Source organism: Brachycentrus maculatus, unplaced genomic scaffold, assembly GCF_059751285.1.
Source record: "Brachycentrus maculatus isolate JH-2025_06_01 unplaced genomic scaffold, ASM5975128v1 h1tg000255l, whole genome shotgun sequence".
Taxonomy (NCBI): Eukaryota; Metazoa; Arthropoda; class Insecta; order Trichoptera; family Brachycentridae; genus Brachycentrus; species Brachycentrus maculatus.
Genome location: NW_028281006.1, coordinates 1 through 56,158, shown reverse-complemented (window position 1 = coordinate 56,158; position 56,158 = coordinate 1). Strand labels below are relative to the sequence as shown.

The following is a 56,158-nucleotide window of genomic DNA, read 5'->3' as shown; positions in this document are numbered from 1 at the left end:
ACATTCTCTGATGAATTCCTTGGATCTTCTAGATTCAAGAAACAACGAACACCAAGTACATATATTAAAGATTTTACAACATAAAAGGAGAAAAATAAAAACTCTGAATTTTATTTAAAATCTGTATTGCACAATATGTTATAAAATAGATTGGTATATAAAAATATATGATAAATCTATGAATGTGATATTAAAAATGAGTAAATACAAATTTAATAAATATCTCATCCATCAATAAATAATATTATTAAAAAAAGAAAAGTATATATCTTAAAATTTTGAGTTTTCCATTCTATGCACAATACTTCCAGCTGAATTTTGCTGTGAGATTTAATGTCCAACTGATGAGTGTACAATGCAGTCTACCTGACGAATCTCTTATGTAGAGACTAAAATAGATGGAATTAACATAACATGTGTATCAGTTTATATTGGAGACTTTTTTATTTATTTATATTCTTTTTACCTTTCAGAATTGACACAATATCGGACATACACCTGAGAAGTTGGTTAACAAATTATTATTTCTTAATGAAAGAGGTACATATTACATTTTAAATAATACAGTAAGATCCTGCTTGATGCGGGGTATATTTCGCCCATATAAGTTCTAGCGTTAAATGAAATATAATTAAAGAACATATCTTAACACAAAAATACTTATGTCTTAAAACGCACTGAAATTACATCAAATGTGTCGCAAGACGTCCCATTGCGGATATCAAAGCAAGGATATTGTGTGCAATTTTGGGGAATACCAATACAATAGCAGCATTAAGCGAAGTTTTACTATATTTACATTTGCTTAGAAAAATTAAATTTATTTGGCTTCAGTAAAGTAGGAATACAGTGGAACCTCTAATAACGGGCATAATTTGTTTTGGAATTGTACTCGTTAAGCGAAACACTCATGTGATTTTTTTTTGTACTTTTGACTGGCCTGGAAATCACGGCTCACAAGTTAATGTCGTGAAAAAGGAACTTGCCCTTTCTCCGTAACTCGTTATGCAAAATGTCACTCGTTAAGGGAGCAATGTTTTTACAATTTTTTTGCTCGTTACGAGAGGTTCCACTGTATAAGTATTCAATTTATCGTGGACACATGGCGTGGCGCCCACCATCTACCGGTAGTGTTACTCCGGTTATATTGCTGGAAGCATTGCTTGCCAGAAATGCTATAGCTTCAGCAACTTCGGCTGGCTCTCCAGGTCTTTGTAAAGCGTGCGTTTCCTTCGATCTCTCCAAAAACTTCCGATACGTTTCTTCATCCATACCTCCAGCCTTTTGAAGATTTGTAATAATAACTCCCGGATTTACCGAGTTTACTCGGACTTGTTTAGGTGCAAGCTCGAGAGCAACACAACGAGTGAATTGATCCACAGCCGCTTTCGAAACGCAATAAGCTAAGACATTTGAAAAAGATCTTATTCCGTTTACGCTGGATACATTTACAATGTTTCCTCGAGTTTTAATCAGATGGGGAACAGCTAACATCGTTAACTGGTATATAGAACGAACATTTGTATTCATTACATTATCATATTGAGCCAAACTTGTGTTTTCTATACTCCCGATTTCTATTATTCCAGCATTGTTAACCAAGACATCAAGTTTTCCAAAGTGTTTGACTGTGGAGTGCAGTATATTTTGCACGTCAGATTCACTGGTCAATTCTCCCGTAACAACAAAAGGCTTATTGTTTTGTGATTTCTCACACTCGTCCGCTATTTTGTTTAGGTTGATTAAGTTTCGACCTGTCAGTGAAAGTTGGGCTCCCAATTTTGACAGATGGAGTGCTGTCGCGGCGCCGATTCCCGAACTGGCGCCGGTAATCAGGACGACTTTTCCAGCGAAGTTCATGATAACAATGTTTTCTTTCAAAATTTAAGGGTCTAATGACGATTCTAAATACACTTCTAATTAGTTTCGCAAACTGAGATTCCCGACTCGTGTTGTGAGTATTGAATAAGTTATCAAAACAAAACCAAAAAATATGTATTTATAGAAATAAAACACTGATAAGCGATAACCAAATTCTTATCAATTTACAGACCGCCAACTTGTTGACATCTCACTAACACCACTACCACAAGAATACATTTATATAATACATACATCCTTATCGAGAATAGTGATGGGATTAGTAGAATGGAATTAATCGAAATATTCCTTTTATTCGAATAATCATTGAGATAAAATATAGAGGATGATATTATGGTTATCGCTGTTAAATGATTTTGATTGAATTTTAAAAATAAAGTACATATATATTGAATTCTATGTACGCAATAAATGTATATACAAATTTATTTTGTGGTATCATATAAGCTGATATGGTCCACCTCCGTGTTGCAATGGTTACCGTGTATAGCTACCGCGCTGGATGTTCCGGGTTCGATTCCCAAGGGGGAGGGTGAAAATAAATATTAGTGATTTCACATTCTAATATTTATTTAACATTACCCTTGACTGCTCTCTGAAGCGCAGAAGTTATCACCTTGCCTTCATGTAACGATTAAGATAACACTGCATCAATACTATACAGAGCCCTATGCACCATTGGGTACGGATAAGGGTAAGAAGAGGCTATTAAGAAGATATAAGCTATTTTTAATTTGTCAGTCATTTCTCTTCTTAAAATAAAACCTAACGTATAAATGACACCTCTTTAAAAAAATATTATTCAGGCATTGTAAGTTTTGTTATCCAAGAACATGTGAGTGGATTTACTTTTCATAGTACTTTAATTTTGTGTAATTCACTAATTAAAATTCAAGGCAAAAACGCCCACTTCTTCCTTTCTTCACTGGCACTGGCTCAACATGCCGATGCCGGATGAATGAATGCCGTATCTCGATTATGAATTATCCTATTATTTACTAATACATTCGATTGGCCATCACTAAAGTACCGTTATAATCCTCGACTTCTAATTTTAGCCTTAGGTATACGTCGATTTTTCGAACGAATGAAATCCATACAAACTTTCATATTGTATGAATTTCATTCGTTCGAAAAATCGGAAGAAGAAAAAGAAGAGGTTCTAATATTTTGGATTTAGTTCATTCGGATAAGATTTTTATAGGTTTGTGTCCTCCACCAAAACTCGATTCCTATTTTTAAAAACGATAAAAAATTTTAAGTTGCTTGTAAATTGTAAAAACACAAATAATATCTTTGAAATATGTCATTATTTTTTTTAAATTATTTTTTACAATTTATGTAAAAAACTAAGACAAAAAAAAACTTTTCAAAAACAGACAATGATAAACGATTGTGGATTCAGGAAATTACGATTTCGGAAAGCTGACGTATAAGGCAAAGCTATTTCAGGGTGACTAAATTTTATAACGAAATTACAGGACAACTTACTATTTTTTTAAAAACTTTAAATATAATACTTTTTGATACTTTGGTAGGACATGACACTTTCTGAGTGGATTCAACATGTTTGTGAAAGAATTCTTACTGACAAAAATGTATCTGAGGAGCAAATTATCCTTAGTTTTTTTTTTTTACAATTTCATGCTTAACCAAAAACTAATTTATTTTGTTAGCAAAAATGTAAAAAAAAACTGATTCAATGATTGTATCAATAAATTGTGAGGGGGGGATTAGTGTTTCTGTGATGAAATTTTATATTTTCCGAAAAGTAAGCAAAGAAAACTTCTGCCTGAGAATTTGATTGACTTGATCACTGCCAAATTCGGGTAATGATACTAAATATGTGATAAATCATTGGTGATTTTTTCATATCTCTCTAATATTTTGAGCTATCAGCAATCTATCCTGATGTGTCATTACGAGCAGCAATTTTCATCCACATCCATAATATCTAGTGTTATTGACAGATATAGATATAGCGTTACAAAAGGTTGTTTTAGCATGTAAATACTTTAATGATATTAAACACGCCGTGAGACTGTATACGAGTATCAAAACCTTATGATGGGGACTGACCGGAACATTTCGTCATAACGTCGCTAGGGGCTCCGCTATGGTAGCGCTCCGACTATGGATAGAGCGCTCGGTCCGCTGTACTGACTATACAAATGCTCAGATCGTAACATGTTACGTTCAGACGAAATGGCTCCGGTCAGTCCCCACCATAAAAGTAACAAAATTATTTGTGATTTCAAGAAATCCCAATATTATGGCATGATACTGAATCAGTCACAAGCGAGTCTTACTGAAAATCAGTTAATAGGGGGTTGAATTAGTTCTTGCCGTTTATAAAAATTTAATATTTCTGTGATTTAAATAGATTCCTTTTGTTTTTTTTTGTTTTCCTGTCCCCCGCTGCCTCGAACACCCACGTGGCACTTTCAACCGCCTCAAAATTAAGGCTATGGGGCTTGTTCATCGGCAGGGAAACTGGGTCCCGTATGCTCTGAAGGAGAGAGATATGGAAAGGCGACTTTGCATGTGTGATTCACTCATGCAACGGCATCACAGAAAAGGGTTTTTTGCATCGCGTCATCACCAGCGATGAGAAGTGGATCTTCTTCGACAACCCCAAACGCCGCAAAGTCATCTGCCAGCCAGGTCAGCCACCCCCTGCTGAAGCCAGCATTGCAAAACGCAACATTCACGGCTCAAAAACGATGCTTTGTATTTGGTGGGATCAGCAGGGAGTAATTTTTTTCAAGCTTCTTAAAGCAGGCCAAACAGTCACAGCAGAGGTTTACAAGCAGCAAATGATCAAACTGAAAACAGCAATTGAAGAAAAACGTCCAGAATACGCAGCCAGGCACGAGTCGATTCTTATTCTGCACGACAACGCGCGCCCGCATGTTGCCAAAGTGGTAAAAGAACAGATAAACTCCTTCGGCTGGGAGGTTCTGTCACACCCGCCCCACTCCCCTGACGTCGCACCATCCGATTATCATCTGTTTCGGTCCATGCAGCATGGATTATCAGGAGAAATTTTCAAAAGTTATCGAGAAGTCGAGTTATGGGTTGAAAATTGGATTGCCTCAAAAGACAAGGTTTTCTTTTATAGGGGAATACGACTTCTTCCTGAAAGATGGGCCAAAGTAGTCGAGAAAGAAGGGCAATACTTTGAATAAATTCTTACTTTAAAAAAAAAAAATATCTTCAATTCAAAATACTACAAAAAACGGCGACAATTAATTCAACTCCCTAATATATAATTTTTTTATACACTACATAGAGTTTTAATACAAACATATTCATAAAAAATAATACTGGCAGAAAAAATGCACTTTCTTGAATTTTGCACAATTTAATAGGATATGGAATATGTTACAACATGAGTGATGAAAACATATGTGTTTGTATTTATCGTGGACACATGGCATGGCGTCCACCATCAAATGGTAGTGTCACTCCAGTAATATTGCTGGAAGCATTACTTGCGAGGAATGCTATGGCCTCCGCGACTTCTGTAGGCTCCCCAGCTCTTTGCAAAGCATGTGTTTCTTTAGAACGTTCTAGAAACTTCTGATATGCTTCCTCATCCATACCACCGGTCCTTTGAAGGTTTGTGATAATCACTCCAGGATTTACTGAATTTACTCGGACTTGTTTAGGTGCAAGCTCGAGAGCAACACAACGAGTGAATTGATCCAAAGCCGCTTTTGAAACACAGTAGGCTACGATATTTGGAAAAGATCTTAATCCGGTTACACTGGATACATTTACAATGTTTCCTTGAGTTTTAATCAGGTAAGGAATTGCTAACATAGTCAATTGATAAACAGATCTGACATTAGCTCCCATAATAGTATCATATTGAGCCAAACTTGTGTCTTCTATGCTCCCAAATTCCATTACACCTGCATTGTTAATTAGGACATCAAGTTTGCCAAAGTGTTTGATGGTAGAATCTAATATATTTTGGACATCGGATTCATCAGTTAATTCTCCTGTTATGACAAAAGGCTTTTTATTTTGTGATTTCTCACACTCGTTGGCTGTTTTGTTTAGGTTGATTAAGTTTCGACCCGTCAATGAAAGTTGGGCGCCCAATTTCGACAGATGTACTGCCGTCGCGTTGCCAATTCCTGAGCTGGCGCCAGTAATCAAGACGACTTTTCCATTGAAGTTCATGATGGTTACAATTATTTCTTTTTAAAAGTCTTAGATACACTGATGACGATATATCAACGATTGAAAACACTTTCAATTAAATAATAAAACTCAGTGACTATGACGTGAGCTAGAGTCAAACTGTGCTGTATGGATTGAATAATATCAGATCGTAACTGATAGCGATATTTTTATCAACCTTCAAACTGCTAACTTATCTTGTTTTTTTAGATTGGTGATGATAGCTCATTTCTCATCCTGCTGGATTTACAAGTGACAAAAATGTCCATTACAATTAAAAATGTTAAAAAAATATTTGGGAGGCATTCAAATACAATATTAAAAATATAAAAATCATGAATGAAAATGAAAAATACATATTGTTGTTATTATGCCACGGTAGTGTTGAGCTACCATGCTAGAGGTCTCCGATGATAGTTTCTGTAGGGGTCAAAATAAATGTGTGATTTTCACCCTGGACACAGGAAGTGTAATTAACGTTCAAGACTACACATTAAGTCAATATGATGCTATGTTCTATGCACATTTGTGTGTAAATAATGTTAAAAGAATATGGTTATTTGCAATTTAGGGGTTATTTAGTTTAAATATATTAATACATATATCCATATTAATCTTCCCAAAATTATATGTGATTTCGTAGAAATGTACCCACAGCGTTAAGGTTTTGAGTATTTCATACTCTGTGTTGCGAGCTATTGATCTTGCTACCTTTTTACTTAAGATTGCAAATCTTAAATTCAAAACCACTCATAGTGAGGTGTGTGGAAAAGATTAAAGATTTGACTAAAATTGATTTCAAATGATCATCAAATTTAACAAATTATACCTAAAGATTTATAATAATAATAATAATTTTGGATAACTTGCATAGTGCCATTTTTATAAAATACTACCTCAAGAGCGCTATAAAGAAGTGGATGATGAAAGATGATAAACATGATCGATAAAAATAAAACATTGTCAATCTGTCTCGTAGAATCCAGTAGGCGGGGTCTGGGGAGGAAAAAAGAGAAGCAAATATATTATTGTATTGCACCTTTTAATAGGTCTTGTTGGGCAGAAGCATGGCCAAAATATTGAGCGGGATGCCTCCCTGAGCGATAGTCACACCGGAGAGTAGCTCGTTGAGCTCTTCGTCATAGTGGATGGCAAATTGCAGATGGCAGGGGGTGATCCTGGTCTTGTTGTTATCTCTGGCCGTGTTGCCGGCCAACTCCAACACATCGGCATCAAGGTACTGCACGACGGCAGCGTGGTACGCGGGCAGTAGGCTCCAACCCGCTCGGCATAGTTGGTCCTCCTGAATTGGTTGCGGATACGGCTGACGGGGAATTGCACACTGGCATGGTCCAAACAGGACTTTGCTTTTCTGTAAGTATGATTGGAACCAGGTTCAAAGGAGGTTTATAAATAAAACAAATTATCACAGAGTTGATTATCTTTTCTGCTATAAGTGAATATATTAAAAAATACAAATATGGATATTTGTTAGATTAATTAATAACTTAGGGTTAAATATAATTTATTTACATTATTTATGAATATATTATGACATATGACACTGAGATACAAGTTATAACTATAGATTATATAGGAAATCATATAAAACTCTCAAAAGTAGTCATGCTTTGCTCAGTTAATTCAGCGTATAGATACAGTATTATACCTATTGATAACTGGGTTAAAGGTATTAAAAAAATGTTCCTTGAATCAATTACTATGTTTTTCTTGTACTTTTCTATATACAGAATCTAAACAACAGAGGGCCAGAAGATGAGATCAAGAGGCATATTGTAATAATGAGAATGTCCACGCCCATATGAAGCCCATCCTCAATATGAAGGGACTTTTTTCATAAATGTTTTTTTTCCTTGATCTTTTCTTAGATGGTACATAGGGCACTGCATCAGATTGATGCAGTATTAACTTGATCATTAATTATATGAAAGCATGGTCATCAGTCGTGTGCTCCAGATTTTTGGAATGTATTTCATTGTATACAGATAATGAAACTGAAGAAGCTCAGGGTTAGAGACATTACTTTTATATGGGAAAGGAAATGCAGTGGCCAAATAAAAAACTATGGCTAGGGCACTCGGTTTGCATACCCATATGCACACTAGGTTGTGTAACTTAGACACTGCTAATGTATAAAAATGTATGCTTGTGATATTACAAAAGTAAATATTAATTTACATACACATGCAACGGTTATAATTTGTAGTACTGAAATTCAATATTAAACTTAGTTTGTAAATTCTTTTATCGTGGGCACATGGCATGTCTTCCGCCGTCAACAGACAACGTAACTCCGGTGATATTACTGGCTGCGTCGCTAGCTAGGAAAGCTATAGATTCTGCCACTTCTTCTGGCTGTCCGGGACGTTGTAGAGCATGAGTTTCCTTAGAACGTTCCAGGAACTTTTGATACGCCTCATCATCCATACCTCCTCTCTTATGGATATTGGTCACAATCACACCTGGGTTGACGGAGTTTACTCGGACACCTTTTGGCGCCAATTCGAGGGCAGTGCACTTCGTAAACTGGTCCAATGCTGCCTTGGATACACAATAAGCTAGCACATTAGCGAAAGATCTTATCCCGTTAACGCTTGAAACATTAACAATATTGCCTTTAGTTTTGATGAGATGGGGAACCGCTAGCATTGTGAGTTGATATATAGAGCGCACGTTTGTGTTCATAATACGATCATACTGTGGCAAACTTGTGTTTTCAATGCTTCCGATTTCGATGATACCAGCATTGTTAACCAAAACATCCAAACTACCAAAGTGTTTGATCGTGGCTTCTAAGATTTTTTCCACGTCTGCTTCGTTGGACAGATCTCCGGTGATGACAAACGGTTTGACGTTGTGGGATTTTTCGCATTCTTCGCCGACTTTTTTGAGGTTATTTTCATTTCGACCGGTCAGCGAAAGTTTGGCCCCTAATTTCGAAAAATGTACGGCTGTCGCGGCGCCGATTCCCGAGCTCGCTCCTGTTATCAGTACAACTTTTCCGTTGAAATTCATAATAAGCGCTATAGGATATCCTGCAACAATATTGTAAATAATTAATACCTAACCCTAAAGTGTAACTCCGTGAGACCTATTAAATTATTCAGTACTTATTTACTTACCGAGAATAAGGAAACAAACAATTCAATATCCGATAGTGGGTGTAACCTTTGTAGGCTAAAATACACTTGTGAAGGAGAAGATAATTTGTACACGATACACCTGTTTGTAATTTGTGTTACAGCCGGTCAGAGAGTTGCGAATGTTATATGCTGACTGGTGACAGGTGGTTTTATTTTAGCTACTCGAGCTGTTTGTCTGTATCATTAAAATCTGTCTTACTATATGTATTCGGTACTTTGCACCCAATTGCGTTTGCTATCTGCTTAAAGAATCGAGTAAAACCAATCTTGATTTCACCTTATCGCATTACAAAAATGGATAAATATCATTAATAACCTACCAATTACTAGTCTGTCAACTTGAGTCCTTACATCAACCACAGACTAACTAATTTATATCAACTTATATTAGCAGTGTACAGCTTACACAACCTAATACGTGAGTGCTCTAGACGTTCCTGCTTTTCTCCTTTTCCTCTCCTATAGAGCCGCTTAGGTTCACAGAAATAGTATGAAATTGAAATATTCACGTAAATAATACAACACAAATATTTTCTTTTTTAAACAAATATCAACTATTCCTCCTACATTTCCATAACCATAAAGTACTTCACCCTGAGCTCCTGCACCTACGTTATCTGCAACCAAACATATTCCACTTCTATGTATACACACACGAATTTGAAGCGAAGAACTGTTTATTCTACCTTCTTGATAGAGTTAATATCGCGTCAATTAATAGGTGCCCTATGCATTCCTTCGCCTCCGTAGTGTAATGGTCAGTATGCTCGGCTACCGTACTGGAGGTCCTGGGTTCAATTCTCAGGGGAGTCATATAAATATAAGTGATTTTTCACTATAATATTTATTCAATATTACTCTGGACTGGTACCTGAAGCGGAGGGCTGATCACCTTTCAGTGCAGTGCCCTATGCACCATCGGGTGCGGATAACAATTTGAAAAATGCATGTAATTTAGATATGTGTAATTTTTAATATGAAAGGTATTTTTAAACATGGAATTAATGACTAAATATTAGTATCAATGAAAACGTAGCTTAGGTTAGGTATTGTTTTTTGTTGCCAAATGGAATATGTACACGCCCTTGTGTGTACCTGTATACAGATGTTTTTATAGGGTAAGTTTAGGCGTCAAACAATTCTGATATCCTAGTAGCTTATTCGAGATCAAAAAATAAATATGTATGTTCTCTTATACAGCTGTGAAACATGGCACCTTACAAGGGCCCAGAGCAGCCGTGTACTAAGCTTTGAGAATAGGTGTTTGCGGAGAATTTTAGGCGTGCGGTGGTTAGACTTTGTGAGGAATGAAGAGATAAGGCGTAGGACGCAGTAAATCTTGGTCACAACTGTCGTCAAGAAAAGGCGATTCAGTTGGCTTGGCCATGTACTCCGCATGCCTCCTGAGAACCTTAATCAAGCTTGCCTCTTTTACAAGGCATCAGGTTCGCGCCGCCCAGGACGACCACTGCTGACAATTCGTCGGCAGTTCTCGTCAGAACTTCGGGACGCGGATCTGACTTGGGAGGATGCAAGTGAGCTGGCAGCCGATAGAAAAGCCTGGAGACAGTTTGTGGACTCCATATGCTCCAACTAGGGAGTGGATATGGTTTAATATATCATATATCTCCTGGCGATTTATCAATTTGTACCTGGTGATAGGCATTTAAAATTTCGATATGAGGGATATACATGCATACAAATATTTTAAAAGTAAAATAAATAAAAAATGTAGTATTAAGTGAGAAATATTTTATTATTGTATTTTGGTGAATTCAAATAAGAGCCACACATTTTTTTTAGTTTTAATATGATTAAATTTTAGTTTAAATTTCAAAAGTTTTTAGTATCACACTTCATAATAATATCTTAATATAGGTATTCGCTCATTTAAATCAGATATTTGAGCTGATTAAAAATAATTAGCTAGGATTATACAATTTTAATGTTATCAAAATAATCGAAAAAATTACTAATACTAAATCACAATTCATCCTCAAATAAATTACATATTTTTTAGATACGATCGGTAAGTACTATGAGTATCGGTTGCGAATTTTTTCAAAAGTTTCACTGTTTGGTTTGGCGTCTTCTTTTTTTCCAAAATGGCAGATTTTGTTGTACTTGAGGAATCTTTTTCCTTCCGAATTAGATTTTCTCCAGTAAACGGTTTGGACCGCATTTCTTCCGGCAATATAGCGGGTAGCTGTTCCCACGATCATTCTGTCCATCTTGGTTCGGTTTGAAAATCAATATCCACTCTGATTTCTTGCAAAGGTTGCACTTCGACACTTTTCACGTCAAACTTGGGTTTGTATAAAAATCTTTCTCGCTGTCTGAGAATGAATGATACCGATATGGAGTCTGTTCCTTATTTATACGAGTTTATATCGCTTAGGATTTTGTATGACGTCACTCGATCCCTCAATATGCGGCACGTGATATTAAATTTGTTGTTATTAGTTATCAAAGTTCGCGAAATGCCAAAGTAATTAAGTGTGTATTAAGCCTTTTATCGTATTTTAAATATTGCTTTGTTTGGAAAAACAAACAGCACATTACCTCATAGTACTTTGTGTATATACTTATGTCTGGTAAAATTCCTAGGCGGAAATTTCCGCATTTAGGATGCACGCTGTCTAACAGTGGCAGCCAATATTTATATTATTAATATTGATTTTATTACTTATCTATATCCGTTCTTATGTGGAGCATATAGAGTCCACAAACTACCTCCTACTACCACTTTTCTTTTAAAAACCATGTAATTATTTCGAAGAAAAACTTATTTTTTCAATGCAAAAACGGTGTTTTAAGAAAAAAATCAATTCCGTAAAATTTTACCTGGATTTAGAGAAAATTGACTTCACAAATACTTGGCTTTTATATTATTTATATTTTGGCATACATGACTGTACGTTAATTTAAAACATGGCTTTGGAGGGTGCAAAAGAGCTAGCAGCCGACAGAAGAGTCTGGAGCCAGTTTGTGGACTCCATGTACTTCACATAGGGAGCGGATAAGATAACATAAATGAATATATACAACATTCGAAAATGGATGCAAAACAGTAGAATGGTGAACGTTGCACACTGTATGAAGTAATCACTTAGGCCAGCCAGTGCAAGGTCGTGAGTTTTGGGATGCTCAGACTTTCATATTACTTTCGTATGAAAATAGACGCATCGTTTCTCTGTTGAGACACCTTTAATATGGATTCCAATTTCAAATAGGAACATGAAAATGAAGCATGAGTTCGAAAATAAAGAGAAAATTACAAAATACTTTGGTAGAAGATGTTACTTTAATTCCTCTTCAATGAAACCGTTTGCTCGTGGTAACCAAATGTTATTGAGATTACATCAGAAAATGTTTTTATTTCACTTACATAACATAATAATACATTTACTGACGTAGTGATACAGCAAAATATATGATGTTTTCATCATTTACCATCACATGTTTTTAGTGTGTTTTATCTTCTATCTATATAAATAAAAATGTAAACGTTCGTTAGTTCCAAATCTTCCATCTTGTAAAGCAATTCGCCGATTGTTTTGAAATTTTGACACGACGACATTGCATTCGAATACGCGTGTATCCTCTTTTATTTATTTTCCATTTAACCAGACTGAGCCACAGCAGATTTATAATTAAAATATAAATCGACTAAAATATTGTTTTAATATAGGTACTGTATATTTATAAAATAATTTGAAAAAAAAGTACAAGGAATCCGCTCCTCTAAAGAAGGAAAAGACACCGAATATTCTTCCTGGCTCTATCCCAACTTATCATATTTGTAGACTGTTGGGATCAGCTCTCTCGTACTCAAATTGTAGATCCTTCTGTCATAGACAACGTCACCTAGGCCATGCCTTCAAATAATATTTTCTTTCTGCAGCATCCATGAATTCATTGGTCTTCCTATAGATGTCTTTCGAGGAAGATCCATGGCGATTGGCTGGTTCAAAATGTGATCAGGTTCTCTATGTCGTATGTGCCCATACCATCTCATGCCTTTCTTCTACCTTACTATTGTTGTCTGTTACACCCAAGATTCCACGGAAGCGTGATGTTTTTTTAAATATTATTTTGTCTCCAAGAGACAATTCAGCTGACCTGATTCTAGTTGTCTAGAAAAGGTGTTATACATCGTCCAGCTTTCGGAGTCATTTATAAACGACATCAAATGTAAGATTAGATGTTGGATGAAGAAGAATCTAAATGTGTAAGTCAGAACATCATTTTTGCAGGGAAACGGCGTACCTTATGGTAGTAATAGTTGTTAAAATGTGACCTAGTATCGATAAACTTTTTTCGCCTTAGTGCTCAGGTTCCTTTCCTGCTTCCATTGAATATACATGACTACCTGTACATAATTATCCAAGCTTCGAGATAATTATGTATATTCATAGACAATTTAAAGATAAATCGGTGAGTTTGTCCTGATGACTTGATTGCGATCAACGACATGTTTTTTGTTTTCACTTTAGTAATCTCATGACCCAGTTTACTTTCTTCTTTCATCTTATCTGATGTGGCAATTGGTGTTGTATCATCGGCATATCATATTTTGAGTCTTCCATTCCAATTTTTACGTGGTTATTGTATGTTATCCATATAAGGTCAAGTATAAAACTATAAACATTTTGGGAAGACAATGATTTGTTTTGGATTTGAAAACGTGATGTATAAAATCAAGTGGACCTTTTTCAATGAACCCGGTAATTTGAAATATAAATAATGATTTGATATGCCTAGCTTATTTATTTATTATAATTTCTTAATTAAATCACATTGAATGTAAGCATGACTTGTTATCAGTGACGCCATTATGTCTACAATTGTATTGAATGTTTGGTAAAAGATAAGTCATTTATTAATTATGTACCTACATATACGTTTTCTCATGTCAGATTAGTATACGCGGATGTCATTAGTTTATTTATTATTTTTGTTATAATAAAAGGTACTGAAAAATTGTTTTAGGATATGCACTGTAAACATCAAGTTCAAATATTATTTACATACAAGGTACATAGAAGTAGCCCGGTAACTTCAATTATTTAAAAACAAATATTTAGTAATTAGTACGATAAACGATATTAAAGCTTGATTTTTTTCATCGGGTAGAAATCGAATCTATGTAAAGTATTAGTTTTTAATTTATTCATACCTGGGATCGATTCCATGCGTAAGTCAACGTTTTATAAATTATGGATAACATTAATGATATTTCTAATGAATTTGGTATTTCAAAACCAGTTGAGTAGATAAAGTTACCGAAAAGAGGAAGTTAGGTTAATGCGTACTGGGTAGTTAAAACGATAATTTTTGCATGTCGTCAATGCCCTGGATCTGTTGTAAAGACCGCTAGTCTTTTTCAGATGTATTCCTGCAAATAATAAATATAGTATTTGGTCTTGCCACATTTTTAAAAACTGCAAATGCAAAATTTAAATACGTTATCACATATCGTACGAGTATAAAAAGATTGATATCGAAATGAAACTTAAAAAAAACATATTTGATTATTTTATTGTAATGTTCTAAAGTTGTCAGATAATTATGTACAATGATTAAATCAATAAATAATACAAGGTGACAATTCTTTTAGTCCGATAATTTTTATATGCACAGATAAAACTATATCGCTGTCGTTATGCAAAAAAAATATTATTCATATAAATATCATCAATAGAACTTTGTTTTTAAATATTTATCTTGGCAATTAACGTAATTATCGTTTAAATACACAAGAGTTTTGTAAATACAGGTCAGATGTTATTATTTAAGTAATAAAATTGATAGATTGCGACGTCAACTATTTTTTAATTTCTTGCAGAAAGAAAGTGAGCAAGATTTTTTCTTTTGACAATATTTGGTGATCTCTGACCAAAATAAATATACGTAATTCTACAAACAGTTGCATATCTTAATAATTTGTTGTCAACAGATTTTAAAGTATTTGAAAATCATATGTGCAGGAATTACAGTGACAAGGTAAAGCATCAACTACCCAGTGTAGATAAGTTTAACTTTACTTCTATTCTGGGCTTTTTTAAACAAAAAAAGGTCCCGGAACTCACTTCGTGTCAAGCTTTTTACTAAAAAAATATTCAAATATCATTTAAATATTCATTACAATACCATAATTTACATATTATTTTTAACATCTCATCTAAGATGAAGAAGAATATGGAAGTCTGGGCATTTTCGGGGCTGACATCCGTCATAGGCTGGTTTAAGTGATCACTTTACACACGTGTAACATTCACCAATTCTACCCATTATTGACAACCACACTACTCAAATTCTTGGAAGCTCTATATATATGAACCAATTTAAAAACCTTGTTCTTGAATCACTAGAACTTCACTAGAGACATCTATTGGTGAGATGTAAAGAAGCTTTTTATTAAGCAGAAATTCTTATAGTATGTGAGGTCCGAATTCTGGATTATAATCACACACATGAGAAACGCCAGAAAATACCATTTTCATTTTTATTATTAAGCTTATAATTTGACCAGATAATTTATTTACAACATTTTGAGTGTGTCCAAATACTTGTTCACGAAATCTGGATTATCTCCAATTACAGGAGTTAGGAGTTAACTCCTGTAATTGGAGATATTCCAGATTTTGTGAACAAGTATTTGGACACACTCAAAATGTTGTACCATAATTTACCATTTTGATGAATTATGTAAATAAAGATTGTAATTACGTAAGCGCAAACATTGTTTCGTCTAATTGATTTTTAAAAGAAAAAAATATATATCCGTGTAAAAAGGTGCCGGAACGCTGTTCTACCGCATTATATGGAAAAAAAAGTCCTGCTTCTATTTAATATAAACAAATTATTCATTTGTTGTCTTTGTGGTATCATTATTTTACTGATTACCCTGCGGCATCTCTATTGTAAACATCAATCTTACTACCTTTATACGCATTTAATGAGAAATAATATAATAAGCTTTTTGTACGACCACGTTTGTTATGTGATTCAATATTGAATAGGAAATTAAAACATTATAACCGACTGTCTCACCACGAAATACGGTCCAACCTTTTTCAAATATGTATATATAAATAAAAGAAATTAACAGGAAGGAAAAGATTAGTTTTATATATGCATTATAATATCAGTACTTAATTTCACAAAATAAATCAAATAAATAATATTATTTGTATATTGTAAAAATAAATGTATTTTACAAATACGTAACTCACTTAGAAACTTGTTTTTTATTGTGTGCATAAGTGTTTGAGATCACTCAGTGCCAGATTATATAAAGATATGAAGGAGCTAGTAGATAAACAAATGAAAATAGTTTTGATACTCGTATAAAACAAGTACCTGCTCTGGTCATTAAAAACTTTCTTGATTGGTCTAATACATATAAAATTTCATTTATAGAAGAAAGTTCCGATGTCTTCCCCAGAGATAAGTGAGGTTATAAAATTGGGTACATTTCCACTGCATATAACAGGAGTCACTCCACGTGAAAGAGCAAAACTTGCAGCTTTTACTTTAGAATCCATTCCCCCGGTCCCAATCTGCAATAAATTATGGAAAATTACAAAAAAATACACCAAATATATAACCAAAACATGATTATTACTTACAATTACTTTACTGGTAATCAATATTTGTGAAAAATTCCATAAATGCAAGTCAATATACTGCGATAGGATAGGCTGTAATCTAGTCTTTATTTTATCGACAGTTTTATTGATATGAGTATAAAAGAATGAGGAAGATAAAAGGATTGAACTGCAGTAAACCTCCCCATAACGTTGAGATAGGTATCGTTATCGCGTTATCGGAGGAAACGGTATAGGGGGTTAATGTTTGAAATATTTTTTTTACACTTTAACGAGCGGAAATGAGTCCTTATTAAATTAAAATACAATCTAAAAACATTTACTCCTATGACGCTCCCTCCGATAACGCTGTACCTATCTCAACGTTATAGAGGGATTTACTATACCTTTATTTTAATTGCAAAGAAAACAAACAATTGTGACGTCACTGGTTGTTTCCATCCAAAGAGTCAGAATCGCGAGACATGCTGGCGTAGGTACCTTGTTGACGTATGGTGTTTTGTATTGGAAGTAGGAACTGATGTCAGTGGAAACTTTTTTGTAGTGTCTAAAACGTAATTGTTACCTACTTATTTTCAATAACTCTGCATATACGTAATGATGCAATTTGCTCTCAACTTACATACGATACTGTGTTTTGATAAGCAAATTTGAAAAATAAACACGATAATGAAGTAATTCATATTAAAAACCAAAGATAATACATAATGCACCCATAGCTCGCTTAACGGTCTAGATACGTTCCACGAAACTTGGCCGCAAAGCGAAAAGCCGTATAAGGAATCAATTATGGTATTCTAATACAAATTCAGACAAATCCAATAGGATTGGTTACAAATTTGTTAAATATGTAACATGGTTTATCATTCAAAATGCCTTTAATCTTTTTTATTTTATTTAAATAAAAAATACATACATAACCAGTACATAACAGACTTCAAAAACCAATAATAATCTATAAAGAAAAATAAAACAACTTCATGTAGGTAACATAAAATATGTGTATGTATACAATTTTTTTAATTTTTTTAAATGGCTTTAATCTGAAGACGATGAAGAAATGGTCTCCTGCAGATTACTGTCATCATTTTTCGCTGGTAAGGAGGGCCTGGTTTAAAAAATTATCCAACGTTGTTTGTCTTGCCTTCATGTCTATTTTTTGTTCTTCAGTGATTGGCAACATGTAGATATATCGACACCGAAAAAAAGTTTTTTTTGCCGTTTAGGCCGTAAATCGAAAACGTGCCTTAATTGAAGAGGGCCGTTTTAGAAAAATGCCGTATAAAGAGCGGCCGTATAGCGAGGTATGGGTATATTATTAATTTTTATATAGTGACTATTTGAAAAGGTAGACAGTTATTTTTTAAAATCAAAGATTATGGAATAAATTGCATTTATCTAATCATTCTCTGTGTTACTCATAATTTAATTTAATGTTAGAAAATTAAGCACTTAATAAGACGATAATAACATTATACTTATTTAGACAGAGAAATAAAATAAATCGATATATTTAATAGATTTATATTATCCACTGACACTTCGTGATGGAATTGCATTTTTAATTTATTATTAGATTAAAACCAATATTTTTAGCTTTTCCACTTTTTTATTTGACCAGCGACCGGGTTTCGTCGTTACCGACATCATCAGACTGGTCTGATGATGTCGGTAACGACGAAACCCGGTCGCTGGTCAAATAAAAAAGTGGAAAAGCTAAAAATATTGGTTTTAATCTAATAATAAATTCGATATATTTATTTTTAATTTAGTTTTATTATTTACTGTCCAGCCACGTGTTGCTGTGGGTCAGAGGGTTAAATGGAAAAGAAAGCACACATTTCTAATATGTTTGATTTCACATCGCTTGTAGGTATGCAAAATTTTAGCAGCTGTAGAAGAACGCTATCCGCGATGAGCAATAATTAATATTGCGTGGGTTGCTTTTTATTTCAACAGATGGCGCTGCCACTGCAGTAATAAAGCTGTTATTCAAAAAAGTATATTTTTACAACATTAAAATTGATATTACGCCTAAAAAGTGTTCACTTAAACCAGCCTACGATAGGTCGTAAGCCCTGTAAATATCCAGACCTCCTTGTTCTAATTCATCTGCGTTGAGATGTTAACTTTTAAAACTGTTCAAATTTCAACACTGTTGTTAGATTCCTTTCGTACATTGGTTGAAATTTTGATAGATGTTGAATTTCGACGGATGGTGCTGCCATCGGTTGAGCATTTGTAAGTAGCACAATTTGCAGTCAGTTTGAATTTCTAATTAGAAGTATTATATTATACAGGTGTTATAAATTATATAATAAAAATATTATCAAATATATGTTTATATTCATATATAATCCGTAGGGTGAAAATTTCAGTGTAAATACATCAAATAAATAATCAAAACACAAAATTTTCAGTGTGTCCAAATACTTGTTCATAAATCTGGATTATATCCACTTAGGAGTATTTTTAAAATTTTTTTGGCATCTCAACATGGATGTAAAAAATTTGGAAGCTGGGTAAAACTCTGTAATACTCTGTAAATACAGGGCTTATGACCTGTCATACGCTGGTTAAGTTATTACTGTACACACCTGCATCATATTGACAACCACACTTCTCAGAAAAAAAGGAAAAATAGTTCAAATACATTTCACACTCACTTTTGACGTCCCACCAAATTGTATCCCTGAATTGTTTGCTTCTTTATAGTCGGTAATTAGTTGGGCACCCGCTTCATTTGGTGGTTTGTCATATAAACCTTCTACATCGGTGGCAAGGATGACCAAATCAGATTGTATCTCAGCCGCCAGAGCTACCGTCAGTATGTCATTGTCACACAACTGCGGTTCCTGCAACAAATAAATGGACATGTCAATCAAATTCACAGTAAACGCGCCAATGAAGAAACTTAGATAGTCCGAAAATAATTTTAGTATTCATATATTATAAGGATGACCGAGGAAAACTTGGCATGATTTGTCAAATATCAAATATCAAATACAGTAGATCCCAGTAAATCTAAAACGTCGACATATGTAGGTACCACGTTATGGGAGGGAACTTTATATGGGGTATAGTTTTTAAATTGTGTTTTAATTTTAAATGACTCATATTATTTATTGACATCTCATCAAAGATGAAGAAGAATATGGAAGTCTGGGCATTTACGGGGCTGACGACCGTCATAGGCTGGTTTAAACGATCACTTTACACACGTGTAACATTCACCAATTCTACCCATTATTGCCAACCACACTATTCAAATTCTCGGAAGTTCTATTTATATGAACCAATTTAGAAACCTTTCTCTTGAATCACTAAAACTTCACTAGAGACATCTATTGGTGAGATGTAAAGAAGCTTTTTACTAAGCAGAAACTCTTATATCAAAAAATAATATGAAAATAACTCCTGTAATTGGAGATAATCCAGATTTTGTGAACAAGTATTTGGACACACTCAAAATGTTGTATTTAAATGACTCATTTCCGTCTTATATGTATTTAACCCCTTTATTAAAAGTAACAACGGATTTGTATTGTTGTTTAACCCTAGATTACTAAACTATCCTACGAAAGACGACGTTATTAAACATCCGTAAAAAATACGAACATAGAAATAAAACGGGAAAAATAAGATTTAAAGTCAAAAACTTTTATTATTTTATAAATCATGGTAACATTCTCTGGGGTTAAGAGATCACGTAATGAAAAAAAATAAAGGTATAATGGGAAGGTACTGTAATGCAGGGGGTGCACGAACAACGCGCAAACCGCTTTTTCTAGCAACTGTCGTTTTGCCGTCGTAATTTTTACGATAGTTTAGTATTCTATGGTTAAGGTCCAGCATTCGTTATGTCGCATTCATTACACCAGAGACCACCGGAGAGGTCAAATCGCCCACTCCTTTCAAGAACGTCATAAATAAAATAAAAAAGATTTTTCAGGAGTATTAAAAATAAATATTAACCCACTTATTGAACTTTTTATTGTATCTTTTTAGGTAAAACCTGAAGGTTTTTTCTCTATTTGAAAAATATGTAGTATATTTAAAAATATAATTAAACAATACTTTCTGCCCTAAAGCGGGTAAATATTAAGTTAAAAATATGTCTCTTTTGCTGGGATATAGCATATTTTCTGAAAATTGACGAATTATGACGTTCTTGAAAGGAGTGAGCGATATATCTTTTCACGCTCGATTTATGTATTTTAAGTATGTTCATCGGATATTTTTTGTTTTTAAATGTACAATATATATATATATATATATATATATATATATATATATATATATATATATATATATATATATATATATATATATATAAATATATATATATATAAATATATATATATATATAAATATATATATATATATATATATATATATATATATATATATATATATATATGTATATATATATATATATATATATATATATATATATATATATATATATATATATATATATATATATATATATATATATATATATATATTTACAACATTATGAGTGTGTCCAAATACTTGTTCACAAAATCTGGATTATCTCCAATTACAGGAGTTATTTTCATATTATTTTTTGACATCTCATCAAAGATGAAGAAGAATATGGAAGTCTGGGCATTTACGGGGCTTACGACCGTCATAGGCTGGTTTAAGTGATCACTTTACACACGTGTAACATTCACCAATTCTACCCATTATTGACAACCACACTACTCAAATTCTTGGAAGTTCCATATATATGAACCAAAGTTTCTAAATTGGTTCATATATATGGAACTTCCAAGAATTTGAGTAGTGTGGTTGTCAATAATGGGTAGAATTGGTGAATGTTACACGTGTGTAAAGTGATCACTTAAACCAGCCTATGACGGTCGTAAGCCCCGTAAATGCCCAGACTTCCATATTCTTCTTCATCTTTGATGAGATGTCAAAAACTAATATATATATATATATGTATATATATATATATATATATATATATATATATATATATATATATATATATATATATATATATATAAGTATATATGCATACATATGTATATATTTTTAACTCTTTAACCTTCAATAACTCTTTTCTTTTTAAAACTGTATAATTATTTCGAAGAAAAACTTAATGTTCAATGCAAAAATGCGTTTTAAGAAAAAAATCAATTACGTAAAATGTTACCTAGATTTATAGAAAATTAATTTGCGACTTAACGAATGTTGTGACTTTATATTATATAATGTAATAAAAATAAAATAAAAACAAATAATTTATTTGTGTCATGTGATAAAGAAGTACGCGTTCTAGTAAATAAAATAACGACTCACATTTTCATATTTACTGCTTCCAGAATCTGGGACATTCACGGCATCGTTAGTATTAATAATCGGAATAACGTCGAGAGAAAGTAATTCATTTAACGTGCACTTAATAATGTCACGGGCGTCTTGTTGACCCATGCTGCCATTTGATATCAAAACCTAAAGAAAAATTGTAATAAAAATCTATTATTAAAGTAAAAGAAAATAAATATTAAAATCAAACACTGATTTTTAGAGCCTACCAAATTGAATTTTATTATTAATCTGTATGAAAATAAAATTTCATATAGATTCACAATATTTTGAATGTGATAATTTTTTTGTTCAGAAATACTGCATTTGCTCCCTTAGGAGTTATTTACGAGTACGAGTATATCACTTCTAAACCCTTATTCGCACCCAATGGTGCATATGGCATTGCATCATATTAACACGATGCCAAAGCGCCCAGTTATTAAAAAGAGGTATCAACATTAAATAGAGTGGGTTGGAATCTCTCGCGTTCGGAAACTGTGGCCGCAACACTTACCACGGGACCACGGCGTAAATTATATTTTATTTTGTTCTTAAGAAATCGATTTAATACATCGCTCACTCCTTTCAAAAACGTCATATATCAAAAAACTTGATTTTTCAGGAGATCGTTTTTAAATTTTGAAAATACATATAATAAAATGTATTAAAAATAAATATCAAGCCACTTATTGAACTTTTTACTTTGCAACGGATCTTTTTAGGTAAAACCAGAATGTTTTTTCTCCATTTGAAAATATTTAGTATATTAAAAAAAAATAAACAATGTTTTTCTTCAAAATGCAAATAAATATTAAGTTAAAAATAGGCCGCTTTTGCAGGGATACAGTACATTTTTTGGGCATTCCGAAAACATGCAGAACAAAAAATTGACAATTTATGATATATGACGTTCTTGAAAGGAGTGAGTGACATATGAAACTACAAATAATGCAGGGATCAACTGCTGATTCATACCTGTGCAACATTAATGTTGTATTGTTCAAACAATGTCTTGTATAAAGCCATTAGTCCTGGCTGACCCAATGCAGCTGCTGCCCTCTTTTGCGAAATATTCAAAACAGTCTGGAAATACAAATTCACCTCATCTTAAAACTAATTTATTAAATGCATACCTGTCATTGATAGGTACCTACCATCTCTTAATGATTATATATACTTATATATTTAATTTAAGTTTTACTGCGTTAATATTATACACGTAAAAATGTACGTTTTTTATTCTTATTCCCATTTAGCGATTAGGTCATATACTGTAAGGAATGTGAGTATGTTGGTGACACATTCGTACAACTTAGCCCAATCGTGTGCATACCCGCACAGTATGGCAAGCGGATTCTAGATTTGTCTCTCCTATAAACCACTCACTTAGAGCTACCTAGAAATACTTATTTATAATAAACCAAAGACAAAGTACTAGCGAGTTATTATTGACCATCTTTCACCACCTTCGTACATATCGTTCACTCCTTTCAAGAACGTCATAAATCAAAAATCGTCAATTTTCAGTTGTGCATGTTTTCGGAATGCCCAGAAAATGTACTCCATCCCAGCAAAAGTGGCATATTTTAAACTTAATATTTACCCGCTACAGGGCAGGAAATGTTGTTTTTGCATTTTGAAGAAAAGGTATTGTTTAATTATTTTTTTAAAACATACTAAATATTTTTCAAATGGAGAAAAAACCTTCATGTTTTTTACCTAAAAAGATCTGTTGCACAGTAAAAAGTTCAATAAGTGGCATGATATTTATTTTTAAAACATAACTAAAAAAAAAACAAACTAACCATCACGCCGCTTCCCCGCAGGGGTAGGCAGAGAGAATAGAGCGCCACACTACTCTGTCCTTGCAAACATTCTTCGCCTCTTCCACGTTCATGCATCTCCTCATACATACCCGCCGATTGTTACGGCTCTTAACCTGACCTTTCAAGTATTTGACATACCTGAACGTGCCATGTTTTTCTCGGTCTTCCTCTGCTTCTTTTCTCGCTAACATTCGCCTCATAAATTTGTTTTACCGTTCTTTCCTTACTCATTCGTTCTACATGTCCAAACCATCTCAACACACCTTTCTTAATTTTATCGATACTTAAAACATTGTGTTATATTTTTAAACTTTAAAAACGTTCTCCTGAAAAATCTAGTTTTTTTTTATTTATGACGTTCTTAAAAGGAGTGAGCGATATACAAAATAACATTTGGTCAGAAAAAGCAGATAGTAAAATAACAAAATATGTTTTTTTTTAAATACTTACTGTTCTTGCCCCTTTCTTGTTTAATTTCTCTAGCACAATCTTTTTTCCAAATGCTACTGCTCCACTGGAAACAATACAACATTCCATGCCCGAGGAATGATATTGTGCGAGCTTTAAATATAAAAACAAAACAATTGAATAAGATCACTATTTGAGTTTATTAATTTAAACACGACTAGTTTCGAGTTGATAAGGGATGTTCTTATCAACAGGTGAAAATACATTGCTTGTCAGTTTGTATACACATACTATATTTTAATATTTAAATTAAAGTATCCATATGTTCTGAGTCAAATTGTATCACGGAATTATTAAACAGTGAGGTGTTTTAAATTTTTGTTATATTTTAAGTATATGTGCATATTATTCTTGGCACATATCCATACAAATTGAATTCAAACGTGTTAAAAATGAAATTAAACGTAAATACTGTAATCCACTATGTGAATAAAACCCCGCCATATCGTTTACCACCACAGTACAATATATGTACATAGAAAATGTGTCGGTTTTAGTGGATTGACGTAAATATAAACCCACAAAAAATTTTGGTAGATTTTACCGACAAGTTTGTCGATCTGAATTCAAACTGTAAAATGTTAGCTAGATTTAACAAATAATTAATGGCGGTCTATTGATTACAATAAATAATTATTGGCCTTAAATATAACCCTTTTAAATTTGGAAGATAAATTCGTTTGAAATTCCCGCGAAAATAATTTTTAACCGATCGATCAAAGCACTCTTTCTTAGGTATCTACTTGCTACATAATCGTTGTAATAGGAGGAGAGAGAGAGGGATATTATTGAACAAATTTGAATGTTCGACATGACATATCTGTATGCATCATATATAATATGTGGCTTGTATTTAAAAAAGGCATTGAAAAATGTATTGAGAAGTCAAATGTTGGTCAAATTGACATTACTTGTTCGATGATGGATGTTAATCGAGGTAATGCGACTCCTGCATCATCCTCCCGAGTAACTACGGAACTTCCGAGCTTGATAAGAAGCCTTTTAGTGTTTTTCAACTCTTGTCTACTTCCAAATGTTGAAATCTGTAAGTAAATTTCTAAATTATATAAATAAGTCATACAAAAAGTCTCCGCGGTTGTTTGCCACTAGATAGTGTTACTGCCAATATATCGTTCAAGTTCAATGTTTGGGTGCCACATGAATTAACGCAAAGAAATTTGATTGAATGAATTACCATAAGTGAAATGCTGCTGAAACGCAACGAAATGGAACCATTTTTGATGCGATGGATGAAAAATGGGTGAAATATATATATATAGTAATCGGAACGGATATAACAAAATGAAGGTTAGCCATTTGCAGTGCTGTTTTTGGTTGGTTAAATTAGAAATTGAATCAGCTTACCCTTTCGGATTCTGTTTTTGATTGCATTTTTGGATGAGTTTTATTTAAATAGACAATTGTTTTCTTTAATGTTATATGTAATTGATTTTAAATATTCAATGTTGTGACACGATTATAAAATGTAACCCGATGAATATAACCTAAAATTTAACTGAAGATATTACAAAAAGCGCATGAATATATTTATATCAAAAGAAATAAGTTTATTGATTACAAAGACTCTTAGATAATAAAGAATCATATAATTTGTTGATTGATGAACAGATTACCTCAATAAAATAATTTAGCTCCTCCGCACACGCAAGTTTTCTGATGACGTTTAGATGGGGTTTTCGGATTTTTATTTTTTGTGATTCCAAATGCACAAAACTCTAGAAGTATTTAAAAACACTAACCATTTTTAGTTCGGAAAACATGACCCGTGATTGGTGTATAGTTTTTTTTATGAGTTTATGCAATCAAATTCCGAAAGAAGAAAACGCGCGTTTGCGGGAGTTCTTAATTAATTTAATGTAAGCCATCTGTTGACGATATTTTGAAGCGTTATTGTGAGTGGAAAACGTTTTCCCTAGCTTAGGATGCTTTTCAATTTTACCGTTTAATTCACCAAATACTAATATTCATCGTCTACTTTTCAAAGAGATGTATGCATCTTAATTTGTTGGCATTAAAATAATTTGTTTTTGGACCATATTTGTTTTTAGATCGAAGAAATAAATTAATTTGTATCTAAATGTGTATTATATCTTCTTTTTCTTCTAATTCTCATCCTCGCCTAGTAAAAAAGGTTCTTACACATGTTGTTTTTTAAAAGTTGTTTAAATGTGATCATTTTCATTAATTACAACGTTAAAATGAATTCCTTTACTCATTTTTTTGGTATCTCATAATTTACCGTTTAAATAATGGCGATTTTTATTGTAATCAGGATACTTCACATGAATAATGCATACTATTGTTATTTTAAAAAATATTTTATTTTATTTGAATAAATAGTGTAACAGATGTACGAATTGATATAAAAGTAGGTATACATAATTCAAAGCATATATAAAATTATAAAATACATTAAAAAAAAAACAAATAAAAAAAAACAGTAAAATTGAAACAAAAATTATTATGATTATCGAAATTATATTATAGTACTTAATTAATAAAAAAGGTGGATTACTGTGATATATGGCATGTAATTGGTATTAAATACGTAATCTCTCATACCTCTTATCATGACATTAAAAAATGCTTAATGATGGCTCACTCTGATAAAGTAATATTACTTTTATTATCATCTTAAAAAAACTGTGTAGATAATAAATCATTTTGGTACAAAACTATAGAAAAATAGATTTGAATATAAGGATTAAGAACCTCATACTTCATTTTATCTTATAAAACTAATAACGTATATTTCTAAATTTGTAATTTATCAAAATTGACCCTGAGCGGTCTTTCTTTGTAGAAATTAATTGTAAAAATACGGTATTCATTAAAAAATAATAATCATATTTTTCTCAATTTCCTTTAATTTATTCAACGAAAATAAATATAAAATGGCAGTGAAGGCGCTACATTTCTCTTGAGTTAGGATTTAAAAATTTGTTGTAGTTTCTTTGCTAATTTGATAAGTCAACTAATAGGTTGAGACTCGTGCAACCACACTCCTTTTCCATCCTCTCCGAAGTCTGCAGCAGTGTGATTCTTTCCACTCAGGATCCACTTAGTAGTGAGGAGTCCTTCCACACCGACAGGACCTCTGGCATGAATCCTGGCAGTAGATATTCCAACTTCAGCTCCGAGACCGAAGCGGAAGCCATCAGCAAATCTGGAGCTAGCGTTGTGGAAGACGCAAGCACTGTCTACATGCTTTTGGAAGAGATTTGCCTCCTCAGCTATAAAATAATATATAGTTTAGTTTCTCAAAGTTGAGAGGATTTGTAATAAATACAGAAATTCTAGAATATTATGAATGTGTTGTATATTAATATCTAACATCTAACAATATGACATTTTTATAAAGAAGAAAATAATTAATTTTAGCTTAAGTGATCATTTTATACACTTGAGAAGGTGCTAGGCTTTTATACGAAAGAAGATGGAAGTCTGAGCAGCCCTGGGATGCTCAGACTTCCATTTAGTTTAAAAATGATAGATGCTTCATCTTAAGTTGAGAAATAATTGAAATATTGATAAACATTCACTGGATTATTTCGGTCCACTGTCTGGTAGAATAAATAATAAAAAAATACAAAATAATACCATAAAGTGGTGGAAAACATATGACTTACTCATTTTGCAACATTTATGAGAATATTTTTTTGATGACTTAAAATTATTTTCCGTAACGCCCCCACCGATTCTACAGATTATACAGAAAGTATAGTGGGTATTTTAAATAAAGAAACTACAATTTACAATCTAATTGTAGGTAAATTCTTGATTGCTTTCTCCATTACAATTATTTATATAAGTAGGTTTTATCATATTTAACAGATCCGACATTTTACTTAGTTTTATATATCAAAATGAAATAAACAATGATAATGATATTAAACCCGTGACAGTGTTTTATTTATGCAACAAATTGATTCTTACCATCTTCAGTGATAATAACATCAGTATGACTGCTTCCAAACTTATGTATGTGATCCATTGCATCTTCTGTATTTTTGACGACTTCAATACAACATTCTAAAGATCCGTACTCATGTTTCATACTTTTTGCTAAAGGCGGTCCAAATGTGAGTAATTCCGTTAATTTAGGACCAGCGTTTATTTTTACATTCTCGTGTTTCAGCATATTGCAAACATCGGCGAAGAAGGTCCCATGGGTAAATAGATCTTCGTGGATAAGTAATGTCTCCATAGCATTACAGGCGGCAGGATAGTCGCACTTGGCGTCCCTTATGATCTTTAGGGCCTTTTCTACATCGGCCGACTTGTCAACATAGACGTGGCAGATGCCTTCTGCATGCCCTAATACGGGTATGTGCTGCGATTGTTTTTGGATATTGTGCACTAATTCTGAGGAGCCCCTGGGAATGATGAGATCGATATGTTTTTCTAAACACAGCAAGTCACTTATTTCTTCCCGAGTCGAAATGAGGGAAATAGCATTCGAACAACCGACGTACGATAGTGCCTCCTTGACTAGCTCCATGAGCGCTTTGTTTGAGTTGGCTGCTTCCTTTCCTCCTTTAAGTAACAGTCCGTTACCGGATGCCATTGCGAGAGCGGCTACTTGGGGTAGGGAATCGGGTCTAGATTCGAAGATAACAAGAAGTACACCTATTGGTACAGTAATCTGAGTCAGATTCAGTCCCTCTGCTAGTTTTGTCCTTCTGAGCACTCTTCCGACATTATTATGACTACTGTCTGCTATTTGTTTCAATCCTAAAGATAGGCTTTTAAGTTTTGCCGATGAGAGTGACAATCGAGACAAAAGTGGTGCAGCCAAATTATTGGTTTTGGCCGCATCTAGGTCCTGTATGTTAGCTTTAAGGATAAACTCCTCCTTGGAAATTAAGAGATCCGCAAGTTTGTTTACCGCCTGCGCTCTTTCTTCTGGCGAAAGTGCTTGAAGTAAACGGCTACCCTGGCGTGCTATCAATGGCAGACAAAAAACATTTTACTACTTTAAAATCATATAATCAGTACAAAAATATGATACATTATTTTTACATGTTAATTTAGCAACACAGACAATCGATTAAATATGACTCGCATTAAGTTGATTGATTGTGTTTATACGGTAGACTACTTGGCAATAACAGCATTTTATTTATGTTTTAAATTTATTGATAGTGAGACAATTATTTATGTTTATTTATTGTTATCATTCAAATATGAGATAAAACATATCGACAGAAGCTGATAGGATTTTTATAGGCTAATATGTCTGGTATTGTTCAAACATTCTTCTGATTAAAAAAATGCAGCGTTTAAGTGCAAACAAAACACGGCACAATAATTGATAAAACGCTATTGACATCTGAGTTCCTGTGCAAATCAAGGATATATATTAATATTTCAGTAAAAAAGCATACCATTTTCAGCGAGAGTTTCCACAGGGGCCGTACCACCTCCCTCCACATTTGTGAAGAAAGTTCCAACCTTTCTTCCACTGATGATAGTTTTGATAGCCTTTTCTTGCATGCCATTGCAGATCACCACGCTGACTCCCCTATTCAGAGCCCAGGTGGCTGCGTTAACTTTGGAATCCATCCCTCCAGTTCCAACCTTAAAGCAAATAATTATTGAAATACCGCAGAAATAGCTATAAGCCAAACATTATTCCTGCTATTGGCAAATGAAGTCTGTAAATTTTTGAATCTATGAACTTTTAATACATTTTATTAAAGCTAAATATTTAGTCAGTGGACGTGAACCAAGGACCCTCAAAAAAGTTAGTAGAGGGTGATTTCTAAATGGAAGAGTGGATGAGCTCACCAATAGGGAAGAAACTTCAATAGTACAGAAAGTTACAATGATTTATCCTGGCTGAAGACAGGTGTGAGGATCGAAATTACAAGTAAAATAACCAAATGCTTATTACCAATTAATAATATATGTATCTGGTACTGACCCGAGGATGTAATACATGGTGCCTAACTCTAAATGAAGACCAAGAAATAGCGCTTTTTGAGGAGAAAATACTAAAAGAGGTACACTTTAGTAAGTACATTAGAAAGGGGAATTTATGTACATATTTTGAGCTCAAAAACATTAAAGAATGAAACTGTTACAAAGGTTATGGAAGACGGGATACATAGAAAAAATGTTGGATCAAAGAACTTCTATAGTTATGGCCCAATGGCAGACCTCGGAAGAGATGGACTATGTGGAAGAAGATAGAAACAGGATGGGAAGAACCGGGAACAAAAAGAGGATAACAATGGATAGTATCTGATAGAGAGAACGTGTAGAATACAATTAATCCCATAGTCAGTATGCAAGGTCGGAGAGAAGTAAAAAATAAACTTACTTTGGATTTATTCCCAAACTCAACGTTGTTGAGATCGTTAGATGTGTATGTCTGCATCAGTCTAGCACCATCCATCCAAGGAGGCTTGTTGTATATTCCATCAACATCTGACATAAGGATTAGCAGATCTGCTTGAATTTCCGCAGACAGCATGGCAGATAAACTGTCATTATCCTTTATGATGATACCCTATAACATCAAATAAACATTATATTGTTTTTTGTTTGTTTTATATAAAGTAAGTATAAAAACATATATATTGGAAATATTTTTTAGATGAATAAATTAATTATATTACTTTTATTTTTGTATCTAAGTTACAAGAAATATGAAAAAAATCAACAAACGTACTTGAACACAACAATATAAAAATAAGGATGAGGAAATGCTGATGTTTATAAAATGATATTATTATGAAAGGTTAAGTAAATTACAGCATAATATATATAATCTACGAAAAGGTGCAGTTTGTATAGTCTAATCAATTAATAATTGTTAATCTAGTAACAGGAAATAAATACAAATATAGGAACGAACCCTTTTGGTGCTGGAGCCAGCGACTTCAGTTTCATCAGTGATATGCATTGGTGGACTTACTGCGTCATTTGTATTGACAATTGGTACAATGTTTAATGAAATCAATTCCGACAAAGTAGAAAACAAATTCTTCCTGGTGTGTTCATTGTAGAAATCAGGTTTGGTGACTAGAACCTGTAACAATATAAAACATGTTACGAAGATCTTATAATTTTTGAATTATCAAGATTTTTGAACAGGCCTACATTAGAAAGTACTGAAAGCATATAGGGTGGCCCTAAAATTAGTGGAGCCTATAAAAATCCTTCACAACGAATGATGAATTGACGTAATTTTACGGATTGGTTTGGCGCCACTCCTGGAGTCAGGCAAGACTTCTTCCTTGCTCCGTTTTTTTGTTACCCATGTTAAAAAAAATGCATTATGAATAATCAATTGTGTACTAACCTGAGCAATTTTGACTCCATATTGTGCAAACATGGCGTCATAAAGTGACATAAGACCAGATTGACCTACAGCTGCTGCAGCCCTCGGTTCCAGTATACTGAAGGCATCCTGAAATCAATATATATTTTTGTTATGATCATTTACTTAAATAGTATGTTAGGATTATCGAAGACGTATGATTTGAAAATATTAATTATAAGAGATTTTGGTTTAGATATAGTAGGATTTTTTAAATAAAAAAATCGGTTTAGGATTATATTATTATGTAATACAGGCGATATTTTCATTTTTGTACCAGTTGGGTAAGAACGATATATTATATATAAGTATTTATTATTTTTAAAGGATTAACCCGCAAAGTATTGTATCTATTTTAGATGCTTGTCTCCAGGTAGAATAGTAAGGATAGGGAGGGTAAATGTGAAAAATACAGCACAAACACCCATACCAATTGAAAATAAATCTTTCTTGAATTCATTCTGCAATTGGCGGGAATCGAACCCGCGTCGCCAGTTTCGCTGTCGAGCGCCTACCCAACTACGCCACGGCGCCTATGCGTAATAGATGTTGTATGAATTGGTTTAAATTTTGTGATGAAAACATTATATGGCGGATACGTATCTGACTACTAGCAACACTTGTTGAAGATGACAGATCGCCTACAGAGGTCTATAAATAGTTTGTAAACAAGTACTTTGTGTTATTCGGAGCAAACGCAAGGCTGAATAAAAACAAATGCAGGACTTAATGAAAAATATAAATGTTCCTTACAACTATTAAAACTATTGTAATATATTGTTAGTAAAAAGTTGTTGCCTATTTAATGATTTAGGTTAGGTTTGAATATTTCTTACCTCTCTTGAGTGATCCTTTGGCATAAGCGTTTCTCTCATGGACAGCGACATGAGCAGTTCTTGTGATAACTTTTGTTTACCGAACGCTACGGCTCCACTAGTCACCATGATACATTCCCTCCCTTCGTTCTGGCACTCTGCTACCTGTAAAAAAATAGTATTGGAAATGAATAATAAATACTTTTTACAAATTCAGCTAAGAATTGTTGGATTTAAGCCATTGTTCCGCAAGTGTGTGCAAAGCGTGGTGATTAGTTGGTGCGCCGCGGAAAAAAGTCTAGTTTTGGGAAAATAACACAATTGCTCCAAATTTTGATTGCCTGTGCTCAGTTAAGTAGGGTCACATTTCGCATTAAACATAATATGGTAAATATGTTACCGTAATATGGTAAATATATACCTCTGAAATTTCTTAATTTGGTAGGTATACCTTGAATAGAAAAAAACTTTGCGGAATACTGATTTAAGTAATGAAAATGTTGTGTTGCACCATCTATGCGCAAGGGATGTAAGCAAGCAGAGCTGCGCAACAGAGCTGCGCAGAGCGAATAGGAAGATTTACGAGTGTGTATTTTAGTGTTCGGTCGGTTTGGAAAACACGTGTAAATTGTTTATGAATAAACTCAATTGCATAGTTATTCCTTGTTCTCTTTGCATCCTTCCCCATTCCCGACAGCAAGAATAAAAGGATTCCGTCAAAACGCTTAGCATTTTAAAAATAAATAAATAAAATTATTCAAATTATTTTTGACATCTCATCAAAAGAAACCACACTACTCAAATTCTTGGAATCTCTATATATATGAAACAATTTAGAAACCTTGTCCTTGAATCACTAGAACTTCACTAGAGACATCTATTGGTGAGATGTAAAGAAGCTTTTTACTAAGCAGAAATTCTTATATTGTAAAATGTTGTAAAATTACACTCAAAATGTTGTAAAATTATTCAACATTCTTTATAACAATATCACGGAAAAAAATATCTGTTTATTCTAAAATACAAAATTGGGGTCTTCGGATATCCAGTCCGGCCTATCGTGATTGTGAAATTAACCATTCCCCTATCGTAGTAGTAATGAATCACACACCAAATCAACAAGCCAAGCCATCAGATAGTTTGTATCAATTTCTACGATTAGTACCTGCTTCTAGATTATTGTATATTGTCTATGGTCATATCAAAACAATAATTTGAGCTGTCAAACTCAAATTATTGTTTTCATATGACTATCTATCGATCGGGTAGATATATTCAATCCCTTTTCGATGGCTGACTAATGTTAGATGAAAAATGAAACGACATAAAAAATGAGAGAAAGGAATGTTTGGTGGTGCGTTTGCTAGCTTTGTATTTTTTCTTAACACTAGATGAAGAAGAATATGGAAATCTAGATATTCACAGGGCTTACGACCAGGCTGGTTTAAATGATAATTTTACGTAGTGTAACATTCACCATTCTACCCACGGTCGATAACCACAACACTAATTTGTTTTGGAACCTGTATATATGTATATCCTATAATTAACACGTTCTTTCATAGGTGAGTTCTCGGCAACATCTATAGTTGAGTGAAGTAAGAATAATAATAATAAATTTTAATAATTTATGTTTCTAGCGCCATTTTCATAAAATACTACCTCAAGAGCGCTTCACTGTGTTTGAATTGAGGTAAAGGAGATAGTGGAAATTATTATGTATGCCAAAAGTATTAATGACTTTCTGGTATGGTAATATAACACTGTTCTTATCATTCATCGTTTACTTTGTGTAATACCACTTTTATAAAAGTCGTATTACACAAAGTAAACGATGAATGATAAGGAGAGTGTTATAATGGAAATTATTTAGCGAACAAATGTCTTTTTAGTTCTTTCTCATAGATCATTAAATAATCTATGATAAAGAACTAAAAAGGCTTTAACTCTCACTATTTAAGAAGCTTTTTAATTAGCCGAGATCTTTATGAAATATACGTGAGATGCTTCCTGAATTATTTTGAAATATTAAGGGAGACGCCTCAAAACATGATTTTCAATTAAAATTTAAACACACTAAAAAAATGCTACTTTTTCGTTAAAGAATAAAACATTAATAGCTTAACACTTTTTCTAGATTATGCCTATATCGCATATAAAGTTTTAACTAAAATAAAGATCAATAAAATAAATTCAATAAAAAAAGTAAACTTTAATCATCAATGCAAGTTACCTGCTCAACGATGGAAGCCAGTCTTCCAAGAGCCAGGCCATTATAGTCCTCTCTGGTGATGACAGCGCTGCCAAGCTTGATGACCAGTCTCTTGGCATATTTCAGTTGGGACCTTTCCCCGAAGGAAGACTGTCGCTGCAAGTTGCGGTCGTCAAGTCTGTCATTCTGAAAAAGACAATTCAATTTTCTTTGAGGGGTTGTAACATATGACAAGTGTGCCTATGACAAATGTTTACCCATAAATTACCCCCTGCATGTGACAGCTCACATCTTTTTTACAAAGACATCTTTATTTTTTAATATGCTGATTTCTCGGCTGCCCTAGAAATTCTTTTCTGCAAGGACTATAAAAAATAAGTTGAACGGTTACCGAATTTAAACAGCGAAACGAGGTACTTCGATTTGGAAAAAAAGGTTTAATATGAATTTAATAATTTTTTAATATAAATTTAATAAGTTTCCAGAAAGTAAATGGCTTCGTCAGTCCTTATCCTTTAGAATGTCCAAAATAATTTGTACTTATAAAGGTCACCTAAAAAAATATTGGCATATCATCTTTCATCGTTTGACAGGTATCATGTATTTGATTATTTTTTGCATTTGATTTGATAAATCAAGAAGCAGTGGAATTCTTTTCCTTTGCTTTAAATTGATAGACAAAACGAACCATTCAAAAAATTAGACCACTCCCGAGAGAAAAGTCTACATTTCTGATATATTGACGGTAAAAAAAAAAACAAAAAATTATGTACTGAAAATTTTGTGCAAACGCAATTACGACACTAAGTCGTGTATGAATGTATGTATGAATCTAAGTCGTGTATGAATCATGAATAAATATTTAATTTAATAACTTAATTAGTTGTACCTACTTATTTTATTTAAAGCATTGAAATCTGCAAACTCACTTGTACTGGGGATACTATATTCTTTCAGTGATCGCTATCGATTTATCAATCTATTTGTAAATCATAACTATTATGTTTTTATTTTATTATCTATATCCATTAAGATTAATTTCAAGTTAATAATAAATAACTTTAATTGATACGAAGGGTGCTAATTACATATATCGTAGTATGATAAAATAATCTATATAGGTTTTAGACCCTTGACCCATGATCCTGTGTTTGTTTAACAGTCATAACAATCCTAAGACAAACCATATGTGTATATTAATTTGATTTTTATTTACACATATTCACAATAATTTGTCGCCACTGGGTTTCCCATACCAAGGGGAACATTTTAAAATGTTTATTTGTTAATTATATTATTTGTCTATTATGAGTCATGCAGTCATGGATGATATATTACACGATCTGTTTCAAATCTATCCACCTCCGTTTTTTAATTGATGATAGCTCAATGAAAGATATTTTCGTTATTGAATGACTTTATGGATTAGCAGGTTATACACCTTTATTGAGTTCCGATGAGTAAACCTGGTATATGTTTGATTTTGTTTGATATGTTAGGTTCATTTTATATTATGGTACATTAAAATGTTTATTTCTATTATACATAAATAAAGATTGATTTTGTGATAAATACAGGTTGATTTATACATAAATATAATGTGATTCTATTATACATAAATATAAATATAGATTGTAATTAAAATATGGTTTTACATAGTGTATTATTAGTGATTTGCGTATAGTTATGCTACGAGGTGCTTTCTTGTGTTAATATTTCATATTTTTTAAAATAATTTTTGTAGATTGTTTAATATTATCACTAATCCGAAAACTTGTGAGAACAGAACTGTTATTGTATACCTTACTGTGTATTTGTCAAAATTACTAGTAGCTACTTGCTTGACATAAACGTCATGAAAAAATAGGTGTTGAAACGTTCTCCAATTTTATTTTTTGCAAAAAAAAACTTAAAATTAAAATTATTAGAAGTATATTTTATGAATTGATTACTGACGACAATAAAACAACAAAAAATACCAATTGCTTAAAAAAAGGGTTTTTTTTTGTAAAAGAGAAATATTTTATTTTATTATTTACACATATATTTCAATTTCATACTATTTCTGTGAGCACACACACACACACATATACACAATATGTATAAACTGACTAACCAACCATGCGTGTCCGCAGGGGTAGGGGGAGAGAATGGAACGCCACACCAGTCTATTTTTGCAAACAATCTTCACCTTTTCTACATTCATACATCTCAAACATACCCGCCAATTATTGTCCATGTTTTCTTAGTCTTCCTTTGATTCTGTTACCAATCACATTCGCCCTATATTTTTTTTACTGTTCATTCTTCACTCATTCGATTCAAACATATATGTATGTAAATATAAATATAAATGCATGTATATGTTTATATATCTCTAATTTTGTCCCTAGTTCGTTGTTATTTCATTGTATTATTTTTTCATTGCATATTATGTAATGTTTATGCTACATAAACCATAGAGGCCTGCCCACTTTACCTCAAAGTTTTTGTTGTAAAATAATAATACAAAATAATTAAAGTATTAATAATAAAAATAATAATCCAAGCAGGGCGGCTTATAATTATTATTGTTATCTAATAACTTTGTTAAAATGATTATGCGAATCAAAATTAAGTACAGATAGATTTCAGACGAAGTTTACGATAGTAATATTTCATAACTAAATTAGTTGAGTAGACTTCAAACTGTAAGATAAGAAGTAGGAAACAAGAGTTGATAAGTCAGATAATAAATTGTTTGAATTTTGAAGTGCCACGAATGTTATCGATATAGAAATAAACTTAGTTGTTATTAATTTATTACGAGCTGCTAGCGCGTTTATGTATATCACGTCTCAATATTATGCAAACTTAATCTGGAGGTCAAAAAATTAATAAGCTGATAAAAAATATATACAAACATTCCTATCATTGTTTTGGCACGCTTTTTACTTAAGTACGCGTGTAAGTACATAGGAAAATCTAAAGTTCTAAGCAATAAAATTATATTTACTAAGGTTACTACCTTAACTAGTAAGGTATACTGGTAGCCACATGAGAATGCCAAACTAAAACATAAGAAATTATTTGTGTTATATGCAAGCATGTAAATGTGGTAGAAAAATCACGCATTTCGGTTGGCTGCACGTCTGTTTGTATACAGTGACCATATGTGAAATTTCGAAGTTGGGACAAGGAAGAGCTTTGTCTGGACGAACCAAGAAAGTCAATATATGTTTAATATTATATTTATAAAAAAAAACATTCTAAGTAAACGTAAAGCGTTGATTTCAATTTGGCATCTTAACAAAGATGAAGAAGAATATGGAAGTCTGGGTATATACAAGGCTTATGACCTTTAATAGGCTGGTTGATGTTGGCTATCCAGGTTGGCTGCATATGATTGATAAACACACTTCTCAATTTCTCTTATTTCCTAGATTGATAGATACATATGAATTCACAACAGTCATCTTTTATTTAGTAGAGACGCTTTTATTTGTGTGTAATACATTTTGTATTTTATTAATATATTTTGGTTGTATTTTCAATCAAGTTCACACCCCATCCTTATGCTGCGACGCTTTATGCATCATTGGGTGTGAATAGGAGTTTGAATCAATGAAAGAGTGTAAAATATTGAATGTGTTAGAATGCTAGAAGGTCGGAAAGGTCTGACGCCGTGTTTCCTTTAGAGTATTGAAAATAACCCAGATATTCACTTTCCTCTCCACAGAGATTCTAAAATAGAAATTGAATTTATACACCTCGGGTGTGCCTAGATCTCGGGCGCACCTAGGTAGGGCTATTTAAAGCTATTAGATTAACCTGATTCAAGGGTACGGATAAGGGAAGCATTAATCATTTCTCACCGGCGTGAGTCCCGAGGACTTTCTGCTCCCGAGGCTGTAGGACCGAGTGTACAGAGCCCCAGGAATCCTGCAAAACGTTCCATTTCCGGTTGAAAGAAGTTTGCCGGAACTAGACACTTCCCTCCACAGGCGGCAAACTTGTTGACCGAACATTTTACGCCTTGAATACCGAAATATTATTTACCGAGAACACCAAACGAACTTGCTTTTAGCCGAGCCGAAAAGATACGTACGTAACGTTCAAACTATCCCAACATATCAGAATTGATATACCCAAATGTAAAAATTTCAACTTTAATATCTTAACTGCTGCTAAATATTTGGAAATTCAATTTTAAAATCACACATCCGTCTAGTAAGTGCTCGTTCCGAAGACTGACATTATGAACCGAAGATACCAACAAATAACACTAATGATTAAAATCCATAATAGATAATTGTGTCGCATAATTTCAAAATCCGCCAGATCCATGTAAGTCGATTTTACAAAAAATGCAAAATTCTCCGGGTAACATTTATGTTTTAAAGATTTGTCTATCTTTAGATAAAATATTATGAAATAGAGACTTTTCCCATTTTTTAGGATTTTTTTTCAGTATTAAAAAAAAACACGAGACACAAACCCACAATGACGTCATCTTAATTTTTGACCTATCCTCGCTCTTTGATTGGCCGATATGGGTCAGAAGGCAAGTTTCATGAATATAGCGGAATTTGAAATACAACGCTGTTTTTAAGTATTTTTTGCAGGGTTTTTAAGTATTTAAATATTTTAAACAATAAAACCCACAATTGGCTTTCCAATAGAGTTTTTATTTTAAAATCTTATAAAATAGGATCTGTTGGATTTTGAAAGTAGGCGACACAATTTAAAGTTACTAAAGTCCGACGTCACTAACTGAGATAGCATTGTCTGAATAACCTCATATGTTTTTGTAAAATTATATCTCCAATAATGTAAATATTATGTTAGGTATACTATAATGTTTATGATATATTTGTCAGATAAAAAGTATTTGTCGAAGTTAGAAGGTTCTCAGATATCGAATTTATTATGGCTATATGGATATTTTTGTTTATATATTTTTTAAACTAAGTAACTTTTGAGCGTTAATGCATACTCTAGAGTTTATCTTACCCTGCAGAAATGTTAGATAAACAAAGACAATTTTGTTCTTATTGCGAAATACCAACGTTTTAAAGCAATTGTTAAATAATATTTATTTTGTCAATTTTAAAATTAAAAGATTTTATATATGCACATCCTATGGCCAGCCACGTATTGCTGTGGCTCAGTCTGGTTAAATGGAAAATAAAGGAAATAGAAAGCACACTTCTAATTCGTACAATTTCACAATGATTTTCATTGAAGCAAGGAAAATATTAAAAATCTATGAAAAAACAATGGAAACAAAAAATTCTTAATGACACCAAATGTTAAACAGTACGTTATCTATCATAAGCAATGTTTAGTGTGGCGGGTGTTGCTATTACGTTCAACAGATGGTCCTGCCATTGAAATTTAATTTAAACATTTGTTGGTAATTACCACTATTTAGTAAAATCTAATGTGACACTTGTTCTGATGCGTTAAACATCGTAATCAAAAAGTAAATATGAGAAAGCTGAATGCATCGAAAAACGTGTCATAATAGATTAAAATAAAACAGAGATAGTCAGAATTCTGTACAAAGAAAAAAAAAACTATAAAACGTAAAACTTTTCAAACGTTATAATTTATTTGTCCTATTAGAATGAAGGTTTTTTTTACAATATTAAGTTTTATACAGGACAGTCCTTACGCCCGTAAATATGATAGAGCTTTGCCACCAAAAACAGATTTTTAATCATTTCTGCAAAACTATTTTTTTAACTGCATATTAATTATGTTGCCTAATTTTTATGGTATGAAAAAATCCAAGCTTTATCTTCCCTATCATCAATATAAAATATCGACCATTTTTTTGTGCTTCAAAAACAATTTTTTAAACCTCTAAGGCCATTTTCGTAAGGTACTAGGATAAACAGTAGAGTAATTGCCGTCATCTAGTTAATGCCTTATCTTCTGATCTTACACGTAAATATTATCTGATATTAGACACATCGATTTTTTTAAATATTGCATTAAAAAAAAAACTTACTTGTAAATCGCAGTATGACATTTTTCAAAACTTTATGTTAAATCAAAAACAGGTTACAAACAAAACTAAATGAATTGAAAAACTTTTACTACTGATTTATAGTATGCAAAAGGTTATTTATATACGTTTTCACTTTTCATCATTCGCACAGGGGTTTTCAACACCTTTACGTATTTTATTTTTTATAAAAATTGTTGTAAATACACTTCAATTATGATCAAAATTATTATCTAGGTGAAATTAAATTATGTCTCATCCATAGGAAGCAACAATAGAAAGTCGGGTTGTGGTCCCGTGGTTAGTGTGGCGGACTCTTAAGTCAGAGTTTCATGGTTCAAACCCACTTTACCACAATTTGATACCTAAATTAAAATATTTGTGTAAATAATAAAATCACAAATATTTCTCTTTAAAATTAAAAATATATATATACACTACCTAGTAAAACATTAATTAAAAATGGACAGATTTTACTACAAAGTGACTGCTGAATCAATTAATGAAATTAGAAAAAGAAGATGTAATACACATTTAGATACAAATTGATTTATTTCTTCTGTCTAAAAACAAATAAGGTCAAGTGTGAAATTAAAATATTTGTGTAAATAATAAAAACACAAATATTTCTCTTTAAAAAAAAAGTAAAATGAGTTACCGATATAAATTACCATTTACAATGAGCTATAAAATATATTTCTTGATGGATTATTCGAAATTGTCTTCAAACATGATATGTCGTTATGTTTTGTAATAAAAATAGTAAAAGTGTAAAGATTTCACCTGAAAATTTGGGTATTGTGAGACATATTTTTTAAAAATACTTTGTAAAAATATTTTTTTTATCATTTGACAAATATTAAGTTAATATAAAAAATTTCAAATTCATTGTTATTTTGAATGATAATAGAAATGTAATCTAAATCCGTCAAAAAAAAAAATCTTATATATACGATTAAACCCTATTTTGTAGTGATTATTATGTAATTAAAAAGGTAGAAATCTTCAAGACTAATCATAACAGTTGGTATTGAATTCTGAAAATCGATAAATCGACTTAAGTAAAAGCGTACCTGTCGATATACCGACGATGACGATAATGTACATATTTTGGCGACCGAGTTAGGATTTTGTATTGCAGCGTGCGTATTTCTAACTTCTGATCTGTCAATAATCTTCACAAGTAAACAAATTTAAGTTGAAAATATAAATACATGATTATAAAAACCTATTGTTTTGGCCCTTACATTTTCCACTGAATTTGAAATGGACGGATTAAAAAAAAAAAACCTTCAGTAAGGTTAGTATACAGATGAGAAAAAATTTAAACGAAATAATTGAATGGGCAGTTACTTTGTGGTAATGTCTGGATATTTTTTATTTAAGTTTTACTTGGTAAATACCACTATTTCATGCTAAATAGTGGGTTTTACCAAGTACCTCTTAAATTAAAAACGTTGTAACCTTTACCACATACTTATATAGGTATAAACAAAACTTATCTATTTTAAAAAATAATTTCAAACACAATCAATATTTTTGAACACAATAGATTTTTTTGAAAGAAAAGTGAACCATAAAAAGTTGTAAAAATAATTTGTTCCCAAATCTTTGCAGTCTTACAGGTTCATTCATTTTGACTTTTCATTAAAATATAATAGATAATTTACGGTGTGAATTCCATTGGTTACTTCTGTCGAAATTTATTTATATCTAAATAGGACAAAACAAATTATTGAGTGACCAATTGCAGTAAAAACACAACGATTCAATGGAAAGAAAAACAGACAAATCATTCATATCGATAAAATCAGTATTATTTTAATATGTCTATTAAACAAAATACCAGTGACAAATATCTTTAGTATCTTATAAGTGGTTGGAAACCCCAGAGGTTTGATGACAACCTTCTCAATCTCTTGGAAAGTTTATAATGATTGGAAATCTCATTGTCAGTATCAATATCAGATAAAAAGTCATGATCTTGATTCAATGTGACTATTGTTAATTCATCACAATGTTAACATTTAAGAGACCAGATTTAATAGTAAAAGTAAATCTTTTTGCCAGCAATAGGATAGTTACTACTACTACTACCATCACGCCGTTTCCCCGCAGGGGTAGGAAGAGAGGATGGCATGCCACACTCTTCTGTCCTGACATACACTCCTCGCCTCCTTCACATCCGTACATCTAGTCATACGTGCCCTCCGATTACGCAGACTTTTGACACCGCCAGATTTTAGGTTCTGATTGATCTGATCGTGCCAAGTCTTTTTCGGTCGTCCACGTTTTGTTTTCCCTCTCACATTCGCCACATATATTTTCTTAGTCATTCTCTCGTTATCCATTCGCTCCACATGTCCATACCACCGCAAAGAACTCTTCCTAATCTTTTCAATTATTCCTCGTTCAGCCTTACATTCCTTTCTTATATCTTCATAGGATAGGATAGTTAAAACAAATAAATTTTATGAATTGATACTGCATTCACCATTATCTATCAATTTTTAATATATTTTTTTATGGTAGATACCGCTATAGTTGTCCGCCTCCGTAGTGTAATAGTCAGCACGCTCGGCTACCGTTCTGGAGGTCCCGGGTTCAATTTGTAGGGGGGGGGGTCAAATAAGTAAAAGTGATTTTTTCACTGTTATATTTACTCAATATTACTCTGGACTGGTACCTGAAGCGGGGGACTGATCGCATAGAAAAATAGGTGCAACAATAGATTTTTAGAATCGGTGGTAATTACCAATTAAAATTGAAATAAAAATTAAACAATAAATCTACCTTAATTATTACAACTAATTTTATTAGTATTTTGACGTATTTTATCTACATTATTTCAATTTTCTAAAATATGGTTAGTCATATGGTCAGTTTAATTATTTAATTGTGATTTTCACAAAATGACCGCTAAATAAATTGATAGGGTTTGGCTTGTACACAATTCATTAAAATTGATTGAAATAATTTAATGAAATAGATAAAAATTGTGTTTCTGTTGCCAGTTTCTAAATCTAATTAGGAATAAGATTTATTTATAGAAATATGATATCAAGCAAAAAATTAATATTTTTACTTAACGCAAAAAATTCACAAAATCAGAATAATATTTTGAGTGTGTTCAACCCTTTGCGCGAATACTGAATTCATCCCTTGAGGGTTTTGGTGAATGTTACACAGTGTTTTAAGCGATAAATTGAACTAGAGAGTACCATTATAAGCCCTTTGCCATAGACTGCCATGTTCCGGTTTGTTTTCAGAAAGATTAAATTACAAATGCATTTGGAGTTGTACAAAGTGAGTAATAATGTAATATGTGAAAAATATATTATCATTAATTTTACCCTTTTATCAATATTCCAGTCGTTTAAAATTTATAATATTAGTTGGGTTTTTAAAATAACGCGTATTAACAAATTGATATTTTAAACATACCAATATTAAAGGTATCTCAAATTTAGATAAAACATCTATCGTTTATATAAAAAAATGGAAGTCGGAGTATCCCAGGACTAACGACCTGACATTTGGCAGGCTTAAGTGATCACTTTATACATCTGTGTAACGTTCATCATTTTGCTTATTATTGAAAATCTACATATATACAATAATACAATATGAATGTTTCAAAACGGACAGAATGTTTAACGTTACATAAGTGTATAAAGAGATCACTTAAGCCAGCCAAATGCCAGGTCGTAGCATATTCAGGCTTCCATCTTCTTTCATGTATTTACGAAAGATTATTATCTCAATTTTAAACACCTCTAATGTCATTATTTTTTGACATCTCATCAAAGATGAAGAAGAATATGGAGGCTAGGCATTTACGGGGCTGACGACCGTCATAGGCTGGTTTAAGTGATCACTTTACACACGTGTAACATTCACCAATTCTACCCATTATTGACAACTACACTACTCAAATTCTTAAAATACTCAAATTACTCAAATTCCCAAATACTCTTATGTTGATGAATCCGTAGGGTAAATAATCAAGTGTTTAAAATACAATAAATCAATAAACGTAGCTGCCCTCTTAATTTAAAACCAAGGTATATGTAAAACTGCTATAATTATTACCTATCACCAATTAGAGATCATAAGAATCTATCCTATCAATAAAATTAAAATACTACAGGGATTTCCAGTTATGATGATTCTAATTATAATTATTACTTGCACATATTTTCCCGTATTACAATACGTGTACATATGTTATTTAACAATGTAAACAGAGCATTATATTTAGATCTCATTGTAGTTCATTTCCGTGGGTGTAATAGTGTTTTTTAATTTTTTGTGAAAATCGTTTGCTATTTTTTATATCGGCACTTTACACACGACAAAATATTTAAAATGTACAAAACTTTGTTAAAACGTTCATTCGTTTTAGCAAAATTTTGTAAAATAAAGCTTTAAAAAAAATGTTGAGTCGTTGTACATGTACTTTCTTAAACTTGAAATATTAAAACGAAAGAAATTTTATTGTTATTAAATAATTAAATGAAGAAAAAAACATTGTATGTACGTAATTATGTTATTTTAAATGAAAAATTAACTCCATTAATACGCTAACCGATTACTTACGTGTTTCTTTAATGGTTACTCCAGAAAATTGAATTATGTAAAAATATTAGTAAAAAAATTGAATCCCAGAAATCAGAAAGTGCTTGCAACTACTACCATTCATGTTCCTTGAAGCGCCCTTGAGGTAGTATTTTACGAAAATAGCATTAAATATGTAAATTATTCAAATTTATTATCATGAATTTTTAACAATAAAAAATAACCAAAAAAATGCTAAAATTTACCTATGCTAAAATTTGTGATACATAAAATGAATAAAAATATATTAGCAAAATAAGCAGACCGGAAAACAGCAATAGGAAAGTAGGGTGAGACAAGGTTTTTCTGCTTATATGGAATACACGCCCCTGTTATATACACAAACGTCAAGCTTTATCGCGTAGGACAAATAAATATATATTTTTTTGATAACGTTTTCATTCAACGTTTATTATTACGGGAGAACGATTTAATCTTAAAAGGGTTTCACAAACGATTTTCTAGCGAAACCGAAATGTATCCATTATACTGTCAAAATAATCAGTATTTTATGAGATTTATGTATTGCTGACCCGAAATATGATACAATAAAATTATTTAAATTCACGGCTTTGTGCCCGAAGCCATTTATTTTGCGTTGTGATGATTTCCATTTTAGTTCGTAATTATTACCAACAGAATTCTCGAATAGAATTAAAATTTATCGGATTTTGCCATTAAAATACGTGCAATTATAAAAATAATCGTGTGCTTAAATAAGATTTGCATTTAATAATAAAAAGTAACAAAAACATTTCTACGTAATTTTGTCATATTAAATTTTAAAAAACTGCTCGCTTGTTTTTTTGGTACCCAGCTAGGTACAATATCTGAGTACCTACGTGTTTCTTTAATGATTACGCCATTATATTGTTAATATTTTTACTTTTTTAGGTAATAATATTTATTAAGGTCCTGGGCTATGAGTTGTCCAGCATTATACGACTTACCCCTACATGATAAAAAATGTTATTAAGTAAATAAACGATTACAAAACATTATATGTTTTTCATAATATATATTTTACTTGACAAATCAGTTTTTTAATTTGTTTAATTTGAATATCGATTTAATTAAGTTAAAATAATAAAAATTTACTAAGTTGATTGAGAGGAAAAATATTACGAAAAAAAACAAAATGAGATTATATGAGAAGAACACTGCATTGCTCCAGTGCTGTCATATCTCCAGCGGCTGTAGACAAAGTAAAAATGCAATGATGATTGCTAATAACGTGGAATGACAAAGTAAGAATAATACAATTTAATTTAAGTTTTACTTGTGTATACAACTGTTTTTGGAATTATTACATTTGAAAATAGTGGTGGTTTTCAAGTCAAACATAACTTAAAAATTAATGGACTTTTTATTTTATTTGTTAAATATTATTTATTTATTTATTTCATAGATACATACATTTATTTAAATATATGTATTACGGCTCTTAAGGCATGCCCTGTGTTGAGCCGAAATACTTACATGTTAATACAATTGTTTTATTTAGATTATTATTTGTTTTTTTTTTTAATTATAAGATTATATACACTACATACAATAGATACAATAACAATTTACAGTATAAAGGTGTTACAATAAAATAATTACACCTGAACTTTAGTTAACTCACTTTCTACCTCGTCCCTTCCAACGAGAAGCAACCATTGACGGACACTGTTCTTAAAGACATGATCACTACTGGAATTCTTAATGGTTTCGCGCAGCAAATTAAATATCTTTGGCGCAAGGAATGAAATTTTTTTTTGCCCAAAACTTGTTTGAACAGATGTGCCAACATAGTTTATATTTAATGCTGCCCGAAATTTGTAGTAATTTGCATTACTACAAAGTGACTGATGAATCAATCAATGTAATTAGTTTTTTTTAAAGTAAATATCTTATCACCAAATCGATAACTTAATTGAATTTCGTATTGCAAAATTTAAATTGCACTGTACCTTTTAATAATACAAAAGTTTTGTATCATTAGCCGTAACGGAAATCATAACGAGAAGTTCTTGATTTACCCAGTACGGAGACTGATTCATTGTGTGAAATGCACACTGGTTCAGGTTATATTCAGCTCCAAAACAATCCCACGGGATTGAGTTATGTATGGGAGTAGCATGAATCCAACTTGTAGTACAGCTATTGAGAAATTTGCACAACTCTAGTTTAGTTTGGTCGTGTGAAAGCAGGGAACTTGAACAATGGGCGAGTGTTGAATACACACTTTTTCTATTTTAATTATGTGTTTCGGAAACTACTACGTCCACATGCAATTTTAGAACCGAGACAGAAATATACAATTTTGCGCCGCATAAAATAAAATTATAAATAAATACAAATAGCTAAAAAAACAAAACAAGTTAAAATGTGACTTCTTGATATGGGACACAAGAGCTGCCTAGAGTTGGCCACCCCACCTAAATAAAGTCAGCTTGTCATATTATTATTGTTGCATACTTGGCAACTTCTCAGTGTGCTTATTTTGTTACTACAATTCAATTTTTTGTTGTAATATTTGTAACTAAAAAATAAATAAATTATAAAGTACATAAAGGAACGTCCCGTCACGAGTTTTGCTTAGTGAGATCTTCATCTAAAAATTAAACTTGTATTGTAATAAGAAACGAATAAATAAATAAAATACCTCCCGAAAAAAATATTTGATTCTTTTACATATATAAATATAATGCAGCCATAATATAATAAAAACTAAAATATTTAAAGGAATAAAATATGCTCTATTAGTATATTTTTATTAAATATAAAAGAAGAAGGAAGAAAGAAGTTTTGGTGGTCAAACATATATATATATATATACATACATATATATATACACATATATACATATATATATATATATATATATATATATATATATATATATATATATATATATATATATATATATATATATATATATATATATATATATATATATATATATATATATATATATATATATATAAATAAATGCAAAAAAATGTGTGCGGATAACACGTGTGGTTTCTTGCACAGCCGGTCGCTTCTGACTTCGTGTATTTAAGAGTACACCATTTAAGATTTTTGTAATATTGTAAGATAATTAAAGATAATAGCTATTATTGGTAACATTGATAATCTTGGATACGTCAGCCAAAGTTTCGCATCCACTAAGGTATAATATTCGTAAATTTGCAATCACAATATGGGTAATGAATGCAGATCTTTCATGTTCTGTTGCATACAATAGACTAGCCGGAGAGTGGTTTACATAATGGTATTTATTAAGTCATTAAGCGGGGCGTTGTGTAATTTGAGCTTGTGATCAGAGATTTGGTTCCTGTTTTATTTTAAAGTTTACTTGGTAAATATTACTTTTTCTTAAAATTCATTTAGACATATCGTAGTAATACAGGAGAAAGTGACCAAGTGCATTGTTTTACAAAAACGTGATCATTGACTATTTGATATCTTACTAGCTTAATATTGCCCTGAAAATATCCCAAAGGATTTTAAACTTGGAAGAATAATATATTGACTAGTTAAAAATGACCAACTGCATTGGTGTTTATTTTATTGCCAAGCAATAGTGACTTAAATGGCCCTCCTGAACATTTTACGTTTTGGTAGTTAGTCAGTTTCTCCTGTACGACTACGATATTTCGCATCATTTTTTTTCGCATAAATTTTAGAGTTTTCATTGGGACGTTGAATGATGAAAAGAGGGTAGGAGCTGTTCCTTGTTGTTATTCATTTGTTCTTTTTTATCAGTAGGGACATTAAGTTCCTGTTTTATTTTACATTACTTCTCTGATTTCAGCTGAATTAGAAAAAAAAATCTTTTGAATAAAATTCTTCCCTCCATAACGTCTACTCATGTCATTTTACAAAAACGTCCTTATTCTTGTCATAGAACTTTGTATACTATTTGCACAATCGTTAATTGTGGTGTTGACTGAATTTTTAGGACCAATACTTACATATATCGTAGTCATACAGGAGAAAGTGACCAAGTGCATTGTTTTACAAAAACGTGATAATTGACTATTTGATATCTTACAAGCTTGTCCTGGAAAAATCCCAAAGGAATTTAAACTTAGAAGTGTAATATGTTGATTAGTTAAAAATGACTAACTGCATTGGTGTTTTTTTTTTGCCAAGCAATAGTGACATAAATGGCCCTCCTGAACATTTTACGTTTTGGTAGTTGGTCACTCTCTCCTGTACGACTACGATATGAACTCGTATTTAAACACTTAAGTAGTAACTACTGACATCTATGAAATGACATGGAAAGAAGTGAAAAACTCGAATTCTTTATCCATATTTAAAAAAAAGTCCGATCAATCATCCTATCTATGTGATTTGATTATGCTGGAATATCATCAATTTTAACGATATGATGCATCGAAAAATTAAACTTTTAGCTAAATGATAGTAAAGTCATATTGGTTTGTGCGCTTCCGTAGTGTAGTGGTCAGCATGCTCGGCTGCCGTTCTGAAGGTCTCGGGTTCGATTCCCAGGGGGGTTTAATAAACATAAGTGATTTTTTCACTCTAATATTTATTCAATATTTCACTGGACTGGTACCTGAAGTGGAGGGCTGATAACCTTTCCTTCATGTGTAATCGATCGAGGTAACACTGCGTTTATATGAAACAGTGCCCTATGCACCATTGGGGTGCGGTAAGGGTTTAAAAAAAAATATTGGTTAACTATTTATGTCTGAGCCGTGGAAGGAAAATATGCTGTGAAGCTAAATAAGCTGTTGAGTTATTTTATTTGTAAAGGTGAGCGATGAAGAATTGTTTGTTGACAGTCTTTTCAAAGTATTTTCCAGTTTCTTGAATATAATTTCAATCTCATAAAATAATGTAAGAGAAATATGCGAGATCAAAGATGTAGTTAGGAGGGGAAGGCAACGACGATGACAATTGTATGCGCATGTGAGGAGAATGGAACCATCTAGACTCCCCTACGTTGCGTTGCACGGCCAACCCCTAAGTAGACGACTCCCGGGCAAACCACCAAAGAGATGGATTGACAGCTTGGAGTCAACATTGCAAAAGGCAACATCCCTCTTAAAAATAGACCACAAGCCTTGAACCAAGAAGAAGATGAAGATACTACAGTAGTACCCCGCTTAGCGTGGGTAATTCTATCAAAATGGAGCGCTAAACGAATCAGCACTAAGCGGGTCTATTTTCCACATATGAAGTCTATATAGAAATACTAGGTGTTTTTGCGTTCCTTTGATACACTTCCTTGCATGAATGTCTACCATTTCTGTGCGCTGTGTACAATTAACAATATTTTATATACAAAAACTAGTGCGTTTCAAACGACAAAACCGAATTGTAGTACATATATCAACTTATTGCGAATGGATTTACCTTACATATGACCAAAACGGTATAAACTGATTGGAAGTCGACACACCGGATAAATATTTGGTAATCCCCGAGTAAAATATTGCATTTTTCGGTTCATTAGTGAATCATTGAACCGCCTTATTAACGCAGAGTTATAGCGGAACGGCGTAAATAGGGATGGCGTTAAGCGGGGTATTACTGTAATGTAAGCAAGTAATTTGCAGTAATTTTCATATAAAAATATAGTTTAGTGAGATGGTGGGTGCGACTACTCGAGGTAATGAATATTTAACGACCTGGGAGATAGACTAAACTACCAGAATTGCTAATATTCTTGAATATTATTAGCTAAAACAAATGGCGCTCGTATCACACGTCATATTTTGCTAAATATTGATATTTACTAGGACGTAAAATGGATGAAAGCGTGCCTGGAGCGTCGCCATCAGCGTCGGCGTCGGCCAGGTATGGGAAACTTCCCCGACGCTTAATTAATACAAATAAATTAATTTATATAAATGCTGATAAACGGTTATTAGGAGCCAAGCTGGTACGTGACTTGAAGTCTGGAATAAATTTAATGGTAAGTAAGATATATCGTTAATTGCCATGTATGGCGCACTTACCTCTGAATTCGGAACCCTTTAATACCGTCAAGGGGTTCATTCCGCCCCTCGTTTTCATCACTATAAGAAAATCGCAAAAATAACCGTGAAACCTTTCTACGCAGGAGACTATAGCGTTCGAATGCTAGCACAAACTAAAAATAAACTTCTTTTACAAAATTATGTAGAAAGGCCCAAATGCTTCCCGCCCAAAGGTGTTAGAGAGGCAATATTAATAAAAGTAAAGGTAATGTTTGAAAATGAAAATTTATACGGTGAGTATACTTATTTTTACCTCGAATTAAGAAATACTCGATTCATTGAAAAATGCCTCAAAATTTTTCGTCGAAATGGTTGACGTCATACATTCGTTTTTTTCACCAAAAATATATGGGTATGCCACCCGAAAACCCTAGCCATTACTGATATTATTTTTTCCATATAATATTTCTTAACTAAAGAAATATCATTAACCCTAAAATCCTTGACTTTCTTCATCTGTAACCTAGAGTCAATCTAAGAGTCTCTTGATTTTGGATAACAAGAATGATCTAGTCGATACCACGTCGATTCGATGGGGTGCCCTAAACACCATTCGTTAGATGATTGTCATATAAAATTGTCTTCTTTCTAAATATATAAAACACTTGTATATATTACACACATATACCCACAAAAACACATAAACACACGGTTCGATGACGAAAAGAGATGTTTTTTGTTTTATTTTTTTACATCTCATCAAAGATGAAGAAGAATATGGAAATCTGGGAATTTACGAGGTTGACGACCGTCATAGGCTGGTTTGAGTGGTCACTTTACACATGTGTAACATTCACCAATTCTACCTATTATTGACAACCATATTTCTCTAATTCTTGGAAGTTCTATGTTTATGAACCAATTTTGAAACATTGTTCTTTAATCACTAGAACGTCACTAGAGACATCTATTGGTGAGATGAAAATATGAAAATGATGATGATAAATCGGGTAGCATACGCATATACATTTGTGAACAAGTATTTGGACACACTCAAAATCTTGTAAATATTTTTGTTGTTATCTAAGGTCCACAATTTATTTTATTCGTAATGTTACACACAATTCCTACACCGTTTATATTATATTAAAAAAAAAAATGTGAATAGAACTAATGCACTGAATTTTTTTTTTCAGATTGAAAAATAATATTTGTTCAAAGTGATTTTGTAGATGATACCTGTTTTTTAGTTGGATATAATTGTGTTAAACCGAACATCTGAGCACAATTCAAAGCATTCTTCTTACATTATCTTGTTAAAGTTTCACGTTTTGCATCCATATGTAGGAAAGTCTCGCGCGATAAAGTATAAAGCAACTTACTTAGGGTACATTACTGAATCAACTTACTTAACTTCATAATTCCGTTTTCGGACGGTGTATATTTCAACGATTTTAGGGGTATCGATGAAAGTTCTTAATTTTGTTGACCGTACTAAAGTTTGGTCTTTTAGGTCAGTAATTTTGTGTAAAAGATATCTACATTATGTAAGTGCCATGTTCGCTTACAAGGCTATCGAATAAATTTAACGTAAAACAAGAACTAAAATGAAATTTGAATTTTATATGTAGCAAGAAAACAATTGCTATTTCATTCTCAGGGTAGCTGTTTCGAATTTTGGTGCTCGAAATCTCGATAAACATATTCGGTTATTTACAACATTTTGAGTGTGTCCAAATTATAAGCTGGTCAAATTATACGCTATAATAATAAAAATGAAAATGAAATTTTCCGGCATTTCACATGTGTGTGATTATAATCCAGGATTCGGACCTCAAATACTAATAAAGAGTTTCTGCTTAATAGAAAGCTTCTTTTCATCTCACCAATAGATGTCTCTAGTGAAGTTCTAGTGATTCAAGAATAATATTTCAAAAATTGATTCTTATGTATGGAACTTACAAAAATTTGAGTAGTGCGGTTGTCAATAATGGGTAAAATTGGTGAATGTTACACGTGTATAAAGTGATCACTTAAACCAGCCTCTGACGGTCGTCAGCCCCGTAAATGCCCAGACTTCCGTATTCTTCTTCATCTTTGATGAGATGTCAAAAAATAATAATTGGTTATATTTAAAAATTAGAAAATATGATCTTTTATCGAAAAGTCTACATTAATCAGATAGCCACTTAATGTATTCTACTCTCATGAAATTCAATTAATAAATTTTCTAGTAAGCTACAGGAAACTAAACATAAAAAAAATCAACAAAAATACAACCTATTTCATAACGTTTAGCGAATTGTCCGACGGTATTAAGTAGAAATTCTTTAAAAAAATATTTCTACGGCCTTTTTTATGGTTTTATTCGTTGAAGTTGCGTTCTTTTTAGAGTAAATTTTGTTATAAGTGTCATTGAATTGTAACTCTCTCCTTATTACTTATCGTTCCTATAATACCCCATGGTTCCCATAATACCACCTTAAAATTCTGCTTCACTACTGCCGGTTTTGTAATAACTATTCCCTCATCAGGTCATCTGTAGACTAATAATAAAGTCATCGTAGAGTTTATACGTGGTATTATTCAAAGTTAATGATAAGGAAAGTGTTATATTATCTATCATACTGCAAACTTCGTGCTATTAAATTACAAAATACAATTGAATTGTGTTCATTGGACTTTTTTTGATTCCTTGCCATTATTAGATAAAATATAGTTCTATTCTCTGAAAATTGAGTAAATATACTTATCACAATAAGTGAATTGTGTATATTGAATTTTTGATAATGATAATAATAGACACGAAGTCGTTATTACCTCAATGCAATAATGTCTTTATCCCTTTCATTGTCATCAATCATTTTCAATGAATAAAAAATTAGCAATGATTTATCCACATTCGTTGGGCCCATTTTCCGAGAGTTTTTGGATTGGAAACGAACCTAATTTATGGCCGTTTTGTATCGTTATTTTGACAGTTTCTTCCTCTCGCGATTGTTTATTGGTCCGTTCATAAAACCATTAGTGTTTGAAATTTAAACGATACCAATTTTGTACATTTCTCGATTTGTGTTAACACAGTAGTCAGCAAATAATAATTATAATAAGTTATTTGATTTCGGGAATTAACGGGTTGTGAGTTGGAAAGCCATTACGAGGCACGAATTCTGACAGTAAATTTCGGATCGTAAAATTTTAGTTTGTGACCAATGACGCGGAATTTACTTACCTGTGCTCGTAATTTATCGAGTCATTTATTGCTTTATTTTTACATTATCTAATACTATTATCACAAAATATTACGAAGCTTTATCGCATCGTTTTTTCTCTTGTTCGAATTTGATGATGCATAAGACACTATTACACGATTGTAAAGTTACAGAATTATCTTCGTCGTAAATTACACCTAGGAATTTTTCCCAATTTTATTCGGTACTTTGTACATGCGCGACAATAATATAACTCTTTTTATTGTGTAATGTAGCATTGGACAATAACGATAAGTCAAAAGCATGATCAATATTCAGGTTTACTTTTCATATCTATTATTGTACAAAAAATAGATAAATAACTGTAGAATTCAATCATTACATCAGTATAAACAGTAACTGCTTACTTCAATACTTTAACCTGGATCCTTACGATAATTGGTTGAGTATTTTATTTATTATACTCGTATGAGGGTTGAAATTCTGGTGGAGAAGAAAATATAGTGTTCTTTAAAATAATAGTTTAACTAAAATACGTTGTGGGTAAGGATAATCACAAAGAAATAGACATGGGTGAACGAATTAAAAAAAAAAACTTAATTCAAAAACGACTTCTTTAAAATATATCGTAAACGTATTGAATGCGGATTAACGTATGAAAAAAACTAATTTTTTAATATTTCATCTTTACAAACTAAAAATGGGTGTTTTCAATTAGAGAACCGAATGAAATAACGAATTATTAAAAATATTTCGTTATTTAATTGGGATAAGGGTTAAAAAAAAAGGAATCCTTTGAGGTTTTTTTTTTAATAAAAAAATTAATTGCAAACTTTTGATTCCTGTTAAGTTTACGAGTATTTAAATAAATGCTTAAAGGATAACAAAAATCCAGGATAAGTTTTTTTGATGTGTTCTCAATTTTTTGTTTGTTGTTCAGATGCCATGCCTCCTTGAAACCATTGATAGTTTATTATATATAGCATTATGACAAAAAGTAGACGCTTTTGTAGCTTCATTCCACTCCTTAGCTAACTAATGCCTCCAACACTCTTCCAACCTTCTGAAGGATAGATATCACCACCTTTGAAGATCACAGAACTTATGTAAAGTGGGTCAAAATATTTACAAATAATCATCACGTGCCGACCGAATGAATTATACATAATAATGGCACTTCTGCCAAATTATACTGTTTTATTTCATTAATTGATTCGGCAATCACTTTGAGGTAATATCTATCCATTTTTATTGAAGTTTTACTTAGTAAATACTACAATTTATTAAAATCTATATTTAAAAAAAAGGAATAACCCGCAAAGCCTCTATAGGGGTCTTGTCTGCAGGTAGGATAGTAAGGTAGGATAGTAAGGATAGTAAGATAGTAAAGATTAGGACACGTGTTTGATATTCTTCTTCTTCTTCTTACCCTTTTTCGCATACAATGGTGCATAGGGCACTGCATAATAATGACGCCGTGTTATATTGATCGTAACTTACATGAAGGCAAGGTAATATTAAATAAATTTTA

The 56,158-nt window shown here is 32.1% G+C and overlaps 2 protein-coding genes and 2 pseudogenes across 5 annotated transcripts; all 4 read right to left on the bottom strand.

Moving 5' to 3' along the window:
- Window positions 1–7,099: 7,099 nt before the first annotated feature.
- LOC148306065 (histone H2A-like) lies at window positions 7,100–8,187 on the bottom strand (annotated as a pseudogene).
- On the bottom strand, window positions 8,186–9,374 carry LOC148306064 (uncharacterized; annotated as a pseudogene). The gene is made up of 2 exons (XR_015838055.1): window positions 9,216–9,374; window positions 8,186–9,128 (listed from the first exon to the last, which is right to left on the bottom strand). The product of XR_015838055.1 is annotated as an uncharacterized LOC148306064 (transcript).
- Window positions 9,375–16,349: 6,975 nt separating this feature from the next.
- On the bottom strand, window positions 16,350–26,097 carry LOC148306063 (putative delta-1-pyrroline-5-carboxylate synthase). 3 transcript variants are annotated; one of them, XM_088265653.1, is made up of 7 exons: window positions 25,852–26,097; window positions 25,398–25,529; window positions 24,469–24,579; window positions 23,168–23,275; window positions 22,184–22,336; window positions 19,516–19,704; window positions 16,350–16,801 (listed from the first exon to the last, which is right to left on the bottom strand). In XM_088265653.1, the coding sequence occupies exons 1-7, from the start codon at window positions 25,876–25,878 to the stop codon at window positions 16,652–16,654; spliced, it is 870 nt and encodes a 289-aa protein (XP_088121779.1). In that variant the 5' UTR covers window positions 25,879–26,097; the 3' UTR covers window positions 16,350–16,651. The 3 variants fall into 3 exon arrangements, with proteins under 3 accessions (XP_088121779.1, XP_088121780.1, XP_088121781.1); XM_088265654.1 differs by lacking the exon at window positions 25,852–26,097 and adding an exon at window positions 25,682–25,793; XM_088265655.1 differs by lacking the exon at window positions 22,184–22,336.
- Window positions 26,098–26,806: 709 nt separating this feature from the next.
- On the bottom strand, window positions 26,807–39,094 carry P5CS (Delta[1]-pyrroline-5-carboxylate synthase). The gene is made up of 9 exons (XM_088265652.1): window positions 38,716–39,094; window positions 34,883–35,047; window positions 32,671–32,814; window positions 31,817–31,924; window positions 31,370–31,543; window positions 30,833–31,021; window positions 29,895–30,087; window positions 28,444–29,451; window positions 26,807–27,740 (listed from the first exon to the last, which is right to left on the bottom strand). The coding sequence occupies exons 1-9, from the start codon at window positions 38,866–38,868 to the stop codon at window positions 27,478–27,480; spliced, it is 2,397 nt and encodes a 798-aa protein (XP_088121778.1). The 5' UTR covers window positions 38,869–39,094; the 3' UTR covers window positions 26,807–27,477.
- Window positions 39,095–56,158: the final 17,064 nt, after the last annotated feature.

Bases quoted from the DNA above. Each gene is read 5' to 3' on its own strand.
- P5CS (XM_088265652.1), bottom strand. From the start codon at position 38,868: ATGTTCGGTCAACAAGTTTGCCGCCTGTGGAGGGAAGTGTCTAGTTCC. The intron at 31,925-32,670 runs GTAAGAAATATT...TATTGATTTCAG, and splicing joins CAAAGGATCACTCAAGAGAG to GATGCCTTCAGTATACTGGA. The intron at 30,088-30,832 runs GTAAGTTTATTT...ATTTGCTTTAAG, and splicing joins AGTTTGGGAATAAATCCAAA to GTTGGAACTGGAGGGATGGA.
- LOC148306063 (XM_088265653.1), bottom strand. From the start codon at position 25,878: ATGCAATCAAAAACAGAATCCGAAAGG. The intron at 24,580-25,397 runs GTAATGTCAATT...TTATATTTAAAG, and splicing joins TAACATCCATCATCGAACAA to CTCGCACAATATCATTCCTC. The intron at 23,276-24,468 runs GTAAGTATTTAA...TTGTATTTCCAG, and splicing joins ACAAGAAAGGGGCAAGAACA to ACTGTTTTGAATATTTCGCA.